Here is a 72089-nt window from a genome sequence, read left to right as displayed (position 1 = left end):
TAACCACAATTTCCACTCATTTCCAGTCTATTCTGAACACCTCACACCTCACAATATTATTTTTAGTCCTAAAATTTGCACCGAGGTCGCTGGATGACTAAGCTAAGCGACCCAAGTGGCCGACACAAACACCTGGCCCATCTAGGAGTGGCACTGCAGTGTCAGACAGAATGGCACTTCAAAAAAATAGTCCCCAAACAGCACATGATGCAAAGAAAAAGAGAGGAGCAATGAGGTAGCTGTGTGACTAAGCTAAGCGACCCAAGTGGCCGACACAAACACCTGGCCCATCTAGGAGTGGCACTGCAGTGTCAGACAGGATGGCACTTCAAGAAAATAGTCCCCAAACAGCACATGATGCAAAGAAAAAAAGAGGCGCAATGAGGTAGCTGTGTGACTAAGCTAAGCGACACAAGTGTCCGACACAAACACCTGGCCCATCTAGGAGTGGCACTGCAGTATCAGGCAGGATGGCACTTCAAAAAAATAGTCCCCAAACAGCACATGATGCAAAGAAAAAAAGAGGCGCACCAAGGTCGCTGTGTGACTAAGCTAAGCGACATAAGTGGCCGACACAAACACCTGGCCCATCTAGGAGTGGCACTGCAGTGTCAGACAGGATGGCACTTCAAAAAAATATTCCCCAAACAGTGTCACGATCCGGGTATCTGGACGCCATTACTTACCCTTCAGATGCCTCCTAAGGCTGGCTCAGCGTTCCAGGACCGGATCCCGCTGTTCCTGAGTTTCCACATGCAGAATGTCAGAGTGGTGATTTCATCAGCCGCGGCCTCCGCTGTGCCCGCGTGGTTAAATGTGCGCTTGTCAGTCTGGCGTCTCCTGTCTCCTGTGGCCGGCGTCGCCATTACTGTTTCAATTCTCACATGGATTACAAACCAAACTTCCCTCCAAGTGTCTGCATGGGCGCAGCCATCTTGGATTTTGTCATCTGATTATTTCCACCAATCTGCTGTCTGTATTGTTGATTTGCATAATTGCCTAGCCAACCCCTTCCTTGCTGCAGGTATAAGTATGCTGTGCCTGAGCAAGGAAGGCGTCAGTGCTGTGGTTGTCTAACCTAGTTCCAGTTTGTCTCTCTCCTGTGGTTGTCTTCCAGGTTCCAGCTCCTGTCTCCAGACTTCTGCTATAGAGACCCGCACCAGCATTCCATCTGCGGTGTAGCCTGACTCTCCGATCCATTCTGGACTCACCTGTTTCCAGCTACAACAATCACCTGCTTCCAGCCCAGCTTCCAGCAGTGTACAGCTTCTCTTAAAGGGCCGGTGTCCTTTCTGCAGTTTACCACTCTCCACCGGTATTATTATTTCACCGCTCTCAAACAATCACCTGCTTCCAGCCCAGCTTCCAGCAGTGTACAGCTTCTCTTAAAGGGCCGGTGTCCTTTTCTGCAGTTTACCATTCTCCACCGGTATTATTATTTCACCGCTCTCAAACTCCAAACTTCATTATTATTTCATCGCTCTCAAGTTCGTTTATTATTTAACTGGTTCCAGCCAGTATCCACTCCGTACCAACAACAGTCTGGTTCCAGCCAGTATCCACAGCAGCCGTTTTACCTTCAGCAGCCCAGCCTTTCCTGGAACATCAGCTGGTACGATCCTGGGTTCTCTCCATTGCTACAGTCAGGCCTGGTAAGGACTTTCCAACTAGAAGATTATAAGAACTGTCTCACACTACCAGTGCCTGTGGCCCTTGCCACCCTGTAGTACCCAGGAATTGTATTTATCCTCTGTTGACTTTTATGTTTCCTTTTACTGCTGCTGTGTTACGGAGTTTGTCATAATAAACATCATTGACTTTTATCCTGGTTGTCGTGGTCACGCCTTCGGGCAGTTATTCTACATGTTACTTACATGTCTAGGGGTCTGATACAACCTCCCAGGTTCCGTTACATCTCAGCCCCTACAACTGAGGCTGCCTCCCGTCAGCTCAGGCCATCAGTTGTGACAGTAAGCACTGACCTAATGAATCCAGCCGGAGACCAGGATCAAGCGGCCAGGCCGATGCAAGAACTGGCAGCCCGACTTGAACATCAGGAGGCTGCACAGGGCCACATCATCCGCTGTCTCCAGGATCTCTCTACACGGCTGGATGGGATTCAAACGACCCTCCGTGGACCTGGCACGTCCGGTGCGTCCACTACAGTGACACCAGCTGTAACCCCACCCACCTTACCCATTTCCAGTCCACATCTTCATCTTCCAACGCCAGCAAAATTTGATGGATCTCCAAGGTTCTGCAGGGGATTTCTCAATCAATGTGAAATCCACTTTGAGCTTCTACCTGGCAATTTCTTCAGTGACCGTACCAAAATTGCCTATATCATCTCCCTTCTCAGTGGCTCAGCCCTTGACTGGGCATCACCTTTATGGGAGAAGTCTGATCCCCTGCTATCCTCCTATACTGACTTTGTAGCTACATTCAGGCGCATCTTCGACGAGCCAGGCCGGATAGCATCTGCTTCATCTGAGATTCTCCGTTTACGCCAGGGAACACGTACTGTGGGACAGTATCTTATACAGTTTAAAATCCTGGCATCCGAACTGGCATGGAACGATGAGGCCCTGTATGCTGCATTCTGGCATGGCTTATCAGAACGCATCAAGGATGAGTTAGCTACCAGAGACTTGCCCTCTAAGTTGGATGAGCTAATTTCTCTTTGCACGAAGGTTGATCTACGTTTCAGAGAGAGAGCAACCGAGCGAGGAAGATCATCTACTCCTAAATCTTCTGCTCCTCCTCCTCGTCAACCATCTCCATCCAAGGATGAGCCTAGGCAAATTAGTCGTTCCCGTCTATCTCCCGCTGAGCGCCGAAGACGTCTCTCTGAGTCTCTCTGTCTCTACTGTGCAGCTCCGTCGCACACTATCAATGCCTGTCCCAAACGTCCGGGAAACTCCAGATCCTAGCTCGCCAAGGAGAGGGCCGGCTAGGAGTAATGATCTCCTCTCCATCTCCTCATGACTGTAACCTCCCAGTGTCGCTCCAAATTGCTCAACGTTACAGGAACGTCATTGCCCTCCTTGATTCCGGAGCAGCTGGGAATTTCATAACCGAAGCTTATGTTAAACGGTGGTCCCTACCCACCGAGAGTCTGTCCTCGTCCATCTCTTTGACTGCCGTGGATGGCAGCAAGATTTTTGACGCAGTCATTTCCTTAAGGACTCTTCCAGTTCGTCTGAGAGTGGGAGTTCTTCATTCTGAGTATATTTCTTTTTTAGTGATTCCAAGAGCCACACATCCAGTGGTTTTAGGCCTTCCATGGCTCCGTCTCCACAACCCATCAATTGACTGGACGACTACGCAAATACTGGCATGGGGTCCCTCCTGTGCTGAGACTTGTTTAGGCAAAGTTCTTCCTGTTTGTTCTTCCTTCCCCAGGTCATCTGATGTTCCGCCTCCTCCATATCAAGACTTCACGGACGTGTTCAGTATAGCCTCTGCTGATATCCTTCCTCCTCATAGAGAATGGGACTGCCCAATCGACCTCATTCCAGGGAAGGTTCCACCGCGAGGCCGAACTTATCCGTTGTCTCTGCCTGAGACACACTCCATGGAAGAGTACATCAAAGAGAACCTGGCGAAGGGTTTCATCCGACCATCTTCTTCTCCAGCCGGCGCAGGCTTCTTCTTCGTTAAGAAGAAAGACGGTGGTCTGCGTCCGTGCATCGACTACAGAGGTCTGAACGACATTACCGTCAAGAACCGATACCCTTTACCCCTGATTACCGAGCTCTTTGATAGAGTTAGTGGTGCAACTATTTTCACAAAGCTGGACTTGAGGGGTGCCTACAATCTCATCCGAATCCGTGAGGGTGACGAGTGGAAGACCGCCTTTAACACCCGTGACGGACATTATGAGTACCTCGTCATGCCCTTCGGATTGAGCAACGCTCCAGCAGTCTTCCAGCACTTCGTGAATGAGATTTTCAGGGACATCTTGTACCGCCATGTCGTGGTTTATCTAGACGACATCCTCATCTTTGCTAATAATCTCGAAGATCATCGTTTCTGGGTAAAAGAGGTTCTTTCCCGTCTCCGTGTCAATCACCTCTATTGTAAATTGGAGAAGTGTGTGTTTGAAGTTAAAACCATTCGTTTCTAGGTTACATTGTGTCCGGTTCTGGACTAGAGATGGATCCTGAGAAACTCCAAGCAATCCAGAATTGGCCTATACCCTTAAGCCTCAAAGGGGTCCAGAGGTTCTTAGGGTTCGCCAATTATTATAGAAAATTTATACGAGACTTTTCCACCATTGTGGCGCCTATCACTGCATTAACCAAGAAAGGTGCTAATCCGTCCAAGTGGTCCGAGGAAGCTACACAGGCCTTTCACCTTCTGAAGCAACGGTTCATCTCTGCACCAGTTCTGAAACAGCCCGACACCGACTCTCCTTTTATCTTAGAGGTAGATGCCTCCTCCATTGGAGTAGGAGCAGTGTTATCCCAGAGGGCCAAAGATGGACATCTACATCCTTGCAGTTTCTTCTCCCGGAAGTTCTCCCCAGCTGAGCGCAACTATGCCATTGGCGATCAGGAGTTGCTAGCCATCAAGCTCGCTCTGGAGGAGTGGAGATACCTGTTGGAGGGAGCTTCCCACTCAATCACCATACTTACCGACCACAAAAATCTTTTATATCTCAAAGGCGCACAATGTCTGAATCCTCGTCAGGCCAGATGGGCACTTTTCTTCTCTAGGTTTGACTTTAAACTCCCGTTCTGTCCGGGTTCTCAGAATCGTAAGGCCGATGCCCTTTCCCGCTCATGGGAGCAAGAAAATGAGTCCGAGTCTGCAGACAAGCATCCTATTATTAATCCGTTGGCATTCTCCACGGTAGGGATGGACTCTACGCCTCCACCAGGGAAAAGTTTTGTTAAGCCAGTTCTAAGGAAGAAGCTCATGCATTGGACCCATGCTTCCCGTTTTGCTGGACATACAGGCATTCAGAAAACCCTTGAATTTATTTCTAGGTCCTACTGGTGGCCAACTCTGAAGAAGGACGTTATGGAATTTATTGCCTCCTGCCCAAAGTGTGCCCAACACAAAGTCTCCCGCCAGTCGCCTGCGGGGCAACTGGTTCCATTATCTGTTCCCCGTCGACCTTGGACCCATTTGTCGATGGACTTTGTTTCCGATCTACCTATCTGCAACAAGTTTAATACCATCTGGGTGGTAGTTGACCGGTTCACCAAGATGGCACATTTCATCCCTCTCACCGGTCTTCCGTCAGCTTCCAAGTTGGCTCAAGTGTTTATACAAGAGATCTTCCGACTTCACGGTCTTCCTGAAGAGATCATCTCGGATCGTGGAGTACAATTTGTAGCCAAATTTTGGCGAAGTTTGTGTCAAGCCCTCCAAGTCAAGTTAAAGTTTTCCATGGCTTACCATCCTCAGACCAATGGTCAAACCGAGAGGGTGAATCAGGACTTGGAGGCCTTCCTCCGTATATATGTGTCTTCCTCTCAAGATGACTGGGTTCAACTCCTTCCTTGGGCCGAGTTCAGCCACAACAATCAATACCATTCCTCATCTTCTTCTACACCATTCTTCATTAATTATGGGTTCCACCCTAAAGTCCCAGAATTCCAACCGCTTCCCGCAACTTCTGTTCCAGCAGTGGATGTCACCTTGCGTCAGTTTTCAAATAACTGGAGGAACGTCCGCGCAGCCCTGCTTAAAGCCTCATTCAGGTATAAGAAGTTTGCCGATAGGAAGCGTAGAGCGGTTCCTGCTCTCAAGGTGGGTGATCGTGTGTGGCTGTCCACGAAGAATTTGAGGTTGAGAGTTCCCAGCATGAAATTTGCACCTCGCTACATCGGACCCTTCAAGATTGAACAAGTCATCAATCCTGTTGCCTACAGGTTACAGTTACCATCCTTCTTGAAAATACCCAGGACATTTCATGTTTCTTTGTTGAAACCGCTGATCCAGAATCGGTTTCATTCCGCACTTCCTCCAGCTCCCAAAGTTCAGACTCAACGGGGAGTCGAGTACGAGGTGGCCAAGATTTTGGACTCACGTTTCCGTTACGGTCAGTTACAATACCTCATTGACTGGAAGGGCTATGGTCCTGAAGAACGCTCTTGGACCAATGCCTCAGACGTCCATGCTCCTGCCTTGGTCCGAAATTTCCACGCAAAGTTTCCTTTAAAGCCTAAGAAGTGTCCTGGGGCCACTCCTAAAGGGGGGGGTGCTGTCACGATCCGGGTATCTGGACGCCATTACTTACCCTTCAGATGCCTCCTAAGGCTGGCTCAGCGTTCCAGGACCGGATCCCGCTGTTCCTGAGTTTCCACATGCAGAATGTCAGAGTGGTGATTTCATCAGCCGCGGCCTCCGCTGTGCCCGCGTGGTTAAATGTGCGCTTGTCAGTCTGGCGTCTCCTGTCTCCTGTGGCCGGCGTCGCCATTACTGTTTCAATTCTCACATGGATTACAAACCAAACTTCCCTCCAAGTGTCTGCATGGGCGCAGCCATCTTGGATTTTGTCATCTGATTATTTCCACCAATCTGCTGTCTGTATTGTTGATTTGCATAATTGCCTAGCCAACCCCTTCCTTGCTGCAGGTATAAGTATGCTGTGCCTGAGCAAGGAAGGCGTCAGTGCTGTGGTTGTCTAACCTAGTTCCAGTTTGTCTCTCTCCTGTGGTTGTCTTCCAGGTTCCAGCTCCTGTCTCCAGACTTCTGCTATAGAGACCCGCACCAGCATTCCATCTGCGGTGTAGCCTGACTCTCCGATCCATTCTGGACTCACCTGTTTCCAGCTACAACAATCACCTGCTTCCAGCCCAGCTTCCAGCAGTGTACAGCTTCTCTTAAAGGGCCGGTGTCCTTTTCTGCAGTTTACCATTCTCCACCGGTATTATTATTTCACCGCTCTCAAACTCCAAACTTCATTATTATTTCATCGCTCTCAAGTTCGTTTATTATTTAACTGGTTCCAGCTAGTATCCACTCCGTACCAACAACAGTCTGGTTCCAGCCAGTATCCACAGCAGCCGTTTTACCTTCAGCAGCCCAGCCTTTCCTGGAACATCAGCTGGTACGATCCTGGGTTCTCTCCATTGCTACAGTCAGGCCTGGTAAGGACTTTCCAACTAGAAGATTATAAGAACTGTCTCACACTACCAGTGCCTGTGGCCCTTGCCACCCTGTAGTACCCAGGAATTGTATTTATCCTCTGTTGACTTTTATGTTTCCTTTTACTGCTGCTGTGTTACGGAGTTTGTCATAATAAACATCATTGACTTTTATCCTGGTTGTCGTGGTCACGCCTTCGGGCAGTTATTCTACATGTTACTTACATGTCTAGGGGTCTGATACAACCTCCCAGGTTCCGTTACATCTCAGCCCCTACAACTGAGGCTGCCTCCCGTCAGCTCAGGCCCTCAGTTGTGACAAACAGCACATGATGCACAGAAAAAAAGAGGCGCAATGAGGTAGCTGTGTGACTAAGCTAAGCGACCCAAGTGGCCGACACAAACACCTGGCCCATCTAGGAGTGGCACTGCAGTGTCAGACAGGATGGCACTTCAAAAAAATAGTCCTCAAACAGCACATGATGTAAAGAAAAAAAGAGGCGCAATGAGGTAGCTGTGTGACTAAGCTAAGCGATCCAAGTGGCCGACACAAACACCTGGCCCATCTAGGAGTGGCACTGCAGTTTTCTAGCGAGAGGATGAGTGCTTCCATCCTCATGTGAAGCTGAAATACTAGTCATGAACATAGGCCAGGGCCTCAGCCGTTCCTTGACACTCCGTGTCGTAAATGGCATATTGGAAAGTTTATGCTTCTCATCAGACGCTTTCAATTTTGATTTTTGGGTCATTTTACTGAACTTTTATTTTTGGGATTTTACATGCTCTCTACTATGACATTGGGCATCGGCCTTGGCAGACGAAGTTGATGGCATTTCATCGTCTCGGCCATGACTAGTGGCAGCAGCTTCAGCACGAGGTGGAAGTGGATCTTGATCTTTCCCTATTTTAACCTCCACATATTTGTTCTCCATTTTTTAATGTGTGGAATTATATGCCAGTATCAATAGCAATGGCCTACTAATATATATACTGTGCACAACTGAAATGCACCACAGGTATGGATGGATAGTATACTTGACAACACAGAGGTAGGTAGAGCAGTGGCCTACCGTACCGTACTGCTATATATACTGGTGGTCACTGTCAGCAAACTGCACAACTAAAATGCACCACAGGTATAGAATATAGATAGATAGTATACTTGACGACACAGAGGTAGGTAGAGCAGTGGCCTTCCGTACCGTATTGCTATATATACTGGTGGTCACTGTCAGCAAACTGCAAAACTAAAATGCACCACAGGTATAGACTCTAGATGGATAGTATACTTGACGACACAGAGGTAGGTAGAGCAGTGGCCTTCTGTACCATACTGCTATATATACTAGTGGTCACTGTCAGCAAACTGCAAAACTAAAATGCACCACAGGTATAGAATCTAGATGGATAGTATACTTGACGACACAGAGGTAGGTAGAGCAGTGGCCTTCCGTACCATATTGCTATATATACTGGTGGTCACTGTCAGCAAAACTCTGCACTGTACTCCTCCTATATAATACTGCTGGTCCCCAGTCCCCACAATAAAGCAGTGTGAGCACAGATATGGAGTGTTTTTCAGGCAGACAACGTATACTGGTGGTCACTGTCAGCAAAACTCTGCACTGTACTACTCCTATATAATATACTGGTGGTCCCCAGTCCCCACAATAAAGCAGTGTGAGCACAGATATATGCAGTACACTGAGCACAGATATGGAGTGTTTTTCAGGCAGACAACGTATACTGGTGGTCACTGTCAGCAAAACTCTGCACTGTACTCCTCCTATATAATACAGCTGCTCCCTCCCCACAATTAAGCAGTGTGAGCACAGATATATGCAGCACACTGAGCACAGATATGGAGTGTTTTTCAGGCAGACAATGTATACTGGTGGTCACTGATCAGCAAAACTCTGCACTGTACTCCTCCTATATAATACAGCTGCTCCCCAGTCCCCACAATTAAGCAATAAGCACAAATATTTGCATCAACATTAATAAACGGAGAGGACGCCAGCCACGTCCTCTCCCTACCATTTCCAATGCACGAGTGAAAATGGCGGCTACGCGCGGCTGCTTATATAGAATCTGAATCTCGCGAGAATCTGACAGTGGGATGATGACGTTCGGGCGCGCTCGGGTTAACCGAGCCATACGGGAGAATCCGAGTATGCCTCGGACCCGTGTAAAATGGGTGAAGTTCGGGGGGGGTTCGGTTTCTGAGGAACCGAACCCGCTCATCACTACTGAAAATTAGGGAGTACTAGTAGTATGATGCAGGGTCCTTGCAGAAATACAGAAACAGGTAATAATGGAAGCCTGGAGCCAGAAGACAGAATAAGCATCAGACTTTGATGCTCTGACACTTGGAATCAGACTTGCAGATTCTGACAATTTAACTGGCTACTAACATACTGTGAAACAGGTATATAGCAGTGACTCACAGGTGCAGACCATTTAGTAGATGCTTAATTATTCAATATTCCCAGACTGCAGGGTTACAGACAGGCCAAAGCGTACCTCCCAACATGACCCTCTCCAGTAGGGGAACAATGCTCTGCTCCTGGAGTCTCCTCTTAATTTAAGATTGCCATCACCTGTGGTGAAACACCTTTCTTATCAAACAGGTGTCGGCAATCATAAATTAAGAGAAAAGTCCAGAAGCAGAGCATTGTGTCCCTCCTGGAGAGGGTCATGTTGGGAGGTATGCCAAAAGACTAGTCAGAGTGGAGTGTGCATAATAGTCACCACAGGAGAGAGCAGCACCACAGGAAGGGGAATGTTACTGCAAGGGTTTGTGACATCTGTGATTTGATTTCAGATAGCATAGTGTAATTATTGATGTTAGTCTTTATATTTTCTAATTCTCTTTTAAACTCTAGTTAATGTACAGCTAGTGTTTTTCAATAAAGTACACATAAAAGTATTTACTGTACAGTGCATTTCATTATCCCTCTATGCACTTACATTTATATATTAGCAATACCAATTACATTCTGTTTAAAAATGCTGTTGTGCAGCCATTATATAATTAATAACCAAGAACATTAATTTACATTTACTTAAATGTAATTCTATGGGATTAGCTACATAAGTACTATGGGTATGCGGTTAATTTTCTGGCTGTCGGGATCCCGTCGGTCGGGATATCGACACCAGAATCCCGACAGCCGACAAATCTGACATCCGGAATACCGTCGCAACAGGGCTATTACCACTCGTGGGTGTCCAGCACACCCGTAGAGTGAGAATAAATTGTGTGTCCAGCGCAGCGAGCCACCGAGCCCGCAGCGTGATGAGCTTAGCAGACCCGCAAGGGGACGCTTAGGACTCACCCCGCTGCTGGCATTCTGACGGACGGGATGCCGCTGTCAGGATACTGACAGCCAGTATCCTGTCCGCTGTCAAATCATATGTAATCCGTACTATGTTATCATATGGTGCAAAGAAATGTACTAAATAGTAGCCTAGCACTTTGTGTTCACTTTACTAGTGTTCTTTATCCATTTATCACAACAGTGTCTGTATCTCATGTAGAGTTGTGCAGCGGGCACTTTTCGTGTTTTGTGTTTTGGTTTTGGATAGAGATGAGCGGGTTCGGTTCCTCGGAATCCGAACCCCCCCGAACTTCACCCATTTTACACGGGTCCGAGGCATACTCAGATTCTCCCGTATGGCTCGGTTAACCCGAGCGCGCCCGAACGTCATCATCCCGCTGTCAGATTCTTGCAAGATTCGGATTCTATATAAGGAGCCGCACGTCGCCGCCATTTTTCACTCGTGCATTGGAAATGATAGTGAGAGGACGTGGCTGGCGTCCTCTCACTTTGTTTCAGGGGGCTGCATATCTTTATTCTGGGGACCAGCAGTATTATAGGAGGAGTACAGTGCAGAGTTTAGCTGACCAGTGACCACCAGTATTATACGTTGTCTGCCTGAAAAACACTCCATATCTGTGCTCAGTGTGCTGCATATATCTGTGCTCACACTGATTTATTGTGGGGACTGGGGATCAGCAGTATTATATAGGAGGAGTACAGTGCAGAGTTTTGATGACCAGTGACCACCAGTATACGTTGTCTGCCTGAAAAACGCTCCATATCTGTGCTCAGTGTGCTGCATATATCTGTGCTCACACTGCTTTATTGTGGGGACTGGGGACCAGCAGTATTATATAGGAGGAGTACAGTGCAGAGTTTTGCTGACCAGTGACCACCAGTATTATACGTTCTCTGCCTGAAAAACGCTCCATATCTGTGCTGCATTGTAGTATATAGTAGGAGTACAGTGCATAATTTTGCTGACCACCAGTATATAATATATAGGAGTACGGTACAGAAGGCCACTGCTCTACCTACCTCTGTGTCGTCAAGTATACTATCCATCCATACCTGTGGTGCATTTCAGTTTTGCACAGTTTGCTGACCACCAGTATATAATATATAGCAGTACGGTACAGTAGGCCACTGCTCTACCTACCTCTGTGTCGTCAAGTATACTATCCATCCATACCTGTGGTGCATTTAAGTTTTGCACAGTTTGCTGACCACCAGTATATAATATATAGCAGTACGGTCAGGGCCGGTGCTAGGGTGTCCGGCGCCCCCCTGCAAACAATAAATTTGCGCCCTCACTCCCATGTGTAGTAAAGGGACAGTGCTCGCCAAAGGGGCGTGGTCTCACATGGAAGGGGCATGGCCATATAATAGTGTCTCCAAATCAAACTACGCTACACAGTATCACAATCATATTAACATTATACCACACGTAGTGCCCCTGATTCATATTGCACCAAATAGTTGTGTATCTAATTCACATTATGACACACAGTAGTGCTCCTTATAAACAATAACCACAGTAGTGTCCCTTATACACATAACACCCGCAGTAGTAGTGCCACACAAAATGCCCACAATGATAGCGTGCCTAATACATAATGCTCACAGTAGTCGTGCCACACAGAATGCCCACAGCAGTAATGCCACACTGAATGCCCACAGTAGTTGTGCCACACAGAACGCCCACAGTAGTTGTGCCACACAGAACGCCCACAGCAGTTGTGCCACAAAGAACGCCCACAGCAGTTGTGCCACAAAGAACGCCCACAGCATTAGTGCCACACAGAACGCCCACAGTAGTTGTGCCACACAGAACGCCCACAGTAGTTGTGCCACACAGAATGCCCACAGAAGTAGTGCAACAATTAACGCCCCTTACACTTAAGTCAACCGGAGGGGAGGGAAGGAGATAGAGGTGGTGTGTGGTACTTACCGCACACAGATCCGTGGAGAGTGCTGCCAGCGCCGCTGCCTAAAGTGCAGTGAGGAGGGAGAGAGCCGGAGGGACCAAGCCAGAGCCGTGCTTCACGCTGCTGAGCGGGAGAGCACCGGCTCTGTGCGGATTAAGCTTTAGGGGGGCCCGGAGCACTTAAGACATTTGCGTTATTATCCAACGCACATTTCGGGCCGATCGCCCATCGTAAGGGTTTGTCCCTGAGGACAGGCAATCGGCTTGGATAATAACGCAAATAAAGATGGATTCACTGTGGTAACAACGTCTCCTGAGTGCCGCCTCCCCAAACCTGCATATATATGGCTATATATATATATATATATATATATATATATATAATATCCAGAGGTTTGGCACTCCATGTAAATGAACAGGGGGAATTTATACAATCACACACACACAGAAAAAAAAAATATGTGGGAGGGCACAGTACGATATACATCTCATAGAGCACCACTTTATTCCTGGCACCACAGCAGGCAGAAGAAGTGGCCAGTAACTGCTGGCACACTGCACCCCCCACCCACGGTACAGTTCTCCCCCCCCCCCCCGTCCCCGTCTGTCAGCTTACAGTTGTTTGCAGCAACTTCAAGCAAGCATATAACCCGGCGCTGTGTGGAGCGCTTCAGAGAAGTGAAGCTGCTCCCTGGGTACTTCGCCGGGACAGACCGTTTGCGGAGGTACTGTCCCGGCAACTGCTTTCAATTAGTACTGCCCCTCAGCCCCTCCCCTTTAATCCAGCTCGTGCCGGCGCTGCCTAAACTGCAAGAGGAGGGGGCGGAAACAGGAGGGAGGGAGCCAGAGCCGCGCTACACGCTGTCTGCGTCTGTCATACAGTGTGACAGACGCAGAGGCAGCCCAGAGCCAGCAGCAACAGCAAAGCGGGGAGAGCGCCTCTTCCGACCAGCGCCTCCCTGCTTTGCAGGAGCTGCTGAGCGGGTAGCGCCGGCACTGAGTACGGTACAGTAGGCCACTGCTCTACCTACCTCTGTGTCGTCAAGTATACTATCCATCCATACCAGTGGTGCATTTAAGTTTTGCACAGTTTACTGACCACCAGTATATAATATATAGGAGTACGGTACAGAAGGCCACTGCTCTACCTACCTCTGTGTCGTCAAGTATACTATCCATCCATACCTGTGGTGCATTTCAGTTTTGCACAGTTTGCTGACCACCAGTATATAATATATAGCAGTACGGTAAAGTAGGCCACTGCTCTACCTACCTCTGTGTCGTCAAGTATACTATCCATCCATACCTGTGGTGCATTTCAGTTTTGCACAGTTTGCTGACCACCAGTATATAATATATAGCAGTACGGTACAGTAGGCCACTGCTCTACCTACCTCTGTGTCGTCAAGTATACTATCCATCCATACCTGTGGTGCATTTCAGTTGTGCGCAGTATATATAGTAGTAGGCCATTGCTATTGATACTGGCATATAATTCCACACATTAAAAAATGGAGAACAAAAATGTGGAGGGTAAAATAGGGAAAGATCAAGATCCACTTCCACCTCGTTCTGAAGCTGCTGCCACTAGTCATGGCCGAGACGATGAAATGCCATCAACGTTGTCTGCCAAGGCCGATGCCCAATGTCATAGTAGAGAGCATGTAAAATCCAAAACACAAAAGTTCAGTAAAATGACCCAAAAATCTAAATTAAAAGCGTCTGAGGAGAAGCGTAAACTTGCCAATATGCCATTTACGACACGGAGTGTCAAGGAACGGCTGAGGCCCTGGCCTATGTTCATGGCTAGTGGTACAGCTTCACATGAGGATGGAAGCACTCATCCTCTCGCTAGAAAAATGAAAAGACTTAAGCTGGCAAAAGCACAGCAAAGAACTGTGCGTTCTTCTAAATCACAAATCCCCAAGGAGAGTACCATTGTGTCGGCTGCGATGCCTGACCTTCCCAACACTGGACGGGAAGAGATGGCGCCTTCCACCATTTGCATGCCCCCTGCAAGTGCTGGAAGGAGCACCCGCAGTCCAGTTCCTGATAGTCAAATTGAAGATGTCACTGTTGAAGTACACCAGGATGAGGATATGGGTGTTGCTGGCGCTGAGGAGGAAATTGACAAGGAGGATTCTGATGGTGAGGTGGTTTGTTTAAGTCAGGCACCCGGGGAGACACCTGTTGTCCGTGGGACGAATATGGCCGTTGACATGCCTGGTCAAATTACAAAAAAAATCACCTCTTCGGTGTGGAATTATTTTAACACAAATGCGGACAACAGGTGTCAAGCCATGTGTTGCCTTTGTCAAGCTGTAATAAGTAGGGGTAAGGACGTTAACCACCTCGTAACATCCTCCCTTATACGTCACCTGCAGCGCATTCATCATAAGTCAGTGACAAGTTCAAAAACTTTGGATGACAGAGGAAGCCGTCCACTGACAGCTAAATCCCTTCCTCTTGTAACCAAGCTCCTGCAAACCACACCACCAACTCCCTCAGTGTCAATTTCCTCCTTACACAGGAAAGCCAATAGTCCTGTAGGCCATGTCACTGGCAAGTCTGACGAGTCCTCTCCTGCCTGGGATTCCTCCGATGCATCCTTGAGTGTAACGCATACTGCTGCTGGCGCTGATGTTGTTGCTGCTGGGAGTCGATCGTCATCCCACAGGGGATGTCGGAAGACCACTTGTACTACTTCCAGTAAGCAATTGACTGTCCAACAGTCCTTTGCGAGGAAGATGAAATATCACAGCAGTCATCCTGCTGCAAAGCGGATAACTCAGGCCTTGGCAGCCTGGGCGGTGAGAAACGTGTTTCCGGTATCCACCGTTAATTCACAGGCAACTACAGACTTGATTGAGATACTGTATCCCCGGTACCAAATACCATCTAGGTTCCATTTCTCTAGTCAGGCGATACCAAAAATGTACACAGACCTCAGAAAAAGAGTCACCAGTGTCCTAAAAAATGCAGTTGTACCCAATGTCCACTTAACCACGGACATGTGGACAAGTGGAGCAGGGCAGACTCAGGACTATATGACTGTGACAGCCCACTGGGTAGATGTATTGCCTCCCGCAGCAAGAACAGCACCAGTAGCAGCATCTCGCAAACGCCAACTCGTTCCTAGGCAGGCTACGCTTTGTATCACCGCTTTCCAGAAGAGGCACACAGCTGACAACCTCTTATGGAAACTGAGGAACATCATCGCAGAATGGCTTACCCCAAATGGACTCTCCTGGGGATTTGTGACATCGGACAACGCCAGCAATATTGTGCATGCATTACATATGGGCAAATTCCAGCACGTCCCATGTTTTGCACATACATTGAATTTGGTGGTACAGAATTATTTAAAAAACGACAGGGGCGTGCAAGAGATGCTGTCGGTGGCCCGAAGAATTGCGGGCCACTTTCGGCATTCAGCCACCGCGTGGTGAAGACTGGAGCACCAGCAAACACTCCTGTACCTGCCCTGCCATCATCTGAAGCAAGAGATGGTAACGAGGTGGAATTCAACCCTCTATATGCTTCAGAGGATGGAGGAGCAGCAAAAGGCCATTCAAGCCTATACATCTGCCTACGATATATAGGCAAAGGAGGGGGAATGCACCTGACTCAAGCGCAGTGGAGAATGATTTCAACGTTGTGCAAGGTTCTGCAACCCTTTGAATTTGCCACACGTGAAGTCAGTTCAGACACTGCCAGCCTGAGTCAGGTCATTCCCCTCATCAGGCTTTTGCAGAAGAAGCTGGAGACATTGAAGGAGGAGCTAAAACAGAGCGATTCCGCTAGGCATGTGGGACTTGTGGATGGAGCTCTTAATTCGCTTAACCAGGATTCACGGGTGGTCAATCTGTTGAAATCAGAGCACTACATTATGGCCACCGTGCTCGATCCTAGATTTAAAACCTACGTTGTATCTCTCTTTCCGGCAGACACAAGTCTGCAGAGGTTCAAAGACCTGCTGGTGAGAAAATTGTCAAGTCAAGCGGAACGTGACCCGTCAACAGCTCCTCCTTCACATTCTCCCGCAACTTGGGGTGCGAGGAAAAGGATAAGAATTCCGAGCCCACCCGCTGGCGGTGATGCAGGGCAGTCTGGAGCGAGTGCTGACATCTGGTCCGGACTGAAGGACCTGCCAACGATTACTGACATGTCGTCTACTGTCACTGCATATGATTCTCTCACCATTGAAAGAATGGTGGAGGATTATATGAGTGACCGCATCCAAGCAGGCACGTCCGTACGTCCGTACGTATACTGGCAGGAAAAAGAGGCAATTTGGAGGCCCTTGCAGAAACTGGCTTTATTTTACCTAAGTTGCCCACCCTCCAGTGTGTACTCCAAAATAGTGTTTAGTGCAGCCGCTCACCTTGTCAGCAATCGGCATACGAGGTTACTTCCAGAAAATGTGGAGAAGATGATGTTCATCAAAATGAATTATAATCAATTCCTCCGTGGAGACATTCACCAGCAATTGCCTCCAGAAAGTACACAGGGACCTGAGATGGTGGATTCCAGTGGGGACGAATTAATAATCTGTGAGGAGGGGGATGTACACAGTGAAAGGGGTGAGGAATTGGACGATGAGGAGGAGGTGGACATCTTGCCTCAGTAGAGCCAGTTTGTGCAAGGGGAGATTGATTGCTTCTTTTTTTTTTGGGGGGGGGGGGGGGGGCAAACCAACCAGTGATTTCAGTCACAGTTGTGTGGCAGACCCTGTCGCTGAAATGATGGGTTTGTTAAAGTGTACATGTCCTGTTTATACAACATAAGGGTGGGTGGGAGGGCCCAAGGACAATTCCATCTTGCACCTCTTTTTTCTTTCATTTTTCTTTGCATCATGTGCTGTTTGGGGACTATTTTTTTGAAGTGCCATCCTGCCTGACACTGCAGTGCCACTCCTAGATGGGCCACGTGTTTGTGTCGGCCACTTGTGTCGCTTAGCTTAGCCATCCAGCGACCTTGGTGCACCTCTTTTTTTCTTTGCATCATGTGCTGTTTGGGGACTATTTTTTTGAAGTGCCATCCTGCCTGACACTGCAGTGCCACTCCTAGATGGGCCAGGTGTTTGTGTCGGCCACTTGTGTCGCTTAGCTTGGCCATCCAGCGACCTTGGTGCACCTCTTTTTTTCTTTGCATCATGTGCTGTTTGGGGACTATTTTTTTGAAGTGCCATCCTGCCTGACACTGCAGTGCCACTCCTAGATGGGCCAGGTGTTTGTGTCGGCCACTTGGGTCGCTTAGCTTAGTCATCCAGCTAGCTCGGTGCAAATTTTAGGATTAAAAATAATATTGTGAGGTGTTCAGAATAGACTGAAAATGAGTGGAAATTATGGTTATTGAGGTTAATAATACTACGGGATCAAAATGACCCCCAAATCCTATGATTTAAGCTGTTTTTGAGGGTTTTTTTGTAAAAAACACCCGAATCCAAAACACACCCGAATCCGACAAAACATTTTCAGGGAGGTTTTGCCAAAACGCGTCCGAATCCAAAACACGGAAGCGGAACCGAATCCAAAACCAAAACACAAAACCCGAAAAATGTCCGGTGCACATCACTAGTTTTGGATCTGGATTCTCGCTCTTGATTTGGATCTGGATTGGTTTTGCCAAAACCACCCTTTTTGGTTTTGGTTTTGGATCTGGATGATTTTTGAAAAAAAACACAAGAACAGCTAAAATCACAGAATTTGGGGCTAATTTTGATCCTACTGTATTATTAACCTCAATAACATTAATTTCCACTCATTTACAGGGTATTCTGAACACCTCACAATATTGTTTTTAGGCCAAAAGGTTGCACCGAGGTGGCTGAATGACTAAGCTAAGCGACCCAAGTGGGTGGCACAAACACCTGGCCCATCTTGGAGTGGCACTGCAGTGGCAGACAGGATGGCAGATTTAAAACTAGTCCCCAAACAGCACATCATGTAAAGAAGAAAAAGAGGTGCAATGAGGTAGCTGGATGACTTAGCTAAGCAACACAAGTGTGCGGCATAAACACCTGGCCCATCTAGGAGTGGAACGCAGTGGCTGAATGTCGAAAGTGGCCCGCAATTTTTTGGATCACCGAAAGCATCTCCTGCACGCCCATATCATTTCTCCAAAAATTCTCCACCACCAAATTAATTGATTCTGCAAAACATGGGACGTGCTGGAATTTGCCCAGATGTAATGCACGCACAATATTGATGGCATTGTCCAATGTCACAAATCCCCAGGAGAGTCTACGTGGTATATTCAATTAAAGTCGGAGCCATTCCGACATTCATTTGTCGGAATGGATCCGACTTGGGCTATTCAAATGACATTTCAATTCGACTTTTTAAAAAATCGAATTGAGATGCGGGGGAAGACGGGGGAGAGCCGCGGGCAGATGGGGGAGAGCAGTGCTACAGCAGCGGCTGCCGCTGCTCTCCCCCGTCTGCCCGCGGCTCTCCCCCCTTCCTCCCCGGCCCTCTGCCTCTCCCTGTCAGCGGCGGCCAGGGAGAGGTAACTGCAGTGGCCGGGGGACCTGTCAGGCGGCGGGACGCTGTCAGCGGCGGCCGGGGGACCAGTCAGCGGCGGCTGGGTGGACCAGTCAGTGGCGGCCGGGGGACCTGTCAGCGGCGGCCGGGGGACCAGTGAGCCGTGGCCGGGGGCGCACATCAGAGGTAGTGCTCTGCAGCCCACCGCCCCGCTCCCGTCCCCGCATCACAGCCGCCACTCCCGGCAGCGTCCACCCGGCTCCAGCAAGTGAGACCTCGCTTGCTGGAGCCGGGTGGACGCTGCCGGGATCGGCGGCTGTGATACATCCTCCAGCATTGCTCTCCCCTTCCCCGGCGGCTCTCCCACCGTTTCCCCACGGCTGCTGTTCTCCCCACGGCTCTCCCCCCTGTCCTCCACTAAGGTCCCCCATCTCAGTCTGACATCTTTTGATGTCAGACTGAGATGGTCGAAAAGGGGACCAAAACCGACCTGGCCCCGTTTTAGACACAAGCACGTTGATCGGCAGCTATTCCGCCGATACACTTGATTTTCGACAAGTCGAATTCCTCGACTTGTCGAAAAGCATTGAATAGGTCAAATCACGTTTCGACCTTAAAATGTCGAAAACTGACGTCTTTTTGACAGACGGCAGTTTTCGACACCAATTGATTATACCCCTAAGTGGGGTAAGCCATTGTGTGATGATGTCCCTCAGTTTCCATAAGAGGTTGTCAGCGGTGTGCCTCTTATGGAAACCGGTGATACACAGCATAGCCTGCCTAGGAACGAGCTGGCATTTGTGAGATGCTGCTACTGGTGCCGCTGCTGTTGTTGCTGCGGCAGGCAATACATCTACCCTGTGGGCTGTCACAGTCATGTAGTCCTTAGTTTGCCCTGCTCCACTTGTCCACATGTCCGTGGACACTGGGTACAACCGCATTTTTCAGGCCACTGAGGACACTTTTCTTTATGTCCCTGTACAGTCCAGGAATCTCTTTCCTAGTGAAGTGGAATCTAGATGGGATTTGGTACCGGGGACACACTACCTCCATCAATTTTCTAAATCACGCTGAACTAATGGCGGATACAGGACGCACGTCTAACATCAACATAGCCGTCAAGGCCTCAGTTATCCGCTTTGCAACAGGATGACTGCTGTCATATTTCATCTTCTTTGCAAAGGACTGTTGGACAGTCAATTGCTTAGTTGAAGTAGTACAAGTGGTCTTCCGACTTCCCCTCTGGTATGACGATCAACTCCCAGCAGCAACAACAGCAATGGCTGCAGCAGCAGTAGGAGGAAGTGGTTCTTGATCTTTCCCTATTTTAGCCTCCAAATTTTTGTTCTCCCATTATTTTTCTGGAGTTATATAACAATATGCGGCACAGGAGAGCATACCTCTACACCATACAGGGCAAACCCTGTAAAAATTATTTGGATTAAATATTAATAACCCCTTTATTTGGAGTAAATAATATGCAGCACAGGACAGCACCACTAAACTTATACGGCAGCACCACTGGACTGGACTTATACGGCAGTACCACTGGACTGGAGTTATACAACAGTACCACTGGACTTATACGGCAATACCACTGGACTTATACGGCAGTATCACTGGACTTATATGGCAGTACCACTGGACTGTACTTATACGGCCGTACCACTGGACTGGATTTATACGGCAGCACCACTGGATTTATCTGGCAGTACCACTGGACTTATACGGCAGTACCACTGGACATGATTTATATGGCAGTACCACTGGATTTATACGACAGTACCACTGGACTTATACGGCAGTAGCACTGGACTTATATGGCAGTACCACTGGACTGGACTTATATGGCAGTACCACTGGATTTATATGGAAGTATCACTGGACTTATACAGCAGTACCACTTGACTTATATGGCAGTACCACTGGACTTATACGGCAGTACCAGTGGACTTATGGCAGCACAGGGACACCACGACAGGACTGATGCAGCACAACATAGCACCACTGCAATGGACTGGACTTATACAGCAGCAGTGGACATATGGCAGCAGAGGACACAACCACTGTGACCGGACTGATGCACCACAAGACACCACCACTGGACTGATGCAGCACAAGACAGCACTGGAATGACACATAAGACAGAGCAGGTCACCACACCAATTTCCCGCACAGAGAGACACTGAGGAAAGAAACACGTCCTCTCACTACACTCTCCAGGACTGGAGTGAAAATGGCGGGGATGCGTGGCTCCTTATATGAAATCCAAAACCTGCGAGAATCCGACAGCGGGATGATGACATTTTGCCTTGTTCTAGTTTCTGACTCTGGTGGGAAAACCCGATCCGGACTGAGATCCAGGCTCGGGACATGATGTTCGGTAGGGTTCGGTTCTCAGAGAACCGAACCCACTCATCTCTAATCTCATGCATGGGTTCTGATGTTCTTCTATGATTTTATTGCAGTCTCTTCCTGGCGGGATCCGGACTGAAAGTCGACAGTAACTAGGTCGACAATGTCTAGGTCGACCACTATTGGTCGACAGTAACTAGGTCGACAGCCTGTCTAGGTCGACAGGGTCTTTAGGTCGACATGTTCTAGGTCGACAGGTCAAAAGGTCGACATGAGTCTTTCACAATTTTTTTCTTTTTTTGAACCTTTTCCTACTTAACGATCCACGTGGACTACGATTGGAACGGTAATCTGTGCCGAGCAAAGCGGTAGCAGAGCGAAGACACCATGCCCGAAGCATGGCGAGCGAAGCGAGCCATGCGAGGGGACGCGGTGCACTAATTGGGGTTCCCGATCACTCTACGAAGAAAACGACACTAAAATAACATTAAAAACTCATGTCGACCTTTTGACCTGTCGACCTAGAACATGTCGACCTAAAGACCCTGTCGACCTAGACACCCTGTCTAGGTCGACCACTATTGGTCGACAGTAACTAGGTTGTAGCTACTGTCGACCAATAGTGGTCGACCTAGACATTGTCGACCTAGTTACTGTCGACTTTCAATACCACACCCCTTCCTGGCATAATAATAAAAAACATTAAAGTTAATTAAAATTAAGATTTATTTTGTATTTTTTTTTTGATGACCATTTGCATGTCATTGACATTTAAAATGTTTACAAATTGGTAATAAAACTGTATTTTTGTCTCAGGTCAGGAGATATGGAGGTTGGCGGGGGCTGGAGGTGCTGGTGCTCTCTCTTGCACAGGGCACTAAAATGTCTAGTTATGGCTCTGTGTACTACTGTGAGGATTATCTTATGTTTGGCAGCAAGCAAAAGGATACAAGTACAACCTCTTTAAACCTAATTGAATTTTTATGATGAGAATGATTAAGGGTTGTTTGTTACAAGCATAAGTGTTTATAGCATCAGGAAATAATGCCTAGTGTACAAGATTTAGAACTGGATTTAAGACTTTAAGCAAACAGCAAGAGTTTGGAACGAGGTTAGCTAAGTGCTCTTGTATGGAAGATTTGACAGAAGCAAAGCAGATGCCTGTCTATATAGTAAGCATGAAAACAATACATATAGGCGGCACTCAGGCATAAAGGGGTCTTACGTGACCACAACGGAGAGCTCATCAACGTTTCAATTTTACTGGAAAATTGAAACGTTGATGATCTCTCCACTGTGGCCACGTAAGACTCCCTTATACCTGAGTGCTGCACACATCACAAAATATATGTGTATATATATATATATATATATATATATATATATATATATATAATTTGTCAGTATGTTTATAGCAACAAGGCAGCAACTTCAATATTGTTCATAAATGTTAGTAAAAGGAATTGGCTCCAGTAACGGAGTCTACAGACTTCAGGCATAACAATATAACAATATGATTGCCGTATAAAGCAGTGAAAAGGTTGGAGCAGAGGAGTATAGAGAAGTCTGCCAATATCAACCAATCAGCTTCTATCTAATATTTATAGAGTGTACTTGATAAACGCTATCTAAAAATTGATTGGTTGCTATTGGCAGCTTCTTCACTGGTCCTTTTAACTGATTGATACATCAACCCCAATGTTTCTTTCTCATAAAAATGCATTTCAAATAATTTATCCTGATATCAAATGGAAGAAACAGAGGTACTGAGAACTTGGAATTTCAACATTGTCTGCTTTATAAGGCTTATATTTACCAAAGTACGGGTTTATAGAAGTGGCATAGCGCCACTTCTATAAACCCGTACTTTGGTAAATATAAGCCTTATAAAGCAGACAATGTTGAAATTCCAAGTTCTCAGTACCTCTGTTTCTTCCATTTGATATCAGGATAAATTATTTGAAATGCATTTTTATGAGAAAGAAACATTGGGGTTGATGTATAGCAAGCAATCAGATACTACTTATCATTTATCTAGCACCTTCTAGGAGATAACAGCTAGAATCGGACTGGTTCCTGCAAAGGTGTAACTAGACATTTTGGTGCTATGTGCCAGAAAGAGCATTGGTGCCCCCCATATTTTAAATACGGACAGCAAGTGCCGAAGGTCCGCGCACAAAAAAGGTGCATGGTCTTGTGTGGAAGGGTGTTACCACACCGCATAAGCGCCCCCTATGGGACCACTGCACCTCATATTGTCCCTATGGTTAATCAACCAACTGCCGCAATGTATCAGTCTTTAGTTAGACAGAATCCTACACCAGGTCACTCCCGTGTCTCTGGGTCCTCTCCTCGCAATCCAAAATCCTCTCTGATGTTTCATCTGAAGAGGAGGGGAAGCATATGGTCCCGTCAGACACTGAATCCTGTGTACTGATGAGGATTCTCCCTTGCAGATTGCTGTCCTTGCCTAAGTAGATGCTAATAAGTATTTCCTTCAAAGAGGAAGATTCCACTACTGTGGCAAAGAAAGCTGATAAGTTTAAACAGCAGAATGGTGGTTAAAACTATATTAACCCTTTCTGATCATTTTGTGGACATCAGACGGGAAACCTGGTTTAATCCAGGGAGGAAATTCCCTCTGTCAAAAATGGGCCTTAGCTCGCTATCCTCTCCCTGAAGAGTTATGTAACAATGGGAAACTCCACCACTGGTGGATTCTCACGTCACCTGCCTTGTGGTGTAATTCATTCTGCCTGTCACCACTGTCACCTCACTGAAGGAACTGACAGATAAACATGTAGAGGGATGCCTGAAGTCTGTATACTACCTCACTGGAGCCATTCATAGACCTACTATAGCTGCCTCCTGTGTTGCAATTGAGGCATGGGTTCAGGCATTACAGGAAGAGCTGCCCGAGGATATATTTGACAATGCCAGACTATACCTGTTTCACAATACCACCACCACCTGATACGTTCAGGAGGCGTCCTCTGAGGCGGGTGTATTGGCAGCCAAGGCGTCAACCACGTCTGTCCTGGCTCACAGTATACTGTGGTTGAGGTCATGGAAAGTGGACCTGAACTCCAAAAGACCTTGGAGGTACCCCCCTTCACTGGAGACATTATGTTTGGGGTAGACATAAATATAATAGTGTCTAAAATAGCAGTCGCTAAGACGATTTTTCTCCCCACTACTCTAATCCTTCTGCACAGAAGGAAATAGGTTCCACTTTACGTTCTTTTTGGCCTCAAGGGAATGCAAACTTTCAGGCATACCTGAGACAATCTTATGCTCCCAAAACCACAAAGCCCAAGACCAAACAATCCTGGGCAACCTGTCAGCATGCTTCAAAACATGACAAGCCTGTTGCATGATGGGGTGGTCCTCCCTCTGGGGGATCCCAGGGTGGGAGGCTGACTTCTACAGTTCACCCAGATCTGGTTAAAGACCGCTTCAGATGCATGGGTACTGGAAATTGTCTCTCACTGGTACTCTATTTCGTTCAAAAGACGTCCCCCTCGCCAGTTTTGCACTACGGCCTCCTTTTGGATCTTTTAAAGGGGCAAACTCTACAAACTGTGGTGATTTCCCTCCTGAGTACAGGAGTCATTGTGCCGGTAACTCAGTCTCAGATAGGTAGAGGTTATTATTCGACCCTGATTCTGTCCCGAAACTCAGTGGGTCCTTCCGGCCTATACTAAATCTCAAATCTTTGAACAAGTTTGTGAGAGTGTCCAGATTTCATATGAAAGCACTGCGCTCCATTGTACTGGCTAGGGCACCCAGAGACTATATGGTATCCCTGTATATAAAGGATACATACCTGCATATACCTTTTTTGCCATATCGCATCAGCAGTTTCTGCGGTTTGCTGATGTCAACCTCTATTCCAATTCTAGACTCTGCAATTTGGACTGGCTACGGATCCTCAGATCTTCAGAAGGTCATGGCTGTTATGACGGCTCATCTCCGTCACCAGGGAGTCAGCACCCTGCCATATCTAGAAGACCTGATGATTCTGGAAAATTCCCACAAAGTCCTCCTCTGTCATCTGCAACTGAAGGTAACATTCCTGCAAACCCGTGGGTGGCTTATCAAATGGAAGAAGTCCTCGCTGGTCCCAGCTCAGAGCATTGTGCCCCTGGGGGGCACTCCTGGACACACACAGTCAGAAGTCCTGTAGATTCAAGACAGGATAGATGCTTCCTCGGTTGTCCTAGAGTGTCTATACACTTGGCGATGCAAGTACTTGGCCTGATGGTATCGGCCTTCGACATGGTAGAGTACGCTCAATTTCATTCCTGCCCACTACACAGGTTAATCCTGTCCAAGTGGGATGGCCTGCCTTATTGGATCAGATTTCACATGATCTCTTTGACTCCGGAGGTTCGCCTGTCGCTGAACTGGTGAATTCAGGCCCAGCAAGAGCAGGGGCCATCCCTTCTGCCTCCCTGACTGGGTTCTGCTGACAACGAACGCCTGTCTGAGGGGATGGGGAGCAGTGTTGGAGCAACACTCTTTTTAAGGTTGTTGTATCAAGGAGGAATCACTCCTTCCAATAAATATTCTGGAGCTGTGGGCAGTGTTCAATGCACTATTTCTTGCCCTACCTCTAGTACATAACAGGCCTGTTAGAGTACGAACAGACAATGCCACCACAGTGGCATACATAAACCATCAAGATGGCTCTCGAAGCCGCATGACAAGGATGGAAGTGTCAAAAATCCTTTGCTCGGCAGTGTTCATTCTGGATGTCCTGAACTGGGAAACGGACTTCATCGGTCACCAGGACATGCACGCCGGAGAGTGGAGTCTTCATCCAGAAGACTTTCGACTCCTAGTGGACAGGTGGTGTCTACCTGACGTAGACCTCATGGCGTCTCGACACAATCACAAAGTTCTGGTCAACGGAAAAAGGACCAGGGATCATCAAATAGCATTCATGGATGCACTGGCGGTTCCATGGAACTTTCGGCTGTCCTACGTGTTCCCTCCAGTGTCTCCTGCCCAGGGTACTACGGAAGTTAAATCAAGAAGGAGGAATACCACTTCTAGTCACTCCAGCGTGGCCTCGACTGCTATGGTTCTCAGACCTGCAGGGTCTATCAGCAAAGCATCCCCTTCCACTTCCTCAGCGCCCGGACCTCCTCGTACAGGGACCTTGTCTCTACCCAGACCTGGCCAAACTGGCCTTGACGGCGTGGCTTTTGAAGCATCACTCCTAAGGGCCCAAGGATTTCTGAGGCGGTTCTCTGAACTATACGTAGGCCCGCAAACCGGCATATGCCCTGATTTAATACAAGGTCTGGAATTCTTACTTCACCTGGTGTGCTGATAAGAATTATGATGTCTCTACATTCAGAACTTCCAGAATCTGGCATTTCTGCAAAGAGGCCTTGACTTAGGTCTGGCCTCCCTCAAGGTTCACATATCTGCTTTGTCGGATGGTTTCAGAGAAAAATTGCGTCTATACCTGACGTTCATACTTTTACCCAGGATGTACTTAGGATTCAGCCTCCCTATGTCCCTCCTGTGGATCCATGGGATCGACTGTTGTACTGAAAGCCCTGCAAGAGTCTCCAATGAACCTCTTGAGCGGCGGACCTTAAATGGCTCACGGCCAAGGTCCTGTTCTTGCTAGCCTATTGCCTCGGCAAGACGGGTGTTGGACTTAAGCACCTTGTCCTGTCATCCACTCTATTTGATTTTTCACAGTGACCAGGCAGTTCTATGAACTCAGCCGGGTTATTTGCCTAAGGTGGTGTCATCTTTTCACCTTAACCAAGAGATTGTGGTTCCGCCCTTTATCTCTTCAGACTTGTCTTCCAAAGAGTGTTCTTTGGATGTGGTAAGGGTTCTCCGTATTTATATGGAGAGGACTGCCTCTATCAGGAGGTCAGATTCTATTTTTTGTACTGTTTGGATTCAACAAATGTGGCTGACTTGCGAATAAGCAAACCTTGGCCAGATGGATTAGAATGGTGACGCACAAGCTTATGCACAGGCTGGACTCCCAGCTCCTGCTGCTATTAAAGCCCATTCTACTTGGTCTGTTGGACCTTCTTGGGCGGTCCACCGTGGCGTGTCTGCAGAACAATGTTCAACGCGGCTACGTGGTCCTCAGTGAACACGTTTATTAGCTTTTATGCCTTTGAGATTTCCGCCTCCCAGGATGCTTCCTTTGGACGCCGGGTTCTCATACCCGCTAAGGCGCGTCCTCTCCCTTGAGGAACTGCTTTAGGACATCCCCAATGTTTTTCTGTAGAAACTAATGTATCCTGCTGCAGAAAACGAGCATTATTGTAGACTTACCATTGTTAACTCTCTTTCTGCGAGGTACATTGGTTCCATAGGGCGCCCACCCTGACACACCTTGCTTCTATGGGTTTGCATGGCATTAGCCACTGGTCTCTTCTCCTGTTATGAGAATGTGGTTCTATGTGATTAACATCTGCCTTCTCTCTTGCCTACTCATGCATTAGAATGCTTAACAAAACTGAGCTCTCAGTAGGAGGTAGGGTTTTTAGGGGAGGCCCCAATGCATCCTGGGACAGCCTAAAGCTTTAGCCTGTTGGTACCTCTGGATCAAGATCCACTCTACACCCTGATGTTTTCCTGTGGAACCAATGTACCTCGCAGAAAGAGAGTTAACAATGGTAAGTCTACCATAACTCTCCTTTTCTTACTGCACATGTGCAAAACACCATTTTCCTAGTGTGTGGTAAGTATTCAAGAGATGGGTGCAGGGTGTGTGATGCAGGTTCCAGGGGTCTGTAGGCACCACACACCTTGAGCCCAGTCAGGGCCGGCCTGACGCATACGCGGGCTACGCCAGGCAGTAGAGGGCGCTGCTGTAAACAGTGAGTCAGTGACTCACTCTCTACAGCAGCGGTGGCCAGCAAGCGGCTCGATCTGCTCCCGGCCACCACTGCCCATCGCGCACTGGCGTCTCCGGCGGCAGTGACTATCTTAAATTCGGTGCCGGCTGTGAGCCAATCAGAGCTCGCGGACCAGCAGCTGAGACTCCTGATTGGCTGCTGGACTGCGAGCTCTGATTGGCTCACGGGCCGCCGGTGAATTGAATATAGACACCGCCGCTGGAGACGGAGGGGTAGGAGAGGCGCTCGCTGCGCTCTCCTCCCCTCACAGAAGAGGTGAGCAGCACTTTTTTTTTTAGGGGGGAGGCACTGTGGGGGCATGTGTATCAGCACTGGGGGCATATCTGGCACTAGGAGGCACTGTGGGGGCATGTATAGCAACACTGGGGGCATATCTGGCACTGTAGGAGGCACTGTGGGGGCATGTGTAGCAGCACTGGGGGCATATCTGGCACTGTGGGAGGCACTGTGGGGGCATGTGTAGCAGAACTCGGGGCATATCTGGCACTGTGGGGGCATGTGTAGCAGCACCGGGGGCATATCTGGCACTGTGGGGGTATGTGTAGCAGCACTGGGGGCATATCTGGCACTGTGGGGGCATGTGTAGCAGCACTGGGGGCATATCTGGCACTGTGGGGGCATGTGTAGCAGCACTGGGGGCATATCTGGCACTGTGGGGGCATGTGTATCTGCACTGGGGGCATATCTGGCTCTGTGGGAGGATGTGTATCTGCACTGGCGGCATATCTGCCACTGTGGGGATATGTGTATCTGCACTGGGGGCATATCTGGCACTGTGGGGATACAGTATGTGTATCTGCACTGGGGGCATATTTGGCACTGTGGGGATATGTGTATCTGCACTGGGGGCATATCTGGCACTGTGGGGATATGTGTATCGGCACTGGGGACATATGTATCTGCACTGAGGGTATATCTGGCGCTGTGGGGACATGTGTATCTGGCACTGGGGACATCAGTCATCCAATATCTCAATGTCACCCTGCCTCAGTCACCTATTATCTCCATGTCACCCCTGCCTCAGTCACCAACCATCTCCCTGTCACCCCTGCCTCACCAGTAACCTATTATTTCCCTGTCACCCCTGCCTCAGTCACCCACCATCTCCCTGTCACCCCTGCCTCACCAGTAACCTATTATTTCCCTGTCACCCTTGCCTCAGTCACCCACCATCTCCCTGTCACCCCTGCCTCACCAGTAACCTATTATCTCCCTGTCAACCCTGCCTCAGTCACCCACCATCTCCCTGTCACCCCTGCCTCACCAGTAACCTATTATCTCCCTGTCACCCACTATCACCCTGTACCACGGGGAGTACAATTGTATAGCCACACCCTTTTCTTGTAAGACCACACCCCTTTTATCCCATCAAGGGGCACCAAAATAGATTTTTGCTTACTAAAAAAAAATAAGCTTGGGCCGGCCCTGAGCCCAATATAGATATGCCACTAGGATGCATTAATTATTCTGTTCATCAAGCTTCACTGTGGGAAGTAGCTCGCTGAGCTCTGCTTCTTCCTACAGGAAATCCATTTGGATCATTATGCCTCCTCTGTCCCATACATTGAGCTTGCGACATGGGTGAAATAATTCAGATGTTTGGGAAATTTAAAAAAACTACTATTGCATGGAATGTAAAGGCACCAACCAGCAAACATCAATTAATGTCATGGTTATAACTTGAAACAAGGACCTCACAGTCTATTAGACACATTGGGGGTCATTCCGAGTTGATCGTAGCTGTGCTAAATTTAGCACAGCTACGATTATTCACACTGACATGTGGGGGTATGCCCCCCCCCGCAGAACTGCAAAGGCATTGCACAGTGGCGATGCCTTTGCACTTCAGGAGTAGCTCCTGGCCAGCGCAGCTTTAGCGTGTTGGCCGGGAGCTACTCACCGCTCCCCGGCCCGCAGTGGTTGCGTGTGACATCACGCAGCCGCTGTGGCCCACCCCCCATTCAGTTTGGCCACGCCTGCCTTGGCCGGACTGCTCCCATGAAACGGCGTCCAAATGCCGCCGTTCCGCCCCCTTCCGCCCAGCGATTGCCTCTGCCTGTCAATCAGGCAGAAGCGATCGCAACCCTGCTACGGCCTTCGGCTGTCTGGCATGCGCCGGCGCACCCGTTCACTCGGCTGCGACAAAAAGCAGCGAGCAAACGGGTCAGAATGACTCCCTAAGTCTCTGAATACAAATATTAGCAGCACAGATGAACGTACACTTATATATGCATTGCATTTGTCACATAGCAATGCAAATTACTTAAGCATGGGATGGGATCGATATCCCAGCGACTGAATTACTGACAGTCCATCAGAATGCTGACAGATGCATCCCAATGTTCAAAATCCAGATGGATCCCGGTGAGTATTTTAACCCTAATCCTAACCCACCCCTGCTGCAACCAAACCTTAACAGTGCTCTCCCGCAGCCTAACCCTAACTATACCCCAAAAAGCCTAACCCTAATCCTTCCCATAGCCGGCCATAGGCATAGGCAAACTAGGCAATTGCCTAGGGCATTTGATATGCCTAGGGGCATCATCAGCTTCTGCTGATTAAAATGATATGCGGCATGCCTATATTCTGTATGTAGCATTTCATATGCAGATACAGCCACAGTCTCACACAGTATATTGGCATGCTGCATATCAGTTTAATCAGCAGAAGCTGCTTGTGCATCCTAGCCACATAGCAATGCAAATAAGATGCATTTTCATTAAAAAAAGTGCCCGACGTTAGCATTGATGCAAGATTTGTGAGGACATATCTGTATCCAAGCAGAGGCAGAGGTCACAGTGTTAGTGGAAGTGTGAGTGCTGTGTGCATGTGAGTGGGTTGGTTGTGCAGTAGTGTTCAGAACATGTGTAAGGAGCATTATGTGTGTCATGTAAAAATGCATTAATAATGTGCAACATATGTGTAAAGGGCCACTATGTGTCATTATGTGTATAAGGGCATTAATAATGTGCGGCATATGTGTAACAGGGTACTACTGTATGTGTATAATTATGTGTATAGGGGCACTAATAATGTGCAGCTAATGTGTAGGGGGCACTATGTGTGTCATTATGTGTATAAGGGCATTAATAATGTGTGGCATATGTGTAAGGGACATTATGTGTAAAGGGCCATTAATAAAGGTTGTCATAATGTGTAAGGTGCATTATGTTTATAAGGACATTAATAAGGTGTCTCATGTGTAAGGGGCATTACTGTGTGGAATTGTGTATAAATACATTACTAATGTGTGGCATTATGTGTATAAGGTGCTCTACTATGTGGCATTGCAAATAGAAAGGGCACTACTGTGTCGTCTAATGTGAATAAAGAGCAATAGGGTGTGGTGTAATGTGAATAAGGAGCAATTCAGTGTGATGTAATGTGAATAAGGGGCTCTACTGTGAGGAGTAACGTTTATAAGGAAAAGTGATACTACTGTGGGATGTAATATGAATTATGGACACTATCGCAAGATAAAATGTGAATAAAGTTGCAGTACTGTGTGGCGTAATTGGAAGTGGGGTTACTATTGTGTGGCCATGCCCCTTCCCAGCAAGAAGATGCCCCTTTTTGGGCTTTGCGTCAAATGTGCAAACTGTTCCTATTTAAAATATAGGGGGTACAAGGACTGCTATGGGTGAGGGGTGATGGTGCTGGGAAAGAGGTGCAAGGTCAGAGGCAGAACCAGCGGTGGTGCTAGGGGGCACCAGCCAAAATCTTGCCTCGGGCATCACATTGGTTAGGGCCGGCTCTGATCCTTCCCCTAGTGCCTAATCCTAAACCTAACCTCAGCATTTACTGTTGGGATCAGTCTGCATTCTGACCATCAGGATTTCAACCATCAGGATTCTGACCGCTATCCCTGCAGCATAGCCTGTCACAAACTACAATATACCATACAAATTAAATGTACGTGTTGCAGCTTCGTAGCTTATGGATGTATTTACGCCACCTTTATGTTAACCATATGGATAGATGAAATGCAAATACTATTTTCAACAAATGTATTCATATATACGACAGGAGATATATAGTATATAGTATATATATATATATATATATATATATGTAAAAAGGGAGGGTAGGGGTATTAGCGACTAACAGTATCTACACCTAAAGGATATATATATATGAAGAATGATGCAATACTTATTTCTTAAATAAGGGGTGGTGGGGTATTTATTATAAAACAGACAATTTAATAACAATATTTAATAAAAATGGGATGGAATAAAAAGGGTGGGTTTAATCAATTAAAACATAAATTCAGGCTGACTAGCACATAAAAACACATCTGGAGCAATAAAAATATAAAAGTATATTTGAGATAAGAGAAAGGTGCTTCTCTTAAAAATGGATGGTCATTTGAGGTGCAACCAACGCGTTTCGTCCGTCTGACTTCATCAAGACGGCCGAAACGCGTTGGAGGTACCTCAAGTGACCTTCCATTTTTAAGATAAGCACCTTTCTCTTATCTCAAATATACTTTTATATTTTTATTGCTCCAGATGTGTTTTTATGTGCTAGTCAGCCTGAATTTATGTTTTAATTGATTAAACCCACCCTTTTTATTCCATCCCTTTTTTTTAATCAAATATTGTTATTAAATTGTCTGTTTTATAATAAATACCCCCCCCCCTTTTTTTTAAGAAATACGTATTGCATCATTCTTCATATATATATCCTTTAGGTGTAGATACTGTTAGTCGCTAATATCCCTACCCTCCCTTTTTACACTTCTAACTAACAGGCAGCTTATCACTGCCTTTTATTTGGGGTCAGCTGACGCCTTTTACCCATAAAGGAGTGTCTACACCCCTAGTTATTTTTAAACCATATAGTCGGCCTACACACTTATACTTGTGGCGCCATACTCCCACCACTCCATATATATATATATATATATATATATATAGGATAACAGGATTTTGATACCTACCGGTAAATCCTTTTCTCCTAGTCCGTAGAGGATGCTGGGGTCTACTTCATGACCTTGGGGTATAGATGGTTCCGCAGGAGCCATGGGCACTCTTAAGACTTTTCAATGGGTGTGAACTGGCTCCTCCCTCTATGCCCCTCCTCCAGAGCTCAGTTATATGAACTGTGCCCAGGGAGATGGACATTTTGAGGAAAGGATTTACTTTAATGCTAGTGGTGAGATACATACTAGCTCACACCTCAACCACAACATGGCATTCAACATCACACACGCCAACAGGCATGAACTAATTACAGCAACATGCTCAAACTAATATAACACAACTTGTGTAACTGTAATAACAAAACTGCAGGTAAAGTACGCACTGGGACGGGCGCCCAGCATCCTCTATGGACTAGGAGAAAAGGATTTACCGTAGGTATCAAAATCCTGTTTTCTCATACATCCTAGAGGATGTTGGGGTCCACTTCATGACCATGGGGTTTATACCAAAGCTCCAGTACGGGCGGGAGAGTGCAGATGACCCTGCAGCACCGATTGACCGAACTTAAGGTCTTAATCGGCCAAGGTGTCAAACATGTAGAATTTTGCAAATGTGTTTGACCCCGACCAAGTAGCTGCTCAGCAAAGTTGTAATGCCGAGACCCCTCGGGCAGCCGCCCAGGATGAGCCCACCTACCCAGTGGAATGGGCCTTCACCGACGTTGGTAACGGCAATCCAGCCATAGTATGAGCGTGCTGAATCGTACCTCTGATCCAACGCGTAATAGTCTGCTTGGAAGCAGGACAGCCAATCTTGTTGGGATCATAGAGGACAAACAAAGACTCTGTTTTCCGTATCCGAGCTGTTCTAGCGACATAAATCTTCAAAGCTCTAACTACATCTAGAGACTTTGACTAAGTGAACATGTCAGTAGCCACTGGCACCACAATAGGTTGGTTTATGTGGAAAGATGAAACCACCTTCGGAAGAAAATGTTGACGAGTTCTCAACTCTGCCCTATCTTCATGGAAGATCAGGTAAGGGCTCTTGTGAGACAAGGCCCCTAATTCAGACACCCGCCGTGCGGATGCCAACGCCAAAAGCACCACCACTTTCCAAGTGAGAAACTTCAACTCTATCTCTTGTAGGGGCTCAAACCAATCCGATTGAAGGAACTGCAACACCACGTTAAGGTCCCATGGTGCCACTGGAGGCACAAATGGAGGCTGGATGCGCAGAACCCCTTTCACGAAGGTCTGAACCTCTGGAAGAGAGGCCAATTGTTTTTGGAAGAACACTGACAAGGCCGAAATCTGGACCTTGATTGACCCCAATCGGAGGCCCGCCTCCACACCAGCCTGCAGAAAATGGAGAAAACGCCCCAACTGAAACTCTTCCGTAGGAGCCTTCTTGGATTCACACCAAGACACATATTTTCTCCAAATACGGTGGTAATGTTTCAACGTTACTCCTTTCCTGGCCTGAATAAGGGTGGGGATGACTTCCTTGGGAATACCATTTCGGGCTAGGATCCGGCGCTCAACAGCCATGCCACCAAACGTAGCCGCGGTAAGTCTTGATACACGCATGGCCCCTGCTGCAGCAGGTCCTCGCGAAAAGGAAGAGGCCGAGGATCTTCTATGAGCAACTCCTGAAGATCTGGGTACCAAGCCCTCCTTGGCCAGTCTGGGGCAATGAAGATTGCTCGAACCCTTGTTCTTTTTATGATCCTGAGAACTTTTGGGATCAGCGGTAGTGGAGGGAAAACATACACTGATCGGAATACCCACTGGGTCACTAGCGCATCCACTGCTATTGCTTGAGGGTCTCTCGACCTGGAACAATATTTCTGAAGCTTCTTGTTGAGACGAGATGCCATCATGTCTACTTGGTGAACTCCCCAAAGACTTGTCACCTCTACTGAAGACTTCTTGGTGGAGGCCCCATTCTCCTGGATGGAGATCGTGTTATATTGTCCTACTGGATCTACACGGGATGATCTTGAAGAAGATGTACCGCTTATTGAAGGCCGTTGTAAATGGCTCTCAATTCCAGCACGTTTATGTGAAGGCAGGCTTCCTGACTTGACCATTTTCCTTGGAAGCTTTCCCCCTGAATGACAGCTCCCCAGCCTCAGAGACTTGCATCCGTGGTTACCAGGACCCAGTCCTGAATTCCGAACCTGCGTCCCTCTTGTAGGTGAGAACTGTGTAGCCACCACAGGAGCGAAATCCTGGCTTTTGACGACAGGATTATCTTCCGGTGCATGTGTAGGTGGGATCCCGACCACTTGTCCAACAGGTCCCACTGGAAAACTCTGGCATGGAACCTGCCAAAGTGTATGGCCTCGTAGGCCGCCACACTCTTCCCCAACAATCGAATGCACTAATGGATCGACACACTCAATGGTTTCAATATATGTTTTACCATTTTCTGGATTTCCAGAGCCTTTTCCACCGGAAGAAATACTCTCTGAACTTCTGTGTCCAGAATCATCCCGAGAAAAGACAATCTTGTCGGTTCCAACTGTGACTTTGGATAATTTATGATCCAACCGTGTTGTTGGAGTATTGACAGGGAGAGTGTGATGTTTTGTAACAACTGCTCCCTGGATCTCGCCTTTATCAGGAGATTGTCTAGATAAGGAATTATATTGACTCCTTTTTGACGCAGGAGAACCATCATCTCCACCATCACCTTGGTGAATACCCTTGGCGCCGTGTAGAGACTGAAAGGTAACGTCTGGAATCGGTAATGGCAATCCTGAACAGCGAATCTCAAATAAACCTGGTGAGGAGGATAAATGGGAACATACAGGTAAGCATTCTTTATGTCTACAGACACCATGTAGTCCCCCTCCTCCAGACTGGAAATCACTGCCCTCAGTCATTCCATTTTGAACTTGAATCGTTTCAAGTAGAGATTCAGATTTTTTAGGTTTAGGATCGGTCTGACCGAGCCGTCCGGCTTCGGAACCACAAAAAGGCTTGAATAAAACCCCTCCCCTTGTTGTGACAAAGGTAGCAGGACTATGACCTGATCCTGACATAATTTTTGGATTGCCGCTGTTACTGCTTCCCTTTCCGGAAGAGAAGCTGGCAAGGTCGATTTGAAAAATCGGCATGGGGGAATGTCTTGAAACTCCAGCTTGTATCCCTGGGACACTATCTGCAAAACCCAGGGGTCTAGGCCAGACAGAATCCAACCTTGGCTGAACAGTTTGAGACGTGCCCCCACCTGAGCGGCCTCCTGCAAAGGAGCCCCAGCGTCATGCTGAAGATTTGGCAGAAGTAGGGGTAGACTTCTGCTCCTGGGAACCTGAAGCCGCTGTGGACTTCTTTCCCTTTCCCCTTCCCCTACCTGCAAAGAAGGGGGAACCTCTCACTTTTTTGTATTTATTGGGCCGAAAGGACTGCATGTGCGGGTGATATGTCTTTTTTACCGGTGCAGGCGCAGAGGGCAAAAATGTCGACTTACCTGCGGTAGCCGCCGAGGGTAACGCATCCAGTCCATCGCCAAATAAGACCTCACCTTTATATGGGAGAGCCTCCATATTTCTTTTGGAATCTGCATCCGCGTTCCACTGGCGAATTCACAATGCCCGCCGAGCCGATACTGCCATGGTAGCGGCTTGTGAACTCAAGAGTCCAATATCTTTCATCGCCTCTAGCATGTATGCTGCAGCGTCTTTGATATTCCCTAACTTAAGGAGTATCTCATCTTTATCAATCGTGTCAATTACTGATGACACGCTTTCTGACCATTTTTCAATAGCACGACTCACCCATGCGCAAGCAATTGTGGGCCTGAGCAGCGTACCATTGGCAACATAAATGGATTTTAATGTAATCTCCATTTTGCGGTCTGCTGGCTCCTTTAGTGAAGCTGATAAAGTCTAATATTTACCTTTTAACATAAGCTATGAACTAAAACCGTGGAGCCGTAATGGCCGCTAAACCACGTGTACGTGCTACGTACTTTGTACGCTATTTGCATACAAAGACCTCGTACGTGGTATGCAAGTTACGTACACACGCTGCGCTGGGTGTACGGAATATACGCAGCGAGCGCAAACACAGTCAATAACCTTTTAAACCTTAAACACAGAAGATGCTTATACTGTAAACCTTAGTACCGAGATACTGCAATGATGAAACACTGGTTAACCTCGTTATTAAGCAAGCTGTTTGAATGATTGAAATGCTCAGAAACCCTTAGTAATAAATGGTGAAACACAACACTTGGTAAGGTTCCAACACCTTCTTAGATGATTTTAGTACGTAAAAGGGGAAAAACAGTTACAGCTTATACACTACAAACATAACATTAATAACTAAACAGAATAACATAATACAAATATAAACAATAGCGAACAATCGCAAACACAAGTACATAGAGTGAGAATGAATGGCATACATAAACGGGTAACAAAGTGGCTACAGATAACATACCATACGTGGGAACACTTGCTTGCGCAACCCGGATCCAGTCCTCCAATTATCAGCTAGATAAATGTTGATGAGAGAGAGTACTGGCCGGTCAGGGAACAGTGGCCTTTATATACACACCCTACAGTACAATACAATGGTCCCTACAATCTCATTGTCCATTGGACACAGGAATGTGTCTCTGCATTATAACAAAAGGTCATAGGTGGTTTCGGACAGGTGGGCTGTGACTATTTCAAACTGCTCAGGTGGGAGGTATCCACAGGATTCCCGCCGCATGGATAATGAACTGCAAATACAGTAAATGTCTGTAAACTACTTTTACACATAACTATACACATGAGCGACCAATCTCTTCCTAACCAACACCGGAATGTTTCTAATAAAATACTCTATAGCTGGGTACTAGACACCACCGTTCAACCTTTGCCTGACCCTTCATATCATGCAAAGAGGAATCCCCATGTCCACGAACTATTTACACTAAACATACTTGCAGACATTATTAAGGGGAATATTTTCTACAAAACACACTATATGAGTTAACTATGCTATAAACGAGTCGCCCGCTACAAGCTCACAAACTCTACCGTAAATACGCATATCACGCGCGTAACCGCCGGGGCGAGTTTACGCAATTTGCGGACATGTGCACACACGGCAGACTGAGTGCACGAGCAGCGGGCATGTGCATTGGGGTTAGTACAAGGCATTGTGAACTATGATATTTTTCGACTTTGACAGTCCACCCTTTGACAGTCACCAATAACTGCCACTTTCTAAACAATTCAAACAGAAAAATATATATGTCATCATGGAATACCTTATTATGATTGGGTAGAGGGAGGAGAGGAGAAGGTGAGAAAGATATGACCTAGTGAGATAGTAAAAGCATGTGTGTATGAAATCCATGTCTGAGGGGTCATGTATCAAGCCGTACGCGTTCTAAATCAAGCTTCGAGGTATTGCGAAGTATACATTGAATCCTTCTTATCCCGTATCAAGGGTCTGTGGATGGGCTGTCAAACTCTACCGAGCTCTTTTCGGCTTTTTAGTTCCAACAAATGGGGTGCACATTAGTTGATGATACATGAAGGGGGAGAATATGTGAGTGCTGATATATGTGTCTATATTCCATGTTGACTATGTGTGTCACTACCTGAAGATAGTAGAGATGAAGATAAGAAACATGCGTTATAAATGCATTCGTATGATTTTGTATGTAGTCGCCGATTGGGGTCTTGTTGATGTCTTGTCTGATGTCTTGTCCGGATTGTCGTATCTTTACTGTAGCTTTGCGGTTATTGGCAAACAAAGCTTCTTCAAGTGTCCATAAAAAGAATTACAGTCTCTAAAAGTTCACTAGGTGTCTGTGACACAGTTCATCAGTGGTCTGTATAAAAGGTCATCAAATTCTTCTTCCAGGTGGATTTCTTGGTACCTCGGAGAAAATCAAAGGAGAAACGGGTGAAAGAAACGGACCGTGGAATCACATTTTATCACAACATTGGGGTACATTTACTAACATTCGTAATTTCCGAAAATAGGTCAAAGTTCAATCACGAATGACATCGACAGTGTAAAACTGCAACTTTTTGAATTTATTACGATGGATTTACTAAGCTGTCGTATTCGGGTTTTTCTTTTCTTCCGATGTCGATGTCATTCGTTTTTTTTTACCTAATTTTACGGCAGTGATTAGCAAAACACTGCCGTTTTTTTTAACAATCAATCTCGGCCGGATCTGTGTGATCCGTGCTGGGGTTCTTTTTTTTTTTTTTTTTTAATTAAACAATGTAAAATCCCAAAAAAAAATGCGTGGGGTCCCCCCTCCTAAGCATAACCAGCCTCGGGCTCTTTGAGCCGATCCTGGTTGCAGAAATATGGTAAAAAAAATGACAGGGGTTCCCCCATATTTAAGCAACCAGCATCGGGCTCTGCGCCTGGTCCTGGTCCCAAAAATACGGGGGACAAAAAGAGTAGGGGTCCCCCGTATTTTTAAAACCAGCACCGGGCTCCACTAGCTGGACAGATAATGCCACAGCCGGGGGTCACTTTTATACAGCGCCCTGCGGCCGTGGCATCAAAAATCCAACTAGTCACCCCTGGCCGGGGTACCCTGGGGGAGTGGGAACCCCTTCAATCAAGGGGTCCCCCCCCCCCAGCCACCCAAGGGCCAGGGGTGAAGCCCGAGGCTGTCCCCCCCCATCCAATGGGCTGCGGATGGGAGGGCTGATAGCCTTTGTTGTAAAATAAAAGATATTGTTTTTAGTAGCAGTACTACAAGTCCCAGCAAGCCTCCCCCGCATGCTGGTACTTGGAGAACCACAAGTACCAGCATGCGGCGGAAAAACGGGCCCGCTGGTACCTGTAGTACTACCACTAAAAAAATACCCAAAAAAACACAAGACACACACACCGTGAAAGTATAATTTTATTACATACATACACACATACATACATACATACATACTTACCTTATGTTCCCACGCAGGTCGGTCCTCTTCTCCAGTAGAATCCAAGGGGTACCTGTTGAAGAAATTCTACTCACCAGATCCAGTGGTCCAGGCTCCTCGGCAAATCCAGGGTTAATCCACGTACTTGAATAAAACAAAAAAACGGTTGCCCGACCACGAACTGAAAGGTGACCCATGTTTGCACATGGGTCACCTTCCCACGAATGCCAGAAACCCACTTTGCCTTCTGGCTAAGTGGGTTTCTTCAGCCAATCAGGGAGTGCCACGTTGTAGCACTCTCCTGATCAGCTGTGTGCTCCTGTCTTCACTGACAGGCAGCACGCGGCAGTGTTACAATGTAGCGCCTATGCGCTACATTGTAACCAATGATGGGAACTTTCTGCTCAGCGGTGACGTCACTTTAGGTCAACCGCAGGGCACAAAGTTCACATCATTGGTTACAATGTAGCGCATAGGCGCTACATTGTAACACTGCCGTGTGCCGCCTGTCAGTGAGGACAGGAGCACACAGCTGATCAGTAGAGTGCTACAACGTGGCACTCCCTGATTGGCTGAAGAAACCCACTTAGCCAGAAGGCAAAGTGGGTTTCTGGCATTCGTGGGAAGGTGACCCATGTGCAAACATGGGTCACCTTTCAGTTCGTGGTCGGGCAACCGTTTTTTTGTTTTATTCAAGTACGTGGATTAACCCTGGATTTGCCGAGGAGCCTGGACCACTGGATCTGGTGAGTAGAATTTCTTCAACAGGTACCCCTTGGATTCTACTGGAGAAGAGGACCGACCTGCGTGGGAACATAAGGTAAGTATGTATGTATGTATGTGTGTATGTATGTAATAAAATTATACTTTCACGGTGTGTGTGTCTTGTGTTTTTTTGGGTATTTTTTTAGTGGTAGTACTACAGGTACCAGCGGGCCCGTTTTTCCGCCGCATGCTGGTACTTGTGGTTCTCCAAGTACCAGCATGCGGGGGAGGCTTGCTGGGACTTGTAGTACTGCTACTAAAAACAATATCTTTTATTTTACAACAAAGGCTATCAGCCCTCCCATCCGCAGCCCATTGGATGGGGGGGGACAGCCTCGGGCTTCACCCCTGGCCCTTGGGTGGCTGGGGGGGGGGGACCCCTTGATTGAAGGGGTTCCCACTCCCCCAGGGTACCCCGGCCAGGGGTGACTAGTTGGATTTTTGATGCCACGGCCGCAGGGCGCTGTATAAAAGTGACCCCCGGCTGTGGCATTATCTGTCCAGCTAGTGGAGCCCGGTGCTGGTTTTAAAAATATGGGGGACCCCTACTCTTTTTGTCCCCCGTATTTTTGGGACCAGGACCAGGCGCAGAGCCCGATGCTGGTTGCTTAAATATGGGGGAACCCCTGTCATTTTTTTCACCATATTTCTGCAACCAGGATCGGCTCAAAGAGCCCGAGGCTGGTTATGCTTAGGAGGGGGGACCCCACGCAATTTTTTTTGAAAAAATAAGCACTTTCCCACCCCTTCCCACTGATATACATGCACGGATCTCATGGATCCGTGCATGCCTATCCAATCACGAATAAAAAAAAAAGGTCTGTTTTTTTTTAGCACTTTTTTACGAGTTGTAATTTTTCACGGCAGTGTTTGTTCTTTTTTGGCTTTGCACTTCTTAGTAAATGACCGAGATTCATACTTAAACAGCCGCGTTTTGACCGATGGTGTATTCATTCGTAATTTTTTACCTGAACTTGCAAAAAATTACGAATGCCCTCATCACTGCCGTGATTAGTGTTTAGTAAATGACCGAGATTAACCGAGATGACACTTTGAAGAAAAAACGGCATCTCGGTCAAAATCGGGAGCTTAGTAAATATACCCCATTGTCTCAATTGACGGGTCATAAATTAAACTAGTTGTTGTTACAATGCCCTCACTACTCAGACTCATCACTTTGGTACTACGCTTGCAATTCATTAAAATCCGAACACATCTGAATACCAAACCAATCAGTATGATAACTCCCAGGATACACAAGAGGAATTTTCCTATATCCATGATAACTCCTTGAGCCCATTCTCCTAAACCTGAAAACCGATTTCGTGGGTTCAACCATGACACCCAGCCAGTCAATTCATTACCCACAGCAGCAAGTGTAAGATTGTGCCTCCTTCGAAACTCCCACTTTAATTACAATATATCGTCCATTTTTCGATCTATAACCTCGGTTGGGTCCTCAGTGCTGTTAGTGATATATGTACAACATTTCACGCCATACTGAGTTGCTAGGGTGACACAATACCCGCCTGTTACCGCTGTGAGGTAATTGAGAACCATTCTATGCTCGACCAGCTCCGTTTTGTAGGCTTGCAGCTCTCTTCCAGTATATCTGAAGGTGTCATCATACATTTCGGTGATATTGTCTATCAGGTTCGCTAGCGCATTAATATACCTATAATTTATAACTCCTCTGGCAGTACGGGTGATATCTATCGCGAGAAGGAATTGAATCCCGGTGGATTCGTGAATCAAATCAGAGGCCGCATGCTCTGTCCTATCTACAAGGTGTCTTTTAACGATGTGTTCGTAATGAGTGTGAGTGTAAGGAGCTTGGGCACTGCGGTGAATGTCTTTCATTTTGTTATGGGTAATGGTCATTACTTCAGGCAACACTTTTCCAACGTAACAATCCCTCTGAGTTTGGGGCAAACCACTTATACGCCTTCCTCCCACATATGAAATATGCATCATCGGGGAGGACATATGGGATAGAAAATGACATAACCATATTACAAACCTTCCATGAAAACAGTCCTATCCCTAATTCTCTCATTTGTCTCGTACACGTATCAGGCTGTATGACATGTGCACAGTATCCTGGTGATACTTCTCCAACTCGCATGGTCCTACTTCCTAGAGTGTACCTATACCGGAAATATTTTCCACTGTCGTCTATGTGGCGTATAAGTTCTGAGTCTATGGGCATTCTGGTGGCTCTATGTGAAAATGTCATGGTTTGGTTGTTCCATGACACTTCCCAATTTCCCGGCTTTCGGGGATTGGAAATGTTAAAACATATTAGGGACCTATCTACATGGTATTGGTGGAGCTTCAAACTAGGAGGACTAGAAATATTAAATCTCTTGTCCACCGGTCTCCCACCCTTTAACTCAAGTACCTCATCTACCGTTAAATGATACGGCACTAGTCCTGACTTTCTATGACCTTGAGGTACTTGTGAGCACACCCAACAGTCTGTCTAATTTAACACTTTACCCATCAATGAGTGATAGTCACTCAATGGATGCCGGTCCATGTTGATATTAAAACTGGACTGACATTTCTTGATGCAACCGTCCTCAACTATATTTTCACAATTCCTACAGATACAGTTCTCTTCAGCTAACAATCCTTCACAATGTTTATTAATGTCATGGCTACCAGATAGTTTTCGGATACTCGCCTTTGCTCGGTGATTGTGTTGCTCTTGGATTTCTACGACTCCATCCTGATCATCAGAACCCATTCCAGATCCCTCTTTGGCCTCTCTGGTACTCTCACCGAAACAGACTGCTCTGGTCAACAACAGGGTCAACAGGAAAATCCGGAACACAGTCTCTTGGGGCAAGTCCATCTTAGAGGAGGGAAAGGAGAAGAATAAGAAGGGGGGAGAAGAAAAGGAGGGAGATGGGAACTGGAGAAAATAACAAAAGGGAAAAAGAAATCTGGCTCGACAACCGCCTCCGATCTTATTGTTTTCAGTGCTCAGGTGCCGTCTCAACCTTCCTGGAACAGACACTCTAATGATACAATTTCCTCTACCGTCTGTTCTTTGTCACGGGACCTCTCTGGGTCAGCGACCTTCTTACAGTGAGACAAATGGACCCAAGTCTCTCTCTCGGCAACCTTTAACGCTGTTGTGCTGGTCAATAAGACTTGGTATGGTCCTTCCCATCTGTCAATAAGGCAACCTGAGAGTAGAAAGTTTCGAATCATTACATATTCCCCAGGTTCAATGTCATGACAATTACTGTCTGGCAGATCAGGAATCACTAGCTTTAGGTTGTCATTTTGATTTCTTAACTGCTTGCTCATCTTAACCAGATACTTTACAGTTACTTCATTGTTACATTTCAAATCATCCTGGGGGTCAATCATTACATGGGGTTGTCGACCAAACAGAATCTCAAAGAGTGACAGGTGTCAAAGTCAGAAAAATATCATGATGCACACTACCATATTTGCACCTCATGCGTGTCCCCGCTGCGCGTGCCCACGCTCTCCCGTGCGTACGCATACCCGCTGGTGCGTGCACCCGCAGGCGCACGGTATGCGCATTTACGGTAGAGTTTGTGTGCGTCTAGCGGGCGACTCGATCGTTACATATTTTAACCATATAATGTATTTTGTAGATTATGGTCCCTTTGATAGAATCTGAAAGTTTAGTTAATGTAGCATGTTCATGAACACAGAGATCCCTCTTTGTTTGATACGAAGGGTCAGACAAGGGTTATACAGTGGTGTTTAGTATCCATCGGAAGAGTATTTAATTAGCAATATTCCGGTATTGGTTTGAAGCGAATTACTCGCTCGTGCGAATAGTTATGGACATAAGAAGTTTATGGACATTTGCTATTATTTGCACTTTATTATCCATGCGGCGGGAAACCTAGTTTCCCACCCACCTGAGCAGTTGGAAATAGTCACAGCCCACCTGTATGAATCAACCTATGACCTTTTGTTTTAGTGCGAAGACGAATTCCTGTGTCCAATGAACAATAAGAATATAGGGACCATTGTACTGTATTGTGTGCAGTGTATATAAGGGTCACCGTCCCCAGGCCAGCCAGTACTCTCTCTTCAACAGTTATCGCTGATAATTGGAGGACTGGATTCCAGTTGCGCCTGCGTGTGTTCCCCGTATGGTATGTTTCTCTGTTGCCACTTTGTTACCCGTATGTTGTTAGCCATTCACACTTAGTCTATGTATTTGTAATGCGATCGTTCTCTATTGTGCATGTTACTGTCCAGATACTCTGTTAGAATTATATGTTAGTTTGTAGCGTATGACTTGTGAACTGTTTTCCCCTTTTTAAATTAACTTAAGACTCGTGATAGTAAAAGGTGTTGGACCCTTAACACGGTATTGTGTGTTCATTATATTGCAAGGGGTAATAGGAGCGTCTCAATCGCTCAAACAGCTTTAGTATTAACCAAGTCAAACAGCGTTATATCGCTACAGTGTTTTAGTATAAGGTTTACAGCATAAGAATATCCTTTCTGTGTGTTACATATAAGGTTTACTGATTGTCATCTTGTGAGCGTCTGCGCCGCTCGTGATCTCCTCGTGGTCTCGAGCGTCCACTACGCTGTTAGCGTATCATTACGGTAGTCGTTCACCTATAGTGTGCCCGATACCAACAGCGTATTCTCGCGAGCGTTTGTGTCGCTCGAGCGGCACGCTCCCGATACAGCGTCCGCTACGCTAAGAGCGTACCCTTACGGTACCTCGTACGCCAATTGCTTACTGTGTCTCTTAACCTCTTAGAGTGTTTAATAAGGTAATCAAATTGACATTCTCACAGGTTAAGAGGGGACCTGGGAGTGGTTCTGATGCTATACAATACAAGTGGCAAAGCTTCCGGCCACAATCCTGTGTCAGCCATCACTTTGCTCAACTTGTTCTTAATAGTACTGTTTACTCTTTCCACTTTCGCACTCGCCTGGGGGCGATACGGAGTATGCAGCTTACTATTAATTCCCATTAATTTACACATTACCTGAAAGACTTCACCTGTAAAATGGGTACCCCTATCGCTTTCAATTATCCTAGGGATACCGTACCTGCACACAAATTCCTGCACAATTTTCTTTGCAGTAAACACAGCGGTATTTGTGGCAGCGGGGAATGCTTCTACCCAATTTGAAAATACATCAATACAAACCAAGACATACTTAAGATTTCTACAGGGTGGCAATTGTATGAAATCAATCTGTATTACCTGGAAAGGACCATCTGTAGGAGGGACATGGGATGGCTCTGTTGGTATTGCCTTTCCGCTATTCTTCCTCAAGCAGGTGAGACATGTCATCGCTCTTTTACCCGAATGGGAAGAAAATCCTGGCGCGCACCAATAGGCTCTTACCAACTTACACATTCCTTCTTTGCCTAGATGAGTCAGCCCATGTGCCACCTCCGCTAAACTTGGAAGGTATGCTCTGGGTGCCACTGGCTTACCCTGTCCATCTGTCCAGAGTCCTGAGGACTCCTGGCCATATCCTTTTGACCTCCAAACTGCCTTTTCTTGTGGTGAACACAAATTTTGCATTTCACACAATTTCTGTGTGTTTACAGTATTAAATACCATCAGTTGTGTGGTGTCTGTCTGCATGGGGGTGCTGGCTGCTGATTTAGCAGCTTCGTCTGCTCGGCTGTTACCAAGTGACAATGGGTCTTGGCTGTACGTGTGGGCTTTACACTTGATAACAACCACTCTGTCAGGTTCCTGTATTGCTGCTAAAAGTCTTTTGATGTGAGTGGCATGTGCCACGGGTGTGCCAGCTGCCGTCATGAAATTTCTAAGGCGCCATAGGGCCCCGAAATCATGAACTACTCCAAAGGCGTACCTAGAATCCGTGTAGATATTGGCTGACTTACCTTTAGCCAATTCACACGCTCTGGTTAGGGCGACCAGCTCAGCAACTTGTGCTGAGTGAGGTGGGCCCAGGGTTCCGCTTCTATGGTACCTTTGTCATCTACGACTGCGTATCCAGTACACAAGTCTCCCGAGTCCGTCTGTCTGTGACAACTACCATCAGTGTAGAAAGTAAAATCTACACCTTCTAGTGGGTTGTCACTGATGTCAGGCCTTGCTGTGAAATTTTGGGTCAAATATTCCATACAATCATGTCTGTCAGTGTCTACTAAATCCTCCTTCGCCATCATTCTCATCCCCCACCCTTTGTGCCTGTCCAGGCACACCTGGGAGATACGTTGCCGGATTTAGTGCACTGCATCTCCTTATGGTGATGTTTACAGGGGCCATTAGTGCTAATTCCCACCTTGTAAACCGTGCAGATGAGACGTGTCTGGTTTGGGCAGAATTTAATAAGGCTGACACTGCATGAGGTGTATGAATTGTGCGGTTGTGTCCTAGCACTACATCTTCGCTTTTACTCACTAGCAATGCTATCGCTGCAACACTTCGCAAGCATGTGGGGAGAGATCGCGCTACCGTGTCTAGCTGAGCGCTGTAGTAGGCTACCGGCCTGCTGGCATCACCGTGCTTCTGGGTTAAGACACCTGCCGCACATCCAGCATTTTCCGTACCGTACAGTTCAAAGGGTTTCCCATAATCTGGAATACCTAATGCTGGTGCCTGCGTTAGGCACTGCTTGAGTCTCTCAAATGCCAGTTCGGACTCATCTGTGTGCGAAATCCGATCTGGTTTGTTTGATGAGACCATCTCCTGCCAAGGTTAGGCTAGTATGGAAAATCCTGGGATCCAGTTACGACAGTACCCACACATTCCTAGGAACGTGCGAATCTGTTGCTGAGTCTGTGGCAGGGTCATGTCGTGAATTGCCTGTACTCTATCAGTGGTGAGGTGTCTCAGTCCTTGTGTCAAACAATGCCCCAAATATTTTACCTTGGTCTGGCATAATTGCAACTTGTCCTTTGAAACCTTGTGTCCCGTATCAGAAAGATGAAACAGAAGCTGTTTCGTGTCTCTCAAGGACGATTCGAGTGAATCAGAACACAGCAGTAAGTCGTCTACATACTGTATTAATATTGATCTGCTCTCAGGTTGAAAGGATTGTAAACAATCATGCAAAGCCTGTGAGAAAATACTTGGGCTGTCAATGAAACCTTGTGGTAAACGAGTCCAGGTGTACTGTACTCCTCTGTATGTGAATGCGAACAAGTATTGGCTGTCAGGGTGCAGAGGTACCGAGAAGAAGGCGGAGCAGAGGTCAATTACAGTGAAAAATTTCGCAGTGGGAGGGATTTGCATCAGTATGACAGCTGGATTTGGTACTACGGGGAATTGGCTCCCAACTATTTTGTTGATCCCCCTTAGATCCTGCACTAGCCTGTAACCCCTCCCCCCACTCTTTTTCACAGGGAAGATGGGACTATTGGCAGTGCTGGACGTTCTAACCAGAATGCCCTGTTGTATCAAGCGTTCTATTACTGGGTAAACTCCTAACTCCACCTCTGGCTTCCGAGGATACTGTTGGATTTTTGGAGCTATCCTGCCATCTTTTACTTGAACTACTACAGGAGCTACATTTGCCATTAATCCAGTGTCTTGTCCATCCTTGGTCCAAAGTGATTCCGGTATCTGGGAAATCATTTCCTCTACCTTGGACGGACACCTATCTGTAACAGCAGTATGCGTCATTAACCTTTGTGGGGAATCTAGCATATCCTGTACTTCCTGAGCGTGATTCTCGGGTATATCCAAGAACACACCTTCAGGAGTACAATATATGACACATCCCATTTTGCACAGTAAATCTCTACAAGTAGATTAGTCGGAGCCGATGCAGCCAGCAGAAAAGAATGCTTAGTCTGTAAAGGCCCTATCGTAATCTCTGCTGGTTTGCTTAACGGGTAGTGTTGTACTACTCCTGTTACTCCCATGGCTGGAATTGTCTTACCAGTGATCTTCATACCCACTGTTGAATTTAACACTGACTTGGCCGCCCCTGTATCTACAAGGAAAGGTAGAGATCTACCAGCTACATCAATTGTGACCTCGGGTTCACTTCCAAGGCTCACAATTAATTTCACTGGCTGCAGACTACAGGTGTGGCCCCACCCCTATTGTAAATTTAGACCTTCCCGCAGTGCATTGGTTGCTACAATATGTGAGGGAGGTAACTGGGAATTTTCAGAGACTTGCCAGTCTCTTTTTGGTGGGTACCTTCTCGTTTCCCCTGCATGTGGCTCATAACTCCGTCTCTGCGGTCCCTGATCCCAATTTTGTGTGTCTTGTCGTTGTCTAGGGGGTTGATATACCTTGTGTGTGTCTTTCAACCTACAATTCCGTGCCATATGTCCCTCTTTCCGACAGTTGTAACATGTTATTACATTTGACTTACCCACAGGGGTCTGGGGCCTATACTGAGGTGGCTTTGTCGTAAGGGCTTGTATACTCACTGCCATCAGCTTATCGCCCTGTGACTCCCTGTGTCTCATGATGTTCCGATCATGGTCAATAGCGGCCTCTCTCAAAGTAGCCACCGACAAACCTCGCCAACTTGGTTGAGTGGTCGGTACCCTCGTCCTCAACACCTCCTTTAAACCATCCATTAACACAGAAGCGTGTCTAGGTCGACAATGTTTAGGTCGACCACTATAGGTCGACAGTCACTCGGTCGACAGGGATGGAAGGTCGACAGGGTTTCTAGGTCGACATGTGCTAGGTCGACAGGTCTAAAGGTCAACATGAGGATTTTTTTTTGTGTCGTTTTCTTCGTAGAGTGACCGGGATCCCAAATTAGTGCACCGCGTTCGCTCGCCATGCTTCGGGCATGGTGCCTTCGCTCCGCTCGGCACACTTTACCGTTCCAATCGTAGTCCACGTGGATCGTTAAGTATGAAAAAATCCCCCCCCCCCAAAAAAAATGTGAAAAACTCATGTCGACCTTTAGACCTGTCGACCTAGCACATGTCAACCTAGAAACCCTGTCGACCTTCCATCCCTGTCGACCTAGTGACTGTCGACCTATAGTGGTCGACCTAAACATTGTCGACCTAGACACTGTCGATCTTCTGACCAGATCCCATTTCATTATGCCTGTCAAGCCACAGCTTTTGGTGAGTTGGCTGAGTATGCCGTAGAATCTATAAAGGACAGGCAACGTGGAAGGCCGTGGAAGCGCCTTAGTTTGTCTCGGAATTTGTGAGGTAAAAGGATCCGGGCATCGGATCCAGCTGTCGAGTTGGGAGGAATGGAGGTGGTTGAGCGAGGGGGAGTATATGGCGGAAAGGGTCAGCGCAGGCGTGCATATGTGGTTCCCCCATGTGATTAGGAGATTGAGAGGGGAGCTTCAGTTAGACAGCGGAGTGCACAGCGGGTTGTGATCGGTCTGTGCTCTGGTATATCTTATGCTGAGGCTGTCCGTGCAGGCCGGCCTTGTTCTATGGCTTCTTGGGTCAGTTCTGGGAGCCTGGGGTCGGAGAATGCACGAGGAATCAGCCCCAGGGTAGAGTCGGCTATTTGTACTTATTTAGTGTCGGGCGGGAACAAATTACTCAGGCCCTGTCTGCTAGAGGAGTCCCAGGTCTGATACCCCCAAGTATACATGTAGTGTGGCCAGCGCCGGTGGCGCTATCTCCCTGGTGATCTTTTCAGGAAGATGGCACCACAAATAGAAATCAAAGACTATGGCATTGCTCTCTAGTGGCTAGCGTCATCTTCACAAATATCACTGGGAAGATGGTGCTGGCCGGAGACGAGGGATCCGCTTCCTGATAAAGTATGGTAGAAAGTGGGTGTCCTTCCCCGTGCCCCCACCCCTCTTGTTAAAATTGCACCTCCGTTATTATGTTAATATTTTAATAGTAAAGGGCCCCTTTTTATAACCATTCCCCCTATACTAGTCAATCCAAAAAGGCATTGCGTGCTGCTAGGAAGAACAGCATGGGTGAGGAAGCACTTATATTTGATCCATGAGCTTGTTCGGATATCAAGGAGGTCGGCGGCATTGCATTGCAGGGATATCATAGATTTTGGGATTAAGGACGTGGAGATTCTTGTGGATGTGACCCAGCTGCAACGTTCCTTACAGGACAAAGGGCCTATTTCAGCATGCGTTGTAGTTTTGCGAGAAATCGCAAAGAGGTTGAAGCGTCTGGAAAAACTTGCCGTGTCTGGCAGGTCATCCATCCGCATTGGAGGAATTAGCTCTGCAGTTCCTGGCTCCCTCCACCCTCTCTGCCTATCGGGAGAAATATGCTTGGCTGTGAAAGAACCAAAGTAGGAGTAAACATTCTTTGCTTCTAGCCTTTATATGGAGCTCATATGCAAGAGGCAGATCCAGGGCTTCGGTTATAAAGTTGCTGGCTGGCCTTTCATATTTCCTTCGGTTAGAGGGATCTCAGGATTTTACAAGATTATTCCTAGTGTCGCGCACGATAAAAGGATGGGCCAGGGTGGCACCAGTTCCCCCAGATTCACATAAACCCATCAATATGGCTCTGTGGTAACAGCTCCTTGTGGTCCTCAAGCTTGTATGCATTGTGTCTAATGAAGTTCTGCTCTTTAGTTTGGCGTTTGTAATGGCCTTCCATGGAACCTTTCGGGTCGGGGAGCTGACGGTGGTTTCTTGCAAAGACGTATTGCCGTTGCTGTTAAATAATATAGTATTAAACTGCAATGCATTGCTATGCAGGATACAGCACTCAAAAACTGATCAAACAGGTAAAGGCCGATGGGTATTGTTGCATAAATTTGTGGAGGAGGACTTTTGCCCAGTTTGTCTGGTAGAGCTGTATGCGGGTTGCAGACCTTCAGGAGCTGGGGCCTGGTTGAGGCATTCAGATTGCTCTCCCGTGACTCAGTACCAATTTGCATGGGTTTTGAAGTGCTGTATCCTAGCTATCGGGTTTCCCACAGACAGTTTCAGTACGCAATCATTCCGAATTGGAGGAGCATCATCGGCAGTGGCAAGTGGTTGTTCCGTTGGTGCAATCTGTGCTCTTTGCAGGTGGAAATCTAATGTGTATCGGCGATACATTAGATTTTACCTGGCCTTCTTTTCCTGACTTGGGAATTAGTCACTCTCCAGTAAATAGGGGTCTGGAGGATTTTTTTTTCTTCCGGTGCCCTAAGCTTTGGGGCCATGCCTGCTCAGAAGGTTTTTGTTTTCACCTCTCGCCAATCAGGAATCCCTACCTCCCTCGTCCTACCCATTCATGCCCCCCCCCCACCTTAGTGTTGTCACACATCACACTTAGGAGTCTATTTACTAAGCCTTGGATGGAGATAAAGCAGACGGAGATAAACCACCAGCCAATCTGCTCGTAACTGCCATGTCACAGCCTGGGTTTGAAAAATGACAGGAGCTGATTGGCTGGTACTTTATGTCCATCCATTTTATCTCCATCCAAAGCTTAGTAAATAGACCCCTTAGTCCTTGCTGCTGCTAGGGTTAGCAGTATAATTTAGCATTCTGGTTGTTGAAAATTATTTTTTCTTTACGAGTGTCTGTTATTCTTCTTTTTTTCTGGTTGGATGAATGTACAATATTGCTGATGTGTTCGTCTATTGGGCTACCCGGTCACCAGCTGGAATTGACTTTCCCGAGTTTCGAATAGTCCACTGGGTTGGTCACAAGGGGACTCTGCTTAGAAAAATTCATGAAGCTCTTCTGGGAAATGGTCTACAATTAAGGATGCCCTCTCTTGGTCGTGGTGCATTTAGGGGGAAATAACTTGACATCAAGGCCCTCCCTTGACATGCTGATGGGACCCCTCCTTTTTGAGTTGCACAGGAGGTCGGGCTGCAGCTTGGGCCCTCCTCCTGGTTAATTTTCAAATTGGCCGTCCCTTTCCTGGCCACCACACACATTTTAACAACCTTAAATAAAAGTTGAGCTATTGGTTATTCGGCAATTTGGTGGTCTGTGTCAATTATTTTGTAGGTCGAGTGATTGGGAGTGCATGGATGTTTGCAGTCATTAGGCCGACAGAGGTTTATGATATATGCAAGTCTCTCACCAATTTTAGGTGCTGCAGCTTGGTATAAGCAATGTGAAGGTACAGGGCTCGGCACCACTGTAGATGGCTTAATCGGATCTTGTTCTGGTGTCTCCTCCTATGTCCAAAGCATGCAGTCCGTATATTAAATCACCGTACAAACGACAATATGTTTTCAGATCTTCACAATAACACCATAATTATTGTGGTAGAAATACCAAGAAAAATTAGTTCAACCAATGGATACTTTACTACGCATTGGTACATAACACACTTGTTTTCATTACTGACGAGTCCTCTCCTGCCTGGGATTCCTCCGATGCATCCTTGAGTGTAACGCCTACTGCTGCTGGCGCTGCTGTTGTTGCTGCTGGGAGTCGATCGTCATCCCAGAGGGAAAGTCGGAAGACCACTTGTACTACTTCCAGTAAGCAATTGACTGTCCAACAGTCCTTTGCGAGGAAGATGAAATATCACAGCAGTCATCCTGCTGCAAAGCGGATAACTGAGGCCTTGGCAGCCTGGGCGGTGAGAAACGTGGTTCCGGTATCCATCGTTACTTCAGAGCCAACTATAGACTTGATTGAGGTACTGTGTCCCCGGTACCAAATACCATCTAGGTTCCATTTCTCTAGGCAGGCGATACCGAGAATGTACACAGACCTCAGAAAAAGAGTCACCAGTGTCCTAAAAAATGCAGTTGTACCCAATGTCCACTTAACCACGGACATGTGGACAAGTGGAGCAGGGCAGACTCAGGACTACATGACTGTGACAGCCCACTGTGTAGATGTATTGCCTCCCGCTGCAAGAACAGCAGCGGCGGCACCAGTAGCAGCATCTCGCAAACGCCAACTTGTTCCTAGGCAGGCTACGCTTTGTATCACCGCTTTCCAGAATACGCACACAGCTGAAAACCTCTTACGGCAACTGAGGAAGATCATCGCAGAATGGCTTACCCCAATTGGACTCTCCGGGGGATTTGTGGCATCGGACAACGCCAGCATTATTGTGCGTGCATTACATCTGGGCAAATTCCAGCACGTCCCATGTTTTGCACATACCTTGAATTTGGTGGTGCAGAATTATTTAAAAAACGACAGGGGCGTGCAAGAGATGCTGTCGGTGGTCAGAAGAATTGCGGGCCACTTTCGGCATACAGGCACCGCGTACAGAAGACTGGAGCACCACCAAAAACGCCTGAACCTGCCCTGCCATCATCTGAAGCAAGAGGTGGTAACGAGGTGGAATTCAACCCTCTATATGCTTCAGAGGATGGAGGAGCAGCAAAAGGCCATTCAAGCCTATACATCTGGCCACGATATAGGCAAAGGAGGTGGAATGCACCTGTCTCAAGCGCAGTGGAGAATGATTTCAACGTTGTGCAAGGTTCTGCAACCTTTTGAACTTGCCACACGTGAAGTCAGTTCAGACACTGCCAGCCTGAGTCAGGTCATTCCCCTCATCAGGCTTTTGCAGAAGAAGCTGGAGACATTGAAAGAGGAGCTAAAACAGAGCGATTCCGCTAGGCATGTGGGACTTGTGGATGGAGCCCTTAATTCGCTTAACCAGGATTCACGGGTGGTCAATCTGTTGAAATCAGAGCACTACATTTTTGCCACCGTGCTCGATCCTAGATTTAAAACCTACGTTGTATCTCTCTTTCTGGCAGACACAAGTCTGCAGGGGTTCAAAGACCTGCTGGTGAGAAAATTGTCAAGTCAAGCGGAACGTGACCCGTCAACAGCTCCTACTTCACATTCTCCCGCAACTGGGGGTGCGAGGAAAAGGCTACGAATTCTGAGCCCACCCGCTGGCAGTGATGCAGGGCAGTCTGGAGCGAGTGCTGACATCTGGTCCGGACTGAAGGACCTGCCAACGATTACTGACATGTCGTCTACTGTCACTGCATATGATTCTGTCACCATTGAAAGAATGGTGGAGGGGTGGTCTTCTGTATGCCGGCGGTCGGGCTCCCGGCGCTCAGTATACCGGCGCCGGGAGCCCGACAACCGGCATACCGACACTTATTTTCCCTCGTGGGGGTCCACGACCCCCATAGAGGGAGAATAAAATGGTGTGCCCGTAGCGTGGCGAGCGCAGCAAGCCCACAAGGGGCTCATTTGCGCTCGCCACACTGTCGGTAAGCCGGCGGTCGGGCTCCCGGCGCCGGTATGCTGGTCGCCGGGAGCCCGACCGCCGGCCAGCCGTAGTGAACCCTGGTGGAGGATTATATGAGTGACCGCATCCAAGTAGGCACGTCAGACAGTCCGTACGTATACTGGCAGGAAAAAGAGGCAATTTGGAGGCCCTTGCAGAAACTGGCTTTATTCTACCTAAGTTGCCCTCCCTCCAGTGTGTACTCCGAAAGAGTGTTTAGTGCCGCCGCTCACCTTGTCAGCAATCGGCGTACGAGGTTACTTCCAGAAAATGTGGAGAAGATGATGTTCATTAAAATGAATTATAATCAATTCCTCCGTGGAGACATTCACCAGCAGCAATTGCCTCCAGAAAGTACACGGGGACCTGAGATGGTGGATTCCAGTGGGGACGAATTAATAATCTGTGAGGAGGGGGCTGTACACAGTGAAAGGGGTGATGAATCGGACGATGATGATGAGGTGGACATTTTGCCTCTGTAGAGCCAGTTTGTGCAAGGAGAGATTGATTGCTTCTTTTTTGGTGGGGGCCCAAACCAACCAGTCATTTCAGTCACAGTCGTGTGGCAGACCCTGTCGCTGAAATGATGGGTTTGTTAAAGTGTGCATGTCCTGTTTATACAACATAAGGGTGGGTGCATTTTTCTTTGCGTCATGTGCTGTTTGGGGAGTATTTTTTTGAAGGGTCATGTGCTGTTTGTGGAGTATTTTTTTGAAGGGACATCCTGCGTGACACTGCAGTGCCACTCCTAGATGGGCCAGGTGTTTGTGTCGGCCACTAGGGTCGCTTAGCTTAGTCACACAGCTACCTCATAGCGCCTCTTTTTTTCTTTGCGTCATGTGCTGTTTGGGGAGTTTTTTTTTGAAGGGCCATCCTGTCTGACACTGCAGTACCACTCCTAGATGGGCCAGGTGTTTGTGTCGGCCACTAGGGTCGCTTAGCTTAGTCACACAGCTACCTCATTGCGCCTCTTTTTTTCTTTGCGTCATGTGCTGTTTGGGGAGTTTTTTTTTGAAGGGCCATCCTGTCTGACACTGCAGTGCCACTCCTAGACGGGCCAGGTGTTTGTGTCGGCCACTTGTGTCGCTTAGCTTAGCCATCCAGCGACCTCGGTGCAAATTTTAGGACTAAAAATAATATTGTGAGGTGTGAGGTGTTCAGAATAGACTGAAAATGAGTGGAAATTATGGTTATTGAGGTTAATAACACTATGGGATCAAAATGACCCCCAAATTCTATGATTTAAGCTGTTTTTTAGGGTTTTTTGAAAAAAACACCCGAATCCAAAACACACCCGAATCCGACAAAAAAAATTCGGTGAGGTTTTGCCAAAACGCGTTCGAACCCAAAACACGGCCGCGGAACCGAACCCAAAACCAAAACACAAAACCCGAAAAATTGCCGGTGCACATCACTAGAATGTATCATGCCAACAGGGACAGGTGCAATGAAATATGTATGCAACAAACTCCATATGAATATGTGGGTGTGTGTGTGTCAGATAGTGTTAGTAAATTTAGACTGTAAGTTCCTATGGAGCAGGGACTAATATGGATGACTTGTGTACAGCACTGCATTTTTGTGACACAATATATTGAAATAATTTTAATAAATATGCATGTATATTGGGAACATATTATCACGTCTCTAAATTTTTCAGGTGGGCCTTCTCCATGGTTGAAAATGTGAGTTGGAAGACCAAAGCAAATTTCATCTCTGGACTTCTGTGAGGTCATCTCTGCTAAATAGCTTATACAGCAGAACCGCAGGAGTAGAAGACACAAGACAGGTAATTAATATTATTATTAATTACTGATAATTCTCAGGCTAGACATAAGTTCTAGACCTGTAGAGGTGTGATAATATATTCCTGATGTACATGTACAGTATATTTATAAAATATGTATGTTTGTTGTAGACTCTTTTCCTTACAGTATTTTCAGAATTTGATAAGTTTAGGTCCTCCTACTATTGTATGGGGAGGGTGGGCCAGATGGGGAGTGAACTGTGAGCAGGAGATATCTGTGATATCTACTGCATTACCCTTTTAATGAATGGCTACGGTATTTGTTTTCTAGAAAAGTAGGTAAAACTATTAATTTTCACCTACTTTTCCTGAAATTAAGTGTAAATAATAGACTTAGTGACGCAGATGCTGGGACCACTGTGGATGCTGGGACCTGGAACCGTAGGAGATGCTGGGATCACTGGAGATGCAGCAACCTATTGCCATGGATGTTGGAACCGTTGAGGATGCAGGGACCTGGAATCATCATAAATACTGGGACTGCTAGGGATGCAGGGACATTAAATTGCCATGGATGCGGAAACTGCTGGGAATGCAGGAACTGCAAACAACTGTGGCTTAGTAAATCTACCTGAACGTGTGTGTGAAAGCTTGTGTGTTAGGCGGTCCTAATTCTTCAGTGTCAGGGCTGATGGGGATGCAAGACCCTACAATCATTGTAGTTGCTGGAATTACTGAGGATCCAGGGACTGCAAGAAACTATGGCTTGGAAAATCCAGTGTGTGTGTCTGTGTGTGTATGAATGCTTGTGTGTTAGGCGGTCCTAATTCTTCAGTGTCAGGGCTGATGGGGATGCAAGACCCTACAATCATTGTAGTTGCTGGAATTACTGAGGATCCAGGGACTGCAAGAAACTATGGCTTGGAAAATCCAGTGTGTGTGTCTGTGTGTGTATGAAAGCTTGTGTGTTAGGCGGTCCTAATTCTTCAGTGTTAGGGCTGATGGGGATGCAAGACCCTACAATCATTGTAGTTGCTGGAATTACTGAGGATCCAGGGACTGCAAGAAACTATGACTTGGAAAATCCAGTGTGTGTGTGTGTGTGTGTGTGTGTGTGTGTGTGTGTGTGTGTGTGTATGAATGCTTGTGTGTTAGGCCCTATTTGCTTGTGTTGTGTGTTAGGAATGCATGGGTCTGAATTCACCGTGGATGCTGAAACTGCCAAGGATACAGGGACCCGGATCCACCACAGATGCTGGAACCAACACAAATGCTGGGACCTAAGATTGCTGGGGATGCTGGAACCTCTAGAGATGCAAAGACCTGATATTGCTGATGAGGCTAGAACTGATGGGGTCCAGGAACTGTAAAAATACTGCGGCCTAGTACGGATGAATACCCTTCTTTCTTTTTACTGTAACCTTTCTTTTTCCTTTTTCCCAATCCTCTGTCTTTCTGTGGTCTTCTGCTTCTCTTTTCCTTTGTTTCTTTTGCAACAATGAATCGTCTGATGCCTTTTACCACATGGGTATACTATTTTCTGTTGTTGAGGATTAAGTATATACCGATCACAGGAACATGTATGTTAAAATCTGTTTTGCTTTCGGTTACTATCTAAAGATTTTTTGTATCACCATACTACATGTGTTTTACCATGATTCTTTTTGTTCTGTAACAAATACTGAAAATAAAGAATTTCTAAAAAAAAAAAATACTGCAGCCTAGTAAATCCACTGTGTGTGTTGTGTGTGTGTGTGTGTGTGTGTGTGTGTGTGTGAGTGAATACTTGTTTTCCCAGCCCAATGGGACTGCAGGGGCCTGAATTCTCAGTGGATGCTGACACCCCCAGGGATACATGGACCTGAAACCACCGGAGATGCTGGAATTAACACTAATCCTGGGACCTAACTGCTAGGGTCACAGGAACTGATGGGGATGCAGGGACCTGATATCGTCATTGAGGCTGCAACCGACGGTGTTTCAGGGACTGTAAAAATACTGCTGCCTAGTAAATCCTGTGTGTGTTTGTGAATGCTTGTGTACTAGGCTCAATGGGACTGCAGGGATCTGAATTCACCGTGGATGCTGAAACCTCTGGGGATACATGGACCTGGAACCACCGCAGATGCTGGAACCAACAAGAATGCTGGGACCTAACCGCTGGAGTCGCAGGAACCTGATGGGGATGCAGGGACCTGATATCGCTGTTGAGGCTGGAACCGACAGGGATCCAGGGACTGTAAAAATGCTGTGGCCTATTAAATCCTGTGTGTGTTTGTGAATGCTTTTGTGCTAGGCCCAATGGGACTGCAGAGGTCAGAATTCACCATTGATGCTGAAACCTCCAGGGATACATGGCCCAGAGCCACCGCAGATGCTGGACCCAACACTAATGCTGGGACCTAAAATTTCAGGGGATGCTGTAATCGCTGGGGATGCAGGGACCTGATATCGCTGTTGAGGCTAGAACCAACGGGGATCCAGAGACTGTAAAAATACTATAGCCTAGTAAATCCAGAGTCTGTGTGTGTTTATGCTTGTGTGCTAGGCCCGATGGGACTGCAGGCGTCTGAATTCACAGTGGATGCTGAAACCTTCTGGGGATACATGGACCTGCAACAACACGAATGCTGGGACCTAAAATCGCAGGGGATGCTGGAACCACTAGAGATGCAAGGACCTGATATCGCTGTTGAGGCTAGAACCGATGGGGTTCAGGAACTGTAAAATTACTGCGGCCTAGTTCGGATGAATACCCTTATTTCTTTTACTCTACTCTTTCTTTTTCCTTTTTCCCTGTCTTTATCGTTCTGTGTTCTTCTGCTTCTCTTTTCCTTTCTTTCGATTCGTCTGATGCCTTTTACCATATGGGTATACTATTTTCTTTTGTTGAGGCTTAAGTTTATACCAATCACAGGAACATGTATGTTAAAGTCTGTTTTGCTTTCGGTTACTATCTAAAAAGATTTTTTGTATCACCATACAGTATGTGTTTTTACATGATTCTTTTTGTTCAATTACAAATTCTGAAAATAAAGAATTTATCTAAAAAAAAATAATACTGCGCCTAGTAAATCCACTGTGTGTGTGTGTGTGTGTGTGTGAGTTTGTGTGTGTGTGTGTGTGTGTGTGTGTGTATGAATACTTGTTTGCTCGGCCCAATGGGACTACAGGGGCCTGAATTCTCAGTGGATGCTGAAACCTCCAGGGATACATGGACCTGGAACCACCAGAGATGCTGGAATTAACACTAATGCTGGTACCTAACCGCTGGAGTCGCAGGAACCTGATGGGGATGCAGGGACCTGATATCGCTGTTGAGGCTTGCGACCAATGGGGATCCAGGGACTGTAAGAATACTGCGGCCTAGAAAATCCCGTGTGTGTTTGTGAATGCTTGTGTGCTAGGCCCAATAGGACGTTTGAATTCACCGTTGATGCCAAAACCTCCGGGGATGCATGGACCCGGATCCACTGCAGATGCTGGAACCAACACGAATGCTGGGACCTAAAATAGCAGGGGATGCTGGGACCGCTGGGCATGCAGGGATCTGATATTGCTGTTGAGGCTAGAACCACCGGGGATCCAGGGACTGCCAAAAATTTGCAGCCTAGTATATTGACCTGAGTGTGTTTGTGAGCGCTTGTGTGATAAGAATTTTATACTGTATGCTCTAACGGAGCAGGGACTAGTGTGAATGACATACTCTTGGTACAGCATTGTATAAATTGTAGAGATGTGCACCGGAAATTTTTCGGGTTTTGTGTTTTGGTTTTGGGTTCGGTTCCGTGGCCGTGTTTTGGGTTCGAACGCGTTTTGGCAAAACTTCACCGAATTTTTTTTGTCGGATTCGGGTGTGTTTTGGATTCGGGTGTTTTTTTCAAAAAACCCTAAAAAACTGCTTAAATCATAGAATTTGGGGGTCATTTTGATCCCAAAGTATTATTAACCTCAATAACCATAATTTCCACTCATTTTCAGTCTATTCTGAACACCTCACACCTCACAATATTATTTTTAGTCCTAAAATTTGCACCGAGGTCGCTGGATGACTAAGCTCAGCGACCCAAGTGGCCGACACAAACACTGGGCCCATCTAGGAGTGGCACTGCAGTGTCACGCAGGATGGCCCTTCCAAAAAACACTCCCCAAACAGCACATGACGCAAAGAAAAAAAGAGGCGCAATGAGGTAGCTGTGTGACTAAGCTCAGCGACCCTAGTGGCCGACACAAACACCTGGCCCATCTAGGAGTGGCACTGCAGTGTCACGCAGGATGGCCCTCCAAAAAACACTCCCCAAACAGCACATGACGCAAAGAAAAATAGAGGCGCAATGAGGTAGCTGTGTGAGTAAGCTAAGCGACCCTAGTGGCCGACACAAACACCTGGCCCATCTAGGAGTGGCACTGCAGTGTCAGGCCGGATGGCCCTTCCAAAAAATACTCCCCAAACAGCACATGACGCAAAGAAGAAAAAAAAGAGGCGCAATGAGGTAGCTGTGTGACTAAGATAAGCGACCCTAGTGGCCGACACAAACACCTGGCCCATCTAGGAGTGGCACTGCAGTGTCACGCAGGATGGCCCTTCCAAAAAACACTCCCCAAACAGCACATGACGCAAAGAAAAATGAAAGAAAAAAGAGGTGCAAGATGGAATTGTGCTTGGGCCCTCCCACCCACCCTTATGTTGTATAAACAGGACATGCACACTTTAACCAACCCATCATTTCAGTGACAGGGTCTGCCACACGACTGTGACTGAAATGACGGGTTGGTTTGGACCCCCACCAAAAAAGAAGCAATTAATCTCTCCTTGCACAAACTGGCTCTACAGAGGCAAGATGTCCACCTCATCATCATCCTCCGATTCATCACCGTGTACATCCCCCTCCTCACAGATTATCAATTCGTCCCCACTGGAATCCACCATCACAGCTCCCTGTGTACTTTGTGGAGGCAATTGCTGCTGGTGAATGTCTCCATGGAGGAATTGATTATAATTCATTTTAATGAACATCATCTTCTCCACATTTTCTGGAAGTAACCTCGTACGCCGATTGCTGACAAGGTGAGCGGCGGCACTAAACACTCTTTCGGAGTACACACTTGTGGGAGGGCAACTTAGGTAGAATAAAGCCAGTTTGTGCAAGGGCCTCCAAATTGCCTCTTTTTCCTGCCAGTATACGTACGGACTGTCTGACGTGCCTACTTGGATGCGGTCACTCATATAATCCTCCACCATTCTTTCAATGGTGAGAGAATCATATGCAGTGACAGTAGACGACATGTCCGTAATCAATGGCAGGTCCTTCAGTCCGGACCAGATGTCAGCATCAGCAGTCGCTCCAGACTGCCCTGCATCACCGCCAGTGGGTGGGCTCGGAATTCTGAGCCTTTTCCTCGCACCCCCAGTTGCGGGAAAATGTGAAGGAGGAGATGTTGACAGGTCGCGTTCCGCTTGACTTGACAATTTTCTCACCAGCAGTTCTTTGAACCCCTGCAGACTTGTGTCTGCCGGAAAGAGAGATACAACGTAGGTTTTAAATCTAGGATCGAGCACGGTGGCCAAAATGTAGTGCTCTGATTTCAACAGATTGACCACCCGTGAATCCTTGTTAAGCGAATTAAGGGCTCCATCCACAAGTCCCACATGCCTAGCGGAATCGCTCAGTGTTAGCTCCTCCTTCAATGTCTCCAGCTTCTTCTGCAAAAGCCTGATGAGGGGAATGACCTGACTCAGGCTGGCAGTGTCTGAACTGACTTCACGTGTGGCAAGTTCAAAAGGTTGCAGAACCTTGCACAACGTTGAAATCATTCTCCACTGCGCTTGAGACAGGTGCATTCCACCTCCTATATCGTGGTCAGTTTTATAGGCTTGAATGGCCTTTTGCTGCTCCTACAACCTCTGAAGCATATAGAGGGTTGAATTCCATCTCGTTACCACTTCTTGCTTCAGATGATGGCAGGGCAGGTTCAGGCGTTTTTGGTGTTGCTCCAGTCTTTTGTACGTGGTGCCTGTACGCCGAAAGTGTCCCGCAATTCTTCTGGCCACCGACAGCATCTCTTGCATGCCCCTGTCGTTTTTTAAATAATTCTGCACCACCAAATTCAAGGTATGTGCAAAACATGGGACGTGCTGGAATTTGCCCATATTTAATGCACACACAATATTGCTGGCGTTGTCCGATGCCACAAATCCACAGGAGAGTCCAATTGGGGTAAGCCATTCTGCGATGATCTTCCTCAGTTGCCGTAAGAGGTTTTTAGCTGTGTGCGTATTCTGGAAAGCGGTGATACAAAGCGTAGCCTGCCTAGGAAAGAGTTGGCGTTTGCGAGATGCTGCTACTGGTGCCGCCGCTGCTGTTCTTGCGGCGGGAGTCAATACATCTACCCAGTGGGCTGTCACAGTCATATAGTCCTCAGTCTGCCCTGCTCCACTTGTCCACATGTCCGTGGTTAAGTGGACATTGGGTACAACTGAATTTTTTAGGACACTGGTGAGTCTTTTTCTGAGGTCTGTGTACATTTTCGGTATCGCCTGCCTAGAGAAATGGAACCTAGATGGTATTTGGTACCGGGGACACAGTACCTCAATCAAGTCTATAGTTGGCTCTGCAGTAATGATGGATACCGGAACCACGTTTCTCACCGCCCAGGATGCCAAGGCCTCAGTTATCCGCTTTGCAGCAGGATGACTGCTGTGATATTTCATCTTCCTCGCAAAGGACTGTTGGACAGTCAATTGCTTGGTGGAAGTAGTAAAAGTGGTCTTACGACTTCCCCTCTGGGATGACCATCGACTCCCAGCAGCAACAACAGCAGCGCCAGCAGCAGTAGGCGTTACACGCAAGGATGCATCGGAGGAATCCCAGGCAGGAGAGGACTCTTCAGAATTGCCAGTGACATGGCCTGCAGGACTATTGGCATTCCTGGGGAAGGAGGAAATTGACACTGAGGGAGTTGGTGGGGTGGTTTGCGTGAGCTTGGTTACAAGAGGAAGGGATTTACTGGTCAGTGGACTGCTTCCGCTGTCGCCCAAAGTTTTTGAACTTGTCACTGACTTATGATGAATGCGCTGCAGGTGACGTATAAGGGAGGATTTTCCGAGGTGGTTAACGTCCTTACCCCTACTTATTACAGCTTGACAAAGGCAACACACGGCTTGACACCTGTTGTCCGCATTTCTGTTGAAATACTTCCACACCGAAGAGCTGATTTTTTTGGTATTTTCACCAGGCATGTCAATGGCCATATTCCTCCCACGGACAACAGGTGTCTCCCCGGGTGCCTGACTTAAACAAACCACCTCACCATCAGAATCCTCCTTGTCAATTTCCTCCCCAGCGCCAGCAACACCCATATCCTCCTCATCCTGGTGTACTTCAACACTGACATCTTCAATCTGACTATCAGGAACTGGACTGCGGGTGCTCCTTCCAGCACTTGCAGGGGGCGTGCAAATGGTGGAAGGCGCATGCTCTTCACGTCCAGTGTTGGGAAGGTCAGGCATCGCAACCGACACAATTGGACTCTCCTTGTGGATTTGTGATTTCGAAGAACGCACAGTTCTTTGCTGTGCTTTTGCCAGCTTAAGTCTTTTCATTTTTCTAGCGAGAGGCTGAGTGCTTCCATCCTCATGTGAAGCTGAACCACTAGCCATGAACATAGGCCAGGGCCTCAGCCGTTCCTTGCCACTCCGTGTGGTAAATGGCATATTGGCAAGTTTACGCTTCTCCTCCGACGATTTTATTTTAGATTTTTGAGTCCTTTTTTTACTGATATTTTGTGTTTTGGATTTTACATGCTCTGTACTATGACATTGGGCATCGGCCTTGGCAGACGACGTTGATGGAATTTCATCGTCTCGGCCATGACTAGTGGCAGCAGCATCAGCACGAGGTGGAAGTGGATATTGATCTTTCCCTATTTTTGGAACCTCAACATTATTGTTCTCCATATTTTAATAGGCACAACTAAAAGGCACCTCAGGTAAACAATGGAGATGGATGGATACTAGTATACTTATGGATGACGAGTGACTGACGACACAGAGGTAGCTACAGCCGTGGACTACCGTACTGCATCTGCTAGTATAGAGATGATAATGATATAAAAAATATATATATATCACTACTGCAGGTATATATAATATAATGACGGACCTGCTGGACACTGTCAGCAGACTCCTAAACTACTAGTATGAAGAAGATAGAAAAAAAAACCCCACCACAGGTAGGTATACAATTATGGACGAGCACTGACGACACAGAGGTAGCCACAGCCGTGGACTACCGTACTGCGTCTGCTAATATAGAGATGATAATGATATAAAATATATATATATATCACTACTGCAGGTATATATAATATAATGACGGACCTGCTGGACACTGTCAGCAGACTCCTAAACTACTAGTATGAAGAAGATAGAAAAAAAACCCCACCACAGGTAGGTATACAATTATGGACGAGCACTGACGACACAGAGGTAGCTACAGCCGTGGACTACCGTACTGCGTCTGCTAGTATAGAGATGATAATGATATAAAAAATATATATATATCACTACTGCAGGTATATATAATATAATGACGGACCTGCTGGACACTGTCAGCAGACTCCTAAACTACTAGTATGAAGAAGATAGAAAAAAAAACCCCCACCACAGGTAGGTATACAATTATGGACGAGCACTGACGACACAGAGGTAGCCACAGCCGTGGACTACCGTACTGCGTCTGCTAGTATAGAGATGATAATGATATAAAAAAAATATATATATCACTACTGCAGGTATATATAATATAATGACGGACCTGCTGGACACTGTCAGCAGACTCCTAAACTACTAGTATGAAGAAGATAGAAAAAAAACCCCCACCACAGGTAGGTATACAATTATGGACGAGCACTGACGACACAGAGGTAGCTACAGCCGTGGACTACCGTACTGCGTCTGCTAGTATAGAGATGATAATGATATAAAAAATATATATATCACTACTGCAGGTATATATAATATAATGACGGACCTGCTGGACACTGTCAGCAGACTCCTAAACTACTAGTATGAAGAAGATAGAAAAAAAAACCCCACCACAGGTAGGTATACAATTATGGACGAGCACTGACGACACAGAGGTAGCCACAGCCGTGGACTACCGTACTGCGTCTGCTAATATAGAGATGATAAAGATGATAGAGATGAACAAAAAAAATATAACACTACTGCAGGTAAATATTTATATAATATAATGAATGACGGACCTGCTGGACACTGTCAGCAGAATGCGTTTATAGAATAAAAAAAAAAAACACCACAGGAGTGTTTAACTTTTTCAGGCAGACAATATACTGGTGGTCACTGGTCAGTCACACTGGCAGCAAAAGTGTGCACTGTACTCCTGCTATAACTGCACCCCAGTCTCCCCCACAATTCAGCTGTGTGAGCAGTGAGCACTCAGCACAGTCAGATATACATAGATGATATTATCAATCATGCAGCACACTGAGGCTGAGCACAGATATGGTATGTGACTGTGTATCATTTTTTTTTAGGCAGATAACGGATTATATTAAATAATAAAGTGGTCAGTCACTAGTAACTAACTATCAGCAAAACTCTGCACTCTGAGTACTCCTAATGCTCCCCAAAATTACTAAGTAATCAACTCAAGTGTCTCTATCTATTCTAACGGAGAGGACGCCAGCCACGTCCTCTCCCTATCAATCTCAATGCACGTGTGAAAATGGCGGCGACGCGCGGCTCCTTATATAGAATCTGAGTCTCGCGATAGAATACGAGCCTCGCGAGAATCCGACAGCGGGATGATGACGTTCGGGCGCGCTCGGGTTAGCCGAGCAAGGCGGGAAGATCCGAGTCTGCCTCGGACCCGTGTAAAAAGGCTGAAGTTCGGGGGGGTTCGGATTCCGAGGAACCGAACCCGCTCATCTCTAATAAATTGGTGTCGGAAATGCTATTTGTGATTATACTATTGCTCCCTTTATTGTAGGTTTGGATTAGTCAGCAAAAATTCTATCTTTTTAGTGTGAATGTATCATGCCAACAGGGACAGGTGCAATGAAATATGCATGCAACAAACTCCATATGAATATGTGGGTGTGTGTGTGTCAGATAGTGTTAGTAAATTTAGACTGTATGTTCCTATGGGGCAGGGACTAATATGGATGACTTGTGTACAGCACTGCATTTTTGTGACACAATATAATGAAATAATTTTAATAAATATGCATGTATATTGGGAACATATTATCACGTCTCTAAATTTTTCAGGTGGGCCTTCTCCATGGTTGAAAATGTGAGTTGGAAGACCAAAGCAAATTTCATCTCTGGACTTCTGTGAGGTCATCTCTGCTAAACAGCTTATACTGAAGATACAGCAGAACCGCAGGAGTAGAAGACACAAGACAGGTAATTAATATTATTATTAATTACTGATAAATCTCAGGCTAGACATAAGTTCTAGACCTGTAGAGGCGTGATAATATATTCCTGATGTACATGTATATTTATAAAATATGTATGTTTGTTGTAGACTCTTTTCCTTACAGTATTTTCAGAATTTGATAAGTTTAGGTCCTCCTACTATTGTATGGGGAGGGCGGGCCAGATGGGGAGTGAACTGTGAGCAGGAGATATCCGTGATATCTACTGCATTACCCTTTTAATGAATGGCTACGATATTTGTTTTCTAGAAAAGTAGGTAAAACTATTAATTTTCACCTACTTTTGTTGAAATTAAGTGTAAATAATAGACTTAGTGACGCAGATGCTGGGACCACTGTGGATGCTGGGACCTGGAACCGTAGGAGATGCTGGGATCACTGGAGATGCAGCAACCTATTGCCATGGATGTTGGAACCGTTGAGGATGCAGGGACCTGGAATCATCATGGATACTGGGACTGCTAGGGATGCAGGGACATTAAATTGCCATGGATGCGGAAATTGCTGGGAATGCAGGAACTGCAAACAACTGTGGCTTAGTAAATCTACCTGAGCGTGTGTGTGAAAGCTTGTGTGTTAGGCGGTCCTAATTCTTCAGTGTTAGGGCTGATGGGGATGCAAGTCCCTACAATCATTGTAGTTGCTGGAATTACTGAGGATCCAGGGACTGCAAGAAACTATGGCTTGGAAAATCCAGTGTGTGTGTGTGTGTGTGTGTGTGTGTGTGTGTGTGTGTATGAATGCTTGTGTGTTAGGCCCTATTTGCTTGTGTTATGTGTTAGGAATGCAGGGGTCTAAATTCACCGTGGATGCTGAAACTGCCAAGGATACAGGGACACGGATCCACCGCAGATAATAATAATAATAATAATAATAATTTTATTTATATAGCGCTCTTTCTCCAACAGGACTCAAGGCGCTTTAAAGACATCAAAAACACTACACATGATACAGAGGATTTGAGTAATACAACAATAGACAAGCAACACAGACATAAAAGAAAAACCTTAAGCCCACAGAAAGCATAACGCAGGATTGGTGCAGGTATTTTGGGTAATGACTTCCAAGGGTTGTGTATTCCACCCTCATAGGTACCAAGTGCAGCAGCCATCTTGGGCGCTCCGCGTAGGATTACCCAGGGTGGAATAGTCTACCCCTAGAAGAGATGACACAAAATGGGGGTGATTTCAGAGTCCTACAGTTTAGAGTAGGGTTCCAACAAAACCACAAGGTCCATGTATTTTTCATCCCATCCACAAGTGTACCATATGGGGCAGCCATGTTGGGCGCACTTTGAAGGTTACACTGTGGGAGGTGAGCCATACAAGGCCAAGTTCATATATGTGGAACCAACACAAATGCTGGGACCTAAGATTGCTGGGGATGCTGGAACTGCTAGAGATGCTAGGACCTGATATTGCTGATGAGGCTAGAACTGATGGGGTCCAGGAACTATAAAAATACTGCGGCCTAGTATGGATGAATACCCTTCTTTCTTTTTACTCTAACCTTTCTTTTTCCTTTTTCCCTATCTTCTTTCTTTCTGTGGTCTTCTGCTTCTCTTTTCCTTTCTTTCTTTTGCAACAATGAATCGTCTGATGCCTTTTACCACATGGGTATACTATTTTCTGTTGTTGAGGCTTAAGTTTATACCGATCATAGGAACATGTATGTTAAAATCTGTTTTGCTTTGGGTTACTATCTAAAGATTTTTTGTATCACCATACTATATGTGTTTTACCATGATTCTTTTTGTTCTGTCACAAATACTGAAAATAAAGAATTTCTAAAAAAAAAAAAATACTGCAGCCTAGTAAATCCACTGTGTGTGTGTGTGTGTGTGTGTGTGTGTGTGTGTGTGTGTGTAAATACTTGTTTTCCCAGCCCAATGGGACTGCAGGGGCCTGAATTCTCAGTGGATGCTGACACCTCCAGGGATACATGGACCTGAAACCACTGGAGATGCTGGAATTAACACTAATCCTGGGACCTAACTGCTAGGGTCACAGGAACTGATGGGGATGCAGGGACCTGATATCGTCATTGAGGCTGCAACCGACGGTGTTTCAGGGACTGTAAAAATACTGTGGCCTAGTAAATCCTGTGTGTGTTTGTGAATGCTTGTGTGCTAGGCTCAATGGGACTGCAGGGATCTGAATTCACCGTGGATGCTGAAACCTCCGGGGATACATGGACCTGGAACCACCGCAGATGCTGGAACCAACACGAATGCTGGGACCTAATCGCTGGAGTCGCAGGAACCTGATGGGGATGCAGGGACCTGATATCGCTGTTGAGGCTGGAACCGACAGGGATCCAGGGACTGTAAAAATGCTGTGGCCTATTAAATCTTGTGTGTGTTTGTGAATGCTTTTGTGCTAGGCCCAATGGGACTGCAGGGGTCAGAATTCACCATTGATGCTGAAACCTCAAGGGATACATGGCCCAGATCCACCGCAGATGCTGGACCCAACACTAATTCTGGGACCTAAAATTCCAGGGGATGCTGTAACCGCTGGGGATGCAGGGACCTGATATCGCTGTTGAGGCTAGAACCAACGGGGATCCAGAGACTGTAAAAATACTATAGCCTAGTAAATCCAGAGTCTGTGTGTGTTTATGCTTGTGTGCTAGGCCCAATGGGACTGCAGGGGTCTGAATTCACAGTGGATGCTGAAACCTTCTGGGGATACATGGACCTGGAACCACTGCAGATTCTGGAACAACACGAATGCTGGGACCTAAAATCGCAGGGAATGCTGGAACCACTAGAGATGCAAGGACCTGATATCGCTGTTGAGGCTAGAACCGATGGGGTTCAGGAACTGTAAAATTACTGCGGCCTAGTTCGGATGAATACCCTTCTTTCTTTTACTCTACTCTTTCTTTTTCCTTTTTCCCTGTCTTTATCGTTCTGTGTTCTTCTGCTTCTCTTTTCCTTTCTTTCTTTTGGAACAATGAATCGTCTGATGCCTTTTACCATATGGGTATACTATTTTCTTTTGTTGAGGCTTAAGTTTATACCAATCACAGGAACATGTATGTTAAAGTCTGTTTTGCATTCGGTTACTATCTAAAAAGATTTTTTGTATCACCATATTGTATGTGTTTTTCCATGATTCTTTTTGTTCTATGACAAATACTGAAAATAAAGAATTTATCTAAAAAAAAAAATAATGCGCCTAGTAAATCCACTGTGTTTGTGTGTGTGTGTGTGTGTGTGTGTGTGAGTTTGTGTGTGTGTGTGTGTGTGTGTGTATGAATACTTGTTTGCTCGTCCCAATGGGACTACAGGGGCCTGAATTCTCAGTGGATGCTGAAACCTCCAGAGATACATGGACCTGGAACCACCAGAGATGCTGGAATTAACACTAATGCTGGGACCTAACCGCTGGAGTTGCAGGAACCTGATGGGGATGCAGGGACCTGATATCGCTGTTGAGGCTTGCGACCAATGGGGATCCAGGGACTGTAAAAATACTGCGGCCTAGTAAATCCCGTGTGTGTTTGTGAATGCTTGTGTGCTAGGCCCAATAGGACTGCAGGGGTTTGAATTCACCGTTGATGCCAAAACCTCCGGGGATGCATGGACCCGGATCCACTGCAGATGCTGGAACCAACACAAATGCTGGGACCTAAAATAGCAGGGGATGCTGGAACCGCTGGGCATGCAGGGACCTGATATTGCTGTTGAGGCTAGAACCACCGGGGATCCAGGGACTGACAAAAATTTGCAGCCTAGTATATTGACCTGAGTGTGTTTGTGAGCGCTTGTGTGTTAAGAATTTTATACTGTATGCTCTAACGGAGCAGGGACTAGTGTGAATGACATACTCTTGGTACAGCATTGTATAAATTGGTGTCGGAAATGCTATTTGTGATTATACTATTGCTCCCTTTATTGTAGGTTTGGATTAGTCAGCAAAAATTCTATCTTTTTAGTGTGAATGTATCATGCCAACAGGGACAGGTGCAATGAAATATGTATGCAACAAACTCCATATGAATATGTGGGTGTGTGTGTGTCAGATAGTGTTAGTAAATTTAGACTGTAAGTTCCTATGGGGCAGGGACTAATATGGATGACTTGTGTACAGCACTGTATTTTTGTGACATAATATAATGAAATAATTTTAATAAATATGCATGTCTATTGGGAACATATTATCACGTCTCTAAATTTTTCAGGTGGGCCTTCTCCATGGTTGAAAATGTGAGTTGGAAGACCAAAGCAAATTTCATCTCTGGACTTCTGTGAGGTCATCTCTGCTAAACAGCTTATACTGAAGATACAGCAGAACCGCAGGAGTAGAAGACACAAGACAGGTAATTAATATTATTATTAATTACTGATAATTCTCAGGCTAGACATAAGTTCTAGACCTGTAGAGGCGTGATAATATATTCCTGATGTACATGTATATTTATAAAATATGTATGTTTGTTGTAGACTCTTTTCCTTACAGTATTTTCAGAATTTGATAAGTTTAGGTCCTCCTACTATTGTATGGGGAGGGCGGGCCAGATGGGGAGTGAACTGTGAGCAGGAGATATCTTCAATATCTACTGCATTACCCTTTTAATGAATGGCTACGATATTTGTTTTCTAGAAAAGTAGGTGAAACTATTAATTTTCACCTACTTTTGTTGAAATTAAGTGTAAATAATAGACTTAGTGACGCAGATGCTGGGACCACTGTGGATGCTGGGACCTGGAACCGTAGGAGATGCTGGGATCACTGGAGATGCAGCAACCTATTGCCATGGATGTTGGAACCGTTGAGGATGCAGGGACCTGGAATCATCATGGATACTGGGACTGCTAGGGATGCAGGGACATTAAATTGCCATGGATGCGGAAATTGCTGGGAATGCAGGAACTGCAAACAACTGTGGCTTAGTAAATCTACCTGAGCGTGTGTGTGAAAGCTTGTGTGTTAGGCGGTCCTAATTCTTCAGTGTTAGGGCTGATGGGGATGCAAGAACTTACAATCATTGTAGTTGCTGGAATTACTGAGGATCCAGGGACTGCAAGAAACTATGGCTTGGAAAATCCAGTGTGTGTGTGTGTGTGTGTGTGTGTGTGTGTGTGTGTGT

Source organism: Pseudophryne corroboree, chromosome 4 (assembly GCF_028390025.1).
Source record: "Pseudophryne corroboree isolate aPseCor3 chromosome 4, aPseCor3.hap2, whole genome shotgun sequence".
NCBI lineage: Eukaryota > Metazoa > Chordata > Amphibia > Anura > Myobatrachidae > Pseudophryne > Pseudophryne corroboree.
The sequence above is the reverse complement of the archived record's forward strand: the minus strand, read 5'-3'. Positions refer to the sequence as shown.